The 66,527-nt window shown below is 38.2% G+C and overlaps 1 protein-coding gene across 1 annotated transcript; it reads right to left on the bottom strand.

Moving 5' to 3' along the window:
* Positions 1–9,332: 9,332 nt before the first annotated feature.
* Positions 9,333–53,200, bottom strand: LOC132129412 (contactin-3-like). The gene is made up of 20 exons (XM_059540990.1): positions 53,032–53,200; positions 40,502–40,594; positions 39,740–39,943; positions 36,522–36,624; positions 35,821–36,005; positions 32,744–32,880; positions 32,395–32,524; positions 29,289–29,439; positions 27,764–27,891; positions 26,281–26,450; positions 21,269–21,386; positions 18,164–18,322; positions 17,642–17,791; positions 16,105–16,175; positions 15,561–15,795; positions 14,528–14,637; positions 13,923–14,109; positions 12,896–13,008; positions 12,363–12,528; positions 9,333–9,870 (listed from the first exon to the last, which is right to left on the bottom strand). Exons 4-20 carry the CDS (start codon positions 36,617–36,619, stop codon positions 9,770–9,772), a joined length of 2,409 nt encoding a protein of 802 aa, XP_059396973.1. The 5' UTR covers positions 36,620–36,624; positions 39,740–39,943; positions 40,502–40,594; positions 53,032–53,200; the 3' UTR covers positions 9,333–9,769.
* Positions 53,201–66,527: the final 13,327 nt, after the last annotated feature.

The following is a 66,527-nucleotide window of genomic DNA, read 5'->3' as shown; positions in this document are numbered from 1 at the left end:
TCTTGCGATGCAGCGAGGGAAGAAACGGCGTGAATGTCTCAACCATCCCCTACATTGATCCCCTGTGATGTCCTCACATGCAGCATCCATTGCATGCAGCAGGGCCCTCTGGTCTTGAGCCTGATGCTCATACACCCTCCACCTCCAAGCTGATTGATTGTCAAGTACTGTCATAAATTTATCAAATGTTCCGAGAAATTCTTTCATGGTATTATATCTTTGACTAATTTTGACAGTTGAACAGACAATTGTGCATATGATGACTTACTCAATGAAACCATGCTGATATGTTTTGGAGAGAGTAACCATTTCACTGAAAAATCAACTAATCAGTTTAGATCAGCAAGATCTATTTATTTGGAAAATGTGCTAAATGTGGGCTCATTGTGCTAACTGTAGCTACTTGTACATAATCATTTGAAAAAAAGCACAGAGTCACTTGAGACATGTACTAAAGCATTTGCAATTTGATAAAACCAATGAAAAATGACATTCTGTTGTGAACAATTGCAAGGTGGTTTGGAGATTTGTCCATGTTATTTTGAGAATGTCATCTCGGTTTCAAGAAATGAGCCAAACCAATCGAGAAAAACTGTAAAGCCACGGGTCATTTAGATCAGGACTCAAGAGACACTTTTAATTGACAAATTTTATCTAATAAGGTTCTGCACACCACTGGCTTTCTTCCTTTAAATCACCTCTACCTGAGCCAAGAGGTTGTAAAATACTCACTAGGGATATTGATCCAAAAGATGTACTTATATACCAGGCATTCCAGAGTCCGCTGTCATTGTTAAATTTACAGAGACTCTTCAATAAACCCTCAAGGCTTTTTCTTCATAAAGGCATTTCCTATGAAGTAATTGAGGTCATTTAATTATTTTATTTTATTTTTAATAACATTTAGCATAAAATAGGTCCATGATATTCAATGTTTCCCAATACTCATAAATGTGTTCATTTCAGAGTAAAGCAAATAAAAAGCAAACAGATTGGCTGAAATGGGAGGCATGTTTTTGGCTGACACACAAAGCATGTCACTGTGGTTGACAGTGGAGTTTGTTTGTTTGTTTTCCCCCTTGACAGCTGTTTCGGACTCGAACACACAGCAATTTATGAGGGCACTATGGACAGGTTATCATAGACAGAGCACAGAGCATACAGCATTCATCACAGAGGGAGCCAGGACATAGGAGCAATTCCGGGGGCTACCGGTTTACAAGGCACGGCATGAATTTACTGCCAAAGCAATGGCACAGAAAAGAAGAAGAAGAAAAAAAAAAACACTTAAAAAAATACAGCTCACCCGAAGATACATAAAAGTCATGTGGAATGGACTGCAGTAAATTCTTCTGCACATCATGGCTTTAGACACCAATATATTCTCCTCAAGAACAGCACAGAGGGGCGAGCAGGAATGATTGCAATGCTCAGTAAATTTCAGTAATAACACCGAATGCACAATCTGCTCACATTGGCCATATCCAGCTACACGCAAGAACAATCCAGTCCTCCTCTATAATAATGGACAATAAATGGTCTTCCTTTTAAATTCTTACTTTGTAATTTATTTTGGGCCATAATTATGTCAAATTGTAAATAATTGCAAATAATTATCTCTCCTTCAAAAGTTGAAAGCAACAAATAGTCCTTCATTACTATGTGCGAATACAGCTTCCTAAAATATGTCCTAATTTGACCTTTATGTGAAAATTCAAGATTAGATTGGGTTGTAAAATGTGTTGTGGTTCCCCAAACATGTTATGATATTTATGCATTAATAATTTTTGATGTTTTTTTTTTCATAATGTGCAAGTAGTATACACACAAGGAAAATTATTGTATTTTATTAATTGTAATTAAACATTTTAGGCACATTACATTTGATGAAAATCGTATAAAAAGTAAAGAAATTGGGATGTTTTTCCTTTTCTTTATGATGTACACTTGTGTTTGTCACTGACCCAATGACAGTAATTGTGTCAGTTTCTGCAGTAATTGTGACAAACCTGCCTGTTTTAAAACCTTTTTATAAACATAAACTGGTACTGATCTATAAATCCGATGCAAATTATATCAGTTTGGTTAAATAATTGAATTCAGCCCTCCTTCAATATAATGGACAGTTTCAGTATTGACTGATACAGGTTGATACTGATCATTTTAAATAATTTCTCTTACTTTAAAAGAAGAAATATATATTTGGTTTTGTGTCCAATTTGGTTGCAATTACAATATAAATCTGTGTTGTTTCTGTTTGTATGAATGTAATGGCTGCCTCTAGGCCAGTGGAAATGAGTCCAGCAAATGCTGAATAAACAGATACACATAAATGTAGCATAATATTAAAATGTAGATGAGGTGTTGATTTTAAACAAATCCTTTATTTCACTGTTGGTGTTGTTATTTTTTAAAAATGAATCTATGGCATTTAAGTATGATAATATACAGCCAGCCTGTCATTACAGCAAAACAAAGCCCTTCAGGATTCACCTCTACCACTTATTACAAGGCTACTCACTAAATAAATAACTAATATGCAGCATTTCCATGATGATGGTAAATATCAGACATTGCTTATCCATGTAAACATGCGCTACAGTAGATGACATAGATGACATCACCCATGACATGCCAATCTGAAAACATGCATTCAATTTAAAATCCGTTAACTATTTCAGTGTATATAATCAACATCATTAAGGGCCATTCACACACAACGTGTTTGTTTACATAGTTTGATATCACTATTAAAGGCTGTCCTTAATAACATATATATGTTGGAGGAAATTGTTTGTGGAACTACTGATATTAATGTGTAGCTTACACATAAAATGTCACTTCACATTAGCCTCCTACATTTACTGTTATATTTATCGCATACCACCGTTAAAATTATACAGCATGGGTGTAATGAATGTCGTTGACCTTCATGTACTTAGTCTAACTGCATCAGACCCAATCAAGTTATTAATTTATTTGACACTGGTAATTCCTAATATGTCAAAGATATTTGAGCCAAGATTTCAAAGCTGTACGCTAAACATTTTCTCGAGAAATAGGCAAAATACAAAACATGTAACAGCTATCCCTTCTCCCACTAATCCAAAACCACAAGAATGCATGACACCCATCAGAAATTACCTGTGTGTGCATTGTATTTCAGGGTTCAATTATCCTCTCTCATGCCCTATAATCAAAATCAGCTGTTAATTCAGGTCAGAGCAGTGGCGTTATATTGTGCTGTTCATCTGAAACTGGATCAGAGGGTAACACAACTGTCTCATGGCAGCCTGGCTCATTTTACTAAATTTGTAATCATGACAACACAGACAGTTAATTTCTTTATTGTTACAAGCCTCTACTGAGACTGAGTATACAGCACGGGCACACCAGATTTAAAAAAGAGGGTTTAATCCAGTCCGGCTATTGATCTAAAATGAGTGTGACTGTCTTGGGTTAGAGGCTGTCGGTGAACTGCTAAGATGAATAGTGCAGTTCCACTGAAATCTATTAGTCTCGTAACAGGCCTAAACAGCCCATGCATTATTTCTAAATGGTTTAACAGTGCAATGATAGGGCAAAGGACAAATTTGCAGAAAGGCAGCTGTGGTGCAAGGCCCGAGTTATCATAATTCAGCATTTTTGACAGGTATTTCAATATTAAGCACAGTTAAATAGCTTGCGTAAAACGATTGCATAAAACAAATTATTGAAAGCATATGTTATTTTGACATTTGCAATGTAATTAACGTGAAACCCTGCAAATCGGACACCATAGATGAGCTAATGATGTTACAGTTTTTCTGTCGGGCCTTTGGACCAAGGTAATGATTTGATTTTGAAGGCGGTATGATCACATTAGGCACTGGGCAAACTTGGTAAAGTTTTATGTGGAGCAAACATAATTGTAGTGGTTCCCTTTATAACGGTGCAGTGATATAAAAAAATATATATGTATAAAAAAGAAAAATATAATACACTATAGCAAAACGTATTATGAATGTCTTGCAAATACATTTACCCATGTACCAAACTTTTGTTTTATTTTTTTATTACGCAGTTGATTGGAATACTACATTAAAAAAATATGTTTGCCTTTAAAAAAATAATAAAACAAAATGAAAAAAAAAAAAATGATTCTGATTGATTTCAGTACTGCTTACATCATGAAATTATGCTGTTGAAAGTATATATATATATATATATATATATATATATATATATATATATATATATATATATATATATATACACACATATACACTAGAACAAAAGAACTTGGCACATTACATTATGGAGGTAAATCTCCAATAAGTTGTTTTATTAAATTTCCTTTACAAAATGTACACACATTAAACAATCAACATGCACTGCTTTACTATACACGGTTCAGTTCTTTTCAATATGAAAACAGTATTTATCGCGGGTATGTCATCTCACAGAGATGTTTTCAATAAACAATGTATTAATAAAGAAATATCAAAACGTTAGGTCAAGTGTTGTTACACATATTCATATAGAAGGTGGATCTATTTGAATCTAACACACGAAAACACAAGTTAATCTTGATTGCGTCGTCATTTCAACCAAAGAGGAACAAAATCTTGCATTTCACTACATAATCTTTCCACAAATCAGTCTGTGACAGCCATAATCAATTTACTTTACTTTTAAAGGACAACACTTGACCTTTAACAAAAAAGCCATTACAAGTTTGATGTCATAAAACTGAAACAACATAACAATACTTACAAAATACAACTTTTTTTTTTTTACCCTTTTCAGAAGCAATCACATAAACCGATGATTTTTTTTGTTTGTTTTTGTTTTTCACATTTATAATAAGCACTTAAGGATCTCAGATGAATTACTCTGAAGAAACTCCGGAGTAAATATGAATAATATTCACAAAATGGGCTGACAATCCAGAACTAAATACACAAGTCCCAACAGGCACCCAAATGTCAGCAGCCATTATCAAAGGTTAAATCAAAATCATGCAGCAGCCTTCATCCCGGACACAAAAACATCCAAGAGCTTTGACGTGACATCTATATCGTACGGCAAGTCTGTAGGGACAATGCGACTTTCCTCACTCAGAGAGCATTTTCATTTACTCTCACTTCAGACTGCTTCTTATTTGACCTTACGAAACGAAGGCAGAGTGTGCGGGCGGCCTTGAACAACACCCTGGAGTCTCCTCAAATGTGCATAAGTGAGAGTCATACAGAGGCCCTTTGAGTGCGGTCATCCTGCAATGACACAGAAAGGTGGCCACATCCCTTTTGTGAGGAGAAACAAAAGAATGAAAAGTACAGCTGCTCCTGTCTGGACAGTCCTGATACAGCTCATCATGCTGTTCATCTCACATCCATCTTGTCTTCGGCTCTCCTAATAATCATTATTCCCTTGTAGATTTGGTCAAAAGCCCCTGCAGAGTGCACTGTAATTTATTAGCGTGGTTTAATGGCTTCTTCATCATGGTAAGGATCAGTCAAATCATGTGCTTTCAGATCATGACTCTCAATTTCTCATCATTCTTGTGTTTATATCTTTCAGCAGCAACATTTTAGGCCACATGTGTTTTGGTATGAGCATGATAATTAAAGGAATTATTTTATTTGCTGAAAATGTACTCACCATCAGGTCACCGATGAAGTAGATGAGCTTGTTTCTTCATCAAATGTAGTATTACATCAGTGAATGGGTGCCGTCAGAATAAAAGAGTTCAAGCATCTGAGGAAAACATCATAATGATCTAAAAGTAATAAGAATTATGGATTGGTATTTTGGTAAGTTAAAATGCCTTATTGATGGATTCATTTCTTGCATGCAGCTTTTCACTCCACAATATATTAACTGATGTACTGGAGTGTGGATTACTTGTGGATTATTGTGATGTTTTCATCAGCTTTTTGGACTTTCATTCTGCCGGCACCCATTCACCACAGAGGATCAATTGATGAACAACTGATTTGATGCTCTTTTCTCTGAATCTGTTCTGATGAAGAAACAAACTCATCTACGTCTTAGAGGGCCTGAGGGTGAGTAAATTTCACAAACAGCTATTTTTTTATTTTGGGTTAACTATTCCTTTAATTACCAGGACTGAAAGAGTCCAAAGCAATTTAAGCGCTACTGTGTAAGCAATTCCCCCCCCCCCCCAAACTTTCCAAAAACACATCTGATTCAGCTTATAAAGGCCCTGAGGAGCATCTGGTGAGTGGCCTAGAATCTGCACCGCAGTCCAGCACAGTGAGAAAGTGACAAATAAAACACTAACTATTTATCTATTTGTCTGCTAAACAAGCTTAGAATACATAAAGTACCAGAACTTTTAGCAGTCACAAAAGAACAAGTCACAATGTACAGTATATGGCCAGAAAAAAAAAAAAACCTCTAGTGGCTTTAGCAACCATTCAGCATTTCTGGTTTAAGATGCAACAGATGTGTGCAGTATCTAGCGCTGCCACCCTTTTAAAATGAATAATAACTACGGATGAGCTGATATCTGTACTATCTGTACTAAAAGCAATGGCTGTTTGCGTACTCTGCTGTGTGAAGACACACCGGCAGCAGACTGAATATGCTATAAGATATAACAGTGTACAGATAAACTGAGGGCAAAGAAAGTAGCAAAAGCTTATTCTAATTTGTTGTTATATATAAAAACAACTTAAATCAGGTCAAGAAAATATTGAGTGTATGCTGTAGTGTTTAACAGATTATTAATACATTAAACCTGTCCTATCAGCCTCACTTTGCTTTACCTGAAAATGGTATCATTTTCACTTGTTTTCCAAAACTGAAATCTGAAAATATATTAAAAGAAAAAATTACAAGATAAAAAAGTATAATACTTGAGCTATGCCTTGTGTAAAAGAGGTACACTTAAGTATCCTTTTAAAAAGACGACTTTCCATGGAAATAATATACTTTAATGTAAATTTTATAATCACTTGTATTGTCTTATGGAATATGGTTGAAGAGTATTGCTGAATGTACTGATATGTATTTATGGTAAACATGAAAATGCTGTAATGTCAGTTCTACTGTAACGTGTTTGTTGTGTATTTAATTGAATGAAATTACACATTTGCAATGCTGCAATTCACTATAAATCTATTAACTTTAAATGTAATCTCAACACTCTACAGTTATAATCAAGTACTTTACATGTGCATATATGTCAACTCATCAAGATAAGTGTACTTCTTTAAAGAATGACAAAATATTATTAAAACAATGATTCAAAATGTAATTTACAGTTAACCCTCTGGAGTCTAAGGGTATTTTTGGGGCCTGGAGAAGTTTTGTCATGCCCTGACATTTGTGCTTTTTTCAGTTTCTTCAAGTCTAATCTCACTGTAATCAGCACAAACTGGGCTATAATAATATGTGAGCAGCATGTATGTACATGATTGTGTTTTTGAGAAAAAAAAATGTTATGCGTGGTTAGTGAAAAACTAAAAATGTTAATTTGGCATTATTACAGACTGTGAAGTCTTAAGAGACAGTCATGAAAGTGAAAATGTAATTTTACAAATACATTAAAGTGACCTTTTTCATTAATATATTATCTGCAAGTACTTTTTAAAAATACACTTTTAAGTGCACTACAAATAAATACAAATAAATAGTGCACATGTAATCCAATTAAGCACATTTCTTTTTCACAAGGGATAATAAAGGAATATTTATTTTTAAAAAGGGTAATTAAAAATGTGGCTTTAGCACTCCAGAATTTTTGTTAGTGAGGAAAGAAAATCTAACATATAGTGCAATACTGTAATAATTGGTTGCTCATCTCAAAATTACATTTTCACCCACCTATTACTATTTTTGATCATAAAAGTCTAAAGAGCTCCCTTATGTATCATATGATATCATTACTTTATCGTTGTAACTGTAGACAAATAACCCATAACCTCACCTAGTCTTGTGTCGCAAAACCTGTGAATGTAGCACTTCGACAATCATGAATACTAGATGCTTGTAGCTGCAACGTGGTGCATGGAGCAAACAAATACAAGCATTGCGTGTGCTAAAACATAGATAAGGCACAGAGACAAGTCTTGAACCAATAACTGAACTAATAAGCAAAGGCTAAATGTTAATTAATGATGCGATCTCAAAACAATCACAAGTATAACAAAAAAGCAGCTTAAAGGGATCATTCACACACAAAAAATTGCTTTCTTTCATTATTTACTCCCCCTCATGTTGTTCCAAATGCCTCTCTTACTTCTTTGGAACAAAAAAAAATTAAGTTTTGAAGAATACGAATCATCCACAACTCAGTTTGGACTCAATTTAGTCACAGTCTCATGGAGGAGAAGATTATTAGTGAATAACTTAAAATTCAGCTTGCTTCTCACATAAAATTCTCAGATGAAATTGTAAGAGTTGACATAGAATACAAGTTGTATTGACCATTTTTATGACATTTTTATGGTGCTTTCATGGCCTCAATAAAGCTTAAAGGAATAGTAAAAATGTCATTTGCTAAACATGTACTCACCGACAGGCCATCCAAGATGTGGATGATTTTGTTTCTTCGTCTGAATAGATTTAGATAAATTTAGCAGTACATCACTTGCTCACAAATGGATCCTCTGCAGTAAATGGGTGCCGTCAGAGGTAATACACAATACTCCAGTCCATCAATGTCATGTGAAGAGAAAAGATGAGTATTTGTAACAAACAAATCCATCTGCAATTTTTTTTTTTTTTACTTTGTTGCTTCCTGGTCCTCTAATATTGTTTACTGCAGTGAAAATGTATTCTAGTCTGAATCAGGAGAGAAATATGCACCATTTAAAAGCTAAAAACAGTTCTAAATAAATATTTTGGTGGAGATTGATTTTAGAAGACAACAGGGGATGGACTTTTTCACTGCAGGAAACATAGATTATAGACTCATATTTTGGCCAGAAGCCATGCTGAAAAAGTTAAAATGCTTCAATGATGGATTTGTTTTTTACAAACAAGTGGTTTTTCACTTTTCAAGATGGAGTGTGGATTACTTGTGATGTGTTTTTTTTTCAGGTGTTTGGACTCTCATTCTGACGGCACCCATTCACTGCAGAGCATCCACTGATGAGTAAGGGATGTAATGCTACATTTCTCCAAATCTGTTCTGATGAAGAAACAAACTCATCTATATCTTATGACCTGAGGATAAGTACATTTTCACTAAATTTTTTGATTGAACAATTACTTTTACTATTACCTCTGTCTCCATTCATTGTAATTGCTTGGGAACATTCTTTAAAATTGCTTCTTTGTGTCCCACAGAAAAATGAAAGTCACATGACAACAACATAATTACAAAACAATCACAAGTTTAACAAACAGTAGCTTAGAAGTAAAAGGATGTTAACTACTTTGGCATGTACATGGAAGTAAGGCATTTGTTCTGAGGGATGAATGAGAAGATGAAATCTTAGTGCAGCAACATGACTCATCCCTCCTCGTACACTGGTACGCTTCAAAAACCCTCGGTTGAAACCCTGTTAGGGTCTCGGATCACTGGCAAGGACACAATGATACACAGTACATAAAACATGGACACAAAATCCAACCACTGTGATGCTGACGTTTTCCCGTTATGCTTCTTGAACGGCTCGCCGGGCATTGCCTCAAAAACTATGATAGATCGAAAATCTCTCTTCAAAAGTGTTTCAGTGCATATCTCCAGCGATTCCACAGCGAGGAAGACTGTGGGCAATCAAACCGTTCAGAGGACGTTCGATCCTTCAGACTGTTAACACAAAGCCAGTCGCAGTGTGGATAACGCAATGATAGAAAGCAAGGAGATGGAGATGGGGTTGGGTCGCCAGGCTCTGGACCCTCGTACACTCATACCTGCAACATGGAAAACAGGTACCGAAGATTACTTGTAATTAATGAATATAGACTATGGTTGATGTTACATGGGGCAACTTTTTAAGCAACTTTGCCTGGCAACTTTGTTTGAGCAATGTTACTTGGGCGCTTTCCCATTGAGGATGAGTAACAAATTTCTATCTGGATACTTTAGATCGTTTGTGTGCCCTGTGTCTCACCTGATTGCCCGTTGACAGCAACATTGCCTAAAATTGCCCCTTGTATCATCAGCCTGAGATTACCAGTGGATCCTCTGCAGTGAATGGGAGTCCAAAGAACTGATAAAAACATCCCAATAATCCACAAGTAATCCACACGACTCCAGTCCATCCATTAACATCTTGTGAAAAGAAAAGTTGTGTTTATAATAAACAAATCTATCATGAATTAGTTTTTCAATTTCAAACCTTTGTTTCCAGCTAAAATGTGATTCCTTTATCCATTTTCCTGCTTTCTCCAGTAAAAAAAGGAGTCTGAATCAGAAGTGAAATATGCACATATCAAACACTTTTTACAAGCAAAAACAGTCCAAAACTGTTGGTTGTGGCTTACTTGGGAATTATTATGTTGTTTTAATCAGCTGTTTGGACACTCATTCTGACGGCACCCATTCATTGCAAAGGATCCATTAGTGAACAAGTAATATAATGCAAAATTTTCTCGAAATCTGTTGCAATAAGAAACAAACTCATCTACATCTTGGATGTTCTGAGTGTGAGTACAATTTCAGCAAATTTTCATTTTGGGGTGAACTATAGTAACTGAATGGAACTGAAACATGAAAGTACACAGTTGTTCAAAAGCTTGGGGTCTGTAAAGATCTTTAATTAGATTTTTTGAAATTAGTTTAAAAACAGGTCCAGCAGATGCACACTGAGCAGACTTTCCCAGTTTAAATGACTAACTAATTAATATTAAAGCAGGTTGGAAAACCTATTGGCACAGTTAATAATTTTCAACATTAGCAGTGTCAGGGCTTTTTCTTAAAAACCAGACATTGTGGGCCATTAGATGAAAAATGTGAACAATAAGCCACAGAGAACAGTTGTCCCGTGCAGTTGCATCAGCCTGTGACGTTGAATGCATGGGGGAGAGAAGACCAACAGGCAGAGATAGATGGCAAGAGCTTGGGCTAGTTAATAAAGATCAGACTGCTTAGCCCAGTGGAGAATAAAAGGTGTACGAGGAGGACACATAAAATCAGTGAGAACTCATTTAGAGAGGCGCATTAAACTCTGTGCTGCAAACTGCATCTGCGCTCTTCACTCGAGGGAATAGGAGTAGAACATTATGAGGTCAACTGTGCATTGTTTATTTTATAGGGGCCTGTGTGTTTAATATCCCTTTGACATTGAATATTTATCTTTTACATCATGGGCACTGAAAGAGGAGGGCAGTGCACACGCCTGCAGGTTTAACTCACATAGGGAAATGTAATATTGTGTAAGGATGCAGACATAAAATAAATGAGCCGAATATAAACAACTGATAAAATCGAATTCATAAATCACTCATTTTTCTAAAGTAACACTGTCCAGCAGGGACACCGGGATGGTAGCATTTATTTTTTGGCCTCCCTTGAGCTTGTTGCATTTTCATAAAGGTCCTAAAGGGTAATCAGCAAATATAAGCAGTGACTTCACAGCAGTGTGATTGGCTCATAAGCTTGTCAGTGTCATTTTTCACAACTGGTCCACAAGAAGAGATGGATGGAATAAATATTGATTAAACTATTCAGCCACATAGTTATATCACCACTCTGATTTGGGAAGATCTGTGTGTCAGGTGAGGAGAGTTTTTAGTTTTATTACATTTTTAGGATATTTGATTAGAAAAATGTGGGGCAGGACTTAAATTGATTCAACAGGAACTGAGTGGATGGTGAAAAGATGTTACATTGCAAATATTTTCATAATTCCAAACATTATTCAATAGCCACACAACATAAGTGACGTCAGCAGAAAAGGAAAGCTGTTGGAGCACATTGTAAAATTTCCCCTATTGTTACAACTAGATTTAAGTAAGCGTTAAATGACTACAAAATTTCTCTTAAAAAACACCTTTGGTAAATGTAATCTCAAAATGAATACCCATTTTTTTCACACCGTACATTTTAACGTTGTGTTGCCTAAATTAATTTTAAGCATTTTTAGAATGAGCAATCATTTTTATTTTGGTGCATCTGTAATTATACTGAATAATGAATTTCCACTATCTTTCAAAAGTCTGGGGTCAGTAAGGTTTTTTTTTTTTTTTGACTTTTTTTTTTTTTTTTTAATTCTGACCGATCTTTTTTCAGGATTTTTTGATAAATAAAGTTCAAACGAACAGTATTTATTTGAAATAAATTTATCAAGGAATAGTATTTTTAAAAATCTAAGAATACATTATTATTATTCACCCCAAACGTAAAAAACAAAACAAAAAGAAAAAACACCCAAATTCATCAAAATAAAAAAAAAAGTTCTTACTAAGTTTATGTATGTTGATGGGTTCGGTTGGCATCCCTTCTCCTCCGTCACTCAGCGCTCGTATCTGAATGATGTAATCATCATCTCCAGGTAGCATGAGCTCCACTGAGGTGAGATTTGTTGTTATTGTGTTCATTTCTTCATGCCGGTTCCTTCTGTAAGACACCTGGAGAGAACCAATGACAGAGGCGCTAACAACCACTTAGATTTATTCAGCACAAGCTATTTTAGTCGATAAAGGAAGTCAAATCAAATGATCATATACTGTAGGGAACTGTAGTGTTTATTAGCACACCTGGTGTTTTCGCTATACTGTACAGCACATATTTTTAAGATCTGCGGTATAAATTAGTTTTATTTTTAATTTCCGTTACCACTAAGGTGGGTAACCGTCCAATAAAAGAAATATACAGTACACACTGTAATGCAGTTGTTTCCTAAATGCTCACTGGAATAGAACAAGCTAATATGATTAAATGAAAATAAAGCCCTGCAGTTTGGCTTTGAGGTTTACATTGCTGGGAAGCACTTACCTGATAACCAGTAACATCTGACTCCATCTCCAGAGAAATGACAGGCTCCCAATGAACAGTGAGCTTAGAGCCAATCAGATTCCACTCCACGTTCAAAGGTGGCTGCCCGGGTGCTGAGAGGAAACACCAGCATTAGATACTGTACATGTGACCACATAATCCATTATGACATATGAACAAACAGACAGCCAGGCCAGGCACCTCTCCTGTCAATGTCATTATGTATTATACTATACTATACTATAGCGTAGAGTACTAGAACTATGAATGACTATTCTGGCATTTCAAACATGTATGACTTAATGCTTTCTTGGCAAAAAACTTAAACAAAACAAACAAACAAAAAAAAACCCATAACAACAGCAACAAATACAAATAGTCACCAAGTACAATCACCCTCCAGAAAGGACAACAAACACATACAAATCATATGGACTGTTTTTTATATTTTATTCCAAGTGTTTTTTGTATGCAAGTTAAGGACTACTTAGGTACTTTTGCTGGTCATTGTATTCTTCAGAAAGAAAGAGAAAGAGCAGCATGAACATTCATTTAAATATCTAATTTTGTTTCCCATGGACAAAACAGAAAGACAAAGGTTTGCAATGATGACAGTTATTAAATGCTGACTTAACCTTCTAACCAATAATCCTTCAAATCTTTATTTGTCTGTACATTTATTCAGCATGGAAAACTAGAAAAAAAGGTCACAGTAAATACATTTATAATGTTACAGTAATGTTAAAGTAGAAAATAATTATATTTTTTCCTATATTTTTGATAAAATAAATGAACACTTAATAATAAAAAAACTTAATAATTACAGTAAAGTATATCAAATGACAGGTTTCTTTACCCTGTTTAAACAATAAAAAGGATACTTTATTTTTATTTTTTGAAAAAGTGCAAATATTGAAATTAGACAAAAAAGTTAATGATATGACATAACATAATATATAACTGCAGAGGCAATAAACTGTAACTGTAATTAAACAGTAATAAAACTGTTTAAGAAACATATACTTACGGGACTTCTTTGTGGTCACATTGATAGTGGGAGACAGAGGGCCAGTTCCCGCCGTGTTAAAAGCGCTCACTGTCAGGAAATACTGAGTGTACTCTCTCAGTCCACTGATGTTAACCTTGTTCTGATTGGCAGACACTCTGACTTTGCCCATGGTCTCTGGTTTTGTGTCATCCTCCCAGTACACCACCTGATTTAAAGAGCAATGTAGAGAAAGCACAGACTGTGGGATCTAAAGCCTCACGGATACAATGCTACAGTGCCATTATGTTCAGTGCAGGAGAATTATTATACAGGAGTTTTTCCACTTTTTTCCACAAAGTGGGTTTGGGGTGACATGGATAAAGAGTTTCACAGAGGAATGTGTAATGTGTTCTCTGTGCCCTCAAAAAAGATGAAGAAAAGCCATTTCGTCTATATGCTGCATAGAGGGCCTCCTATGCATACGGTAAGAACAGGGCACCCTATTCTTATTTTCAAATGGAGCGTTTCCATGGGTACAGAGGGAACTTTGAGGTGAAGCGTGGGAGATGACAGGCTCTGACAGAACCCAAGGTGCATTTCAAAACCGGACAGAGAGTTATTTCCATTTAGAAGAAGGGACGCACCTCGTAGCCCAACACTCTTTCTGGGGAAGCGCTGAGAATGTGCCAGCTCACTTCAATTTCAGTTGCAGAAATGCTTCTGGCCCACATGCCATCTGGAATGCCACTGGGCTCTGAGAGGGAAGAGGAAAAGAGAAAAAGATGAATGCATAAAGACAAGAATAAAAGAGATAAGGAAATAAGAGAAAAGAAGAGCAAAAATAAGACGAATAAGACAATACTAGGATGGAAAAAGGGAAGAAACTGAAATGAGACAAGATTAGAAGAGAAGACACAAGATGAGACTAAAAGCATGTCAGTGCACAAATCAGAGGCTGATGAAAAACAGTTTATTAATGACTGATGCAAAACCCTTTGTCTCTAAAATAGTAAATTACTAGCCTTTCTTTTAACAGGATAGATGAGTGGCATGAAGGAAAATTATCTGTACAGGAAATTAATTAATGCAGTAGCTTCCTGACACACCACTGTCTCCTTATCACTCCACGCTGTTATAGCTCATCTCAAACTGATCCTAACTAGCTGAAAGATTCCCACACTGCTGCTTCAAATGCTGAGCATGAGTTTCCAGAGCTCCAACCACCTGACATTTATAACACAACATCACATACAGCCATTATAGTACATGCTTTACTTTGTACTTGCTATAAAAAGAAAATTGCATTATGGATTCTTGGACATTTAGCAAAACATCAAATACATTTCCAGTTAAGAAAGTGTAAATTACTGCTAAAACTGCCAGCAACAGCGTTGGAGTAACCCATACAATGATATAGAATTACATAATCTAGATCTACAGCCTTTTCCTCGCTTTTCCTTGACCATTTGTTATAAAATGAGCCATGTTCTTTCAGCGCTGCACAATAATAAAGTGCTGGTGAAACAGGAATCAATCCTGGCCTGTTCTCTCAATTTTTTATGCACCTTACAATGGATGAATAAATATATGGTGGAAAGAAAAATCCATTGAAAACACTGCAAATTAGTGAGAAGGTAAGCTTTTGTGCGCTGCTCATAATGCGATTGACAGTCTCACCATTCTCGGCCGAGAACACAATGGTAACAGGGCTGAATGGTCCCTGGCCTTTGGTGTTGTAGGCACCCACTTTGACACCAAATGGAGAAAAGGGAGGGATGCTCTCGTTACGGTACACGTAACGGGACTGGGACGGTATGGAGGTGACGGCGTGTGTCCAGTTGACCTCCCCCAATGGCCGGAAAGCGATGATGTAGCCGAATCCATCTCCGTTTTGGAGGTCTTCAGGCACAGGCTGGGATGGAAACAAGAAACTATAGTGATATTAAAACATACAGACCAGATCAAGCCTCAGGTTCACACCCAATGCTTTTCCAAATCCCGCACAGTTTTCACAAAGTAATGCAACCTCTTGAGAGTGCAAATGAACTGCTTTCTAATATACAACCAAGTTTGAATTGAATGCTATTACGGGAGTAAAGGGCCCAGATGGAAAACAGGCTTGGCTTTGACTGAGGTAATAAACACCCTCATTCAATTCCATTTAATTAGCCAAAACTATTACCTCGCACAGAGGGAGTGATAATATAGACAGATGACTTACCTCCCATGTTATTACTAGCTCTGACTTGGAGCCACCCCCACCTCCGACATCGGTAGGGGCCGTGTCAGGAACTGCGTACAGAAAAACAAAGAAAAAACAGCTTTGTTTTCAGTACAGCGGATATATACAGCCCCTACCTTCCTTATTGTTTCTATTCTTTTACTTTTACTTTTAAGCCTTACTTAATCAAGTATCTAATGTAACAAAGCTCCGGTCCCCTAGCAACTGCTTTAAAAAAATTCTGTGGGCAGCGTCTGAGCTAACTGCCTTTGTTTCTAGTGAATTTCACCATTTGCCAAGAGTATCTCAACAATAATGCTCGAAGATTTCGTTCTATAATATACAAAGAGGCACTTGAGCATTGAATGCACCAAAATTATATCGCTTCATCAAGGGACATTTGAAAAATATAGACACTTGAGCATTAGTGGATTTTCAACCTCAGACAGCACATCCACAGGATGCCTACAGTCGCTTACTGACCATCTGATACCTACTGCACACAAAACTGGATGGCACTTTCTCGATCTGGCAAGCTCTATTCTGATTGGCTGACTAATTAGATAGGCAATTTGTGTTCGCAAGGTAGCTTCTGAGGATGAAATTATCCCTGGATTTGACAAAGTTTGAAATGTTATATTAAATCAGATCAGAAGTAATTCTGTCTGTGAAATAGTCTGTACTTAATACTTTAGTGAAGGGTAAAAATTCTGATCTTGGAGTAATTTTGCTTCTGACCACTTCTTTGTTAACCGGGTCAAAGAAAATTGCTAATGAAATTGACAGTTACATATATATACACCATTAAATAGTTTAGGGTCAGTAATATTCTTTTTAAATAAATTAATACTTAAATTCAGGAAGGATCAATTAAATTGATCAAAAAGGACAGTAAAGGCATTTATAATTCATATTAGAAAGACTTCTGAAAATACAGATAGCCCTTACTGGAATAAATTATATCAGAAAACAGTTATCTAGTGATAATATTTTAATATATTGCTAAATTTTACTGTATTTTCGATGAAATAAATGCAAACTTGGTGAGCATGGGAAACTTCTTTCAAAAACATTTTAAAAAAATCTCACTGACTCAATGGTTTAAATGCACAAGTTATTAATAACTAATTCAATAGTTAATCACATGGTGTAATATTGTGGATATGTTTTTTTTTCTGTACCAATGCACTAAAATAAGGGCAACGAATAACTAAACCATAGAAAATTCACAACATTGTAATTCCTACAGTGTATTCGTTATGTTATTTCAGTAGGGTAACGCTACAGGCAGGGTTTCACATGCATTGGTTAAATGTAGGAATGTTTAAATTAATATATAAAATGTTTGAATATTCACTATAATTTTGTGCTCTCATTAACTAAAATGTTATTTTCATAGACTAAAATTATATTATATCAAAATAAAATTGCCTAAACGGAATGAATATTACATGACAAAAACAATTTAAATGAGGTATTTTCTGATTTGACTTTCAGTTAAAAATTTGTGTATAAATTAACAGCGCTGGTGACTCACCTGCATCTTCAGTTTTTGTTTTAAGAGAAGCGGGACTCGGTTCCCCCACGCCGACGCTGTTTCTGGCCAGCACTCTGAACTCAAACTCCACCCATGCATTCAGATCCACCACCGTTGCCGTCAATGTGTTCCCATCAATCACCTCCGGGACTGAGAGCAAACAGAAAAGCCACGGTTTAACTGAAAATACCTGGATTACAAGGTGGCACCATGAAAGTTAACAACAGGAGCACAACTTTGAGCCTATGTTTACAGTAAACCAGAAGTGTCATAAAGCATAAAAAAAAATTATATTTCACATCTCTGTCTGGGTCGGATGTTGTTCGAATGAAGTCAGATTCAAGCGGCAAGGCAAGAGAACAGATTAAGTTGTTTTGCCTTAGTACTTAGAGGGTACTTATATGTACTCAAAGCGAGCATAAGCTTCTTTCTTAAAAGCACATGAGATGTGCTATGGTAATTTCAGTCTCTCACTGAATTGATGCTCCGCTTGACTAGCTTTAGCTAATCCTGTATTGTTACCCGTGTTCACCGCTTGCCAGCCCACTGTGAAAGCTGTCTTGGCCTGAATGATATAGCTTGTGATGGGGCTGCCGTTATCCTGGCCGGGTCTCCAAGAAAGCTGAGCCGTGCTGTCTGTGATCTCCTCCACTATTACACCATCTGGAGCTCCTGGGGGACCTGATTCAATCAGACAATTAGCAGTGAATTAGCAATTAGAAATGAAGTTACCTTCACTGACATCTAAACTTGCTCACCCTCTGCCAGGAAGCTCTCCTCTTATCGCCCTCCTAAACTGTGATAAAAGGCCAGTCTCTAAAAGGCATTATTACATTTTAAGCTGTTGCTTTTGTGGGGACACTAGATCTCTTTGAGAATCACAGGAAAGCTTTTCAGAGGCTTGAGCTGTTTTCTTAATGGCTACAGCACGTCTTCCAATTAAAAATGTGCAGAGAGTTGTCTTCCTTTGTGAAATTCACACTCTTTTGGTGGAATATATAACGAAATGGAGCATGATGTTTTGTGGTTTTGTCAGCACAGGTGACTTGTAGCATCAATAGTAAGACCAGACAATGATTGCTTCTCACAAAAAAGGCACTCAAAAGACAAATCATCAAGACAAATTGTAAAAAAAAAAAAAAAAAAATCATATTTGGTTTTGGTGTGAGGAGTTAACATGCATTTTTGGTCTGACTAATATTTACATAATTCATTTTAAACCATGGCCCCCCATTGTGCATAATATTCAAAGGACAGACACTCCTAGTTTCTGTGAATTAAACTGCCAGAGGTTTTAGGAGCTGAATGTCCTTCAGGGGTCCCTCTCTTTTTACATTTCTGTTCCAGTTTCTTAATCTTAATAATCTTAATAATGAATTGTATGAATACTTTTTACTTACAATTTCTACCTGATACAACATTTTAGAGCTCGGAAGAACTAGTAAAATGTATATATATATATACATATATATATATATATTGAAAAATGCCTATTGAGTTTTGTGATTGTATTCATTTAAATTACAGTGGGTGTAGAAAAGAATAAATCACAATTTAAAATAATCACATTTTGTTGCTTTGCAGCCTGAAATAAAGACAGACAAAGTTTTTGTTTTATCTAGCTGTATTTACTCAGTGCAACTTATAACATCCAAGTGAAAGATATATCACCAACATGTCAGAAAAATATAATAAAAAAAAAAAATCAGAATCAGTGAGTAAAAAGATCATCCCCACTCTTTAAAATGACTTGTAAACTCAATCAGGTGTAGTTAATCACCTTCTCAGTGGCACACAAAGCCATTTGACTTTTAACTGTGATCAGCTGTGCTCATTTTGATTAGTTCAGCATGAAAAGAGCCTTTCTACAACAGGGAGAGTACAACACAGACCCTCCCTGATCAAACGTCACTCCAAACTGGATGAAAGAGCCGGTGAAAACTGGTCAGAGAGGCTACCAAGAGGCCTATAGCAAATCTGAAGCAGTTACAGGAGTTTATGACAAAGAGTGGTCATTGTGTGCCTGTGACAACAATATCACAAATTCTCCACAAATGTGGCTTGTACAGCGAAGTTGACATGTGTCACGACTGAACTTTGCCAAAACACCTTGAAGATTCTGAAGCAGATGAGACTCAAATTGAATTATTTGGCCTCAACACCAAACAATATGTCTGGCAGAAATCGAATCCAGCTCACCATCCAAATAACAGCATTCCTCCAGTAAAGCATGAAGGTGGTAATGTACTGTTATGGGGTGTTTCTCTGCAGCAGGGAAAAATGGATGGGGCAAAATACCATCAAAATCTTGAGGAAAATCTGTGGCCCTCTGCCAGAAAGTTGTCAATAGAAGGTTTACCTGCCATCATGACAGTGACTCAAAGCACACAACAAAACTGAACACACAATGACCGAAGGAGAAAAAGGTGAATGTCCTAGCATGACCTAGTCAGAGCCCAGACTTAAACCCCACTGAAATCTGTGGAACGACTTTGCAGTCCACAAACGGTCACTACCATTTAAAATGAACTGAACTTGAGCAGTTCTGCAAAGAAGAGGGAGCAAATATTGCAAAGTCTAGAAAGTTATTAGAGAAAAGTTACAGACTAAAGACTGTAATGTAAGCAAAAGGGGGTTCAACAAAATACTGACACAATGGGGTGTTCCTTTTTCTAACTCAGTGATTCTGTTTTTATTTAATTTTTTCTGACAAGTTGTGTGTGTGTGTGTGTGTTATATCTTTCACTTGGATATTATAAGCTGCACTGAATAAATACAGCTGAATAAAAAAAAACTGTGTCTGTCTTCACTTCATGCTGCAAAGCAACAAAATGTTATTATTTTAAAGGGGGGTGATTCTTTTTCTATATCCACTGGACATTTCTAGGATATAGAAATCAGACATTTATCATTTAACTCGCCATCTTAAGAGCGCAGTAGCTGTGACGTCAAAACCAGGAAGACAAATTCACCATGGGTTCCCTTAAGATTTTCCTATGGGATTTTATAATGGTGTTTTTCAGTTCATAAGTAAAATGAGGTCAGTGGTAAACATAACTTGACAATACTTCTTTTGTTGTACAATGTAAACTGCAAACACTTACACTACAGAAGTCTTAAATAGTTACAAACATACAACCCCCCCAAAAAACCAAACAAACAAACAAAAAACATTTGCTTTCAAATGATGCTTCAAAATGTGCGTTTTCAGTATGGGTGTGTGTAATCCACATTGTAGATTGAAACATCCAAGTATCATCAATTTATGTTTAACGCAGACATTGTTTTACTCAGAAATTGAAAAACCCTATTTTAAAAACCAATAGAAACCCAATATTGTTGGAGCCAACTAAATAATTTTAAGCTATCTTGAGGCCCCCTTGAAAGTTTGCTGAGGTCCCGGCCCCTGTTTGAGACAGAGACATGGCCCCACATTAAAAGATCCTTATATAAGCCCAGCTGGTTTTATTTGCTTGCTACTGCCAGTTTGTACTTGTATTTTGTACTTGCTGAGTACATTTCTTTGGCAAAGCAAAGAAAGCTTTTTTATCTTTCAATCAGGTTTTCCTTCCAAATCCAAACCCTGAATTTGAAGCTCCCCCAGTTGCCTGGCCATCGCTCTCTTACCTTTCACGATTAAAATAGCCACAGCTGATAAACTCTCGACATCCGTGTCGACCACACAGACATATTTTCCGGCGTGTTTCAGCTGTATATTCCGTATCATCAAATCTCCAGATGTACTCTAGAGATATAAACACACACACATACACATTACTATCTGCTACCAACTGGGCTTTAAAGCAACAGGAAGATGTGTGAGTTGTTTGCTATATTTGCCGGCAAGTGATTCAGTAAGTGTAGACACCCTGCTGGGTTTGGGAATGAAAATGTGGCCCAACTCCACAGCTAATGGATGACTTTTGGCAAAGGCTGTTCACTGCTATGTTTGAAACGTCCGTCATGGATAAACATTTCCTCTGGCCAAGCCTTAGGCTTCTTCAACACTGCACAGAATCCAGCTACCAAACTCACTTGCTAATTGGCTAATTAGAGCTTAATCACATTTAAGAGGTAGTGTGATTGGATTCAGTGTGCTGAAACCCTGTGATATGAAACTGTACAAGTGATGAATACTAAATCCACACACGACAATTAAATGCCTTATTTAATCTAATAAAGATGAAGAAAGTTGTTCATAAGAGTGGAGGTGAACTTCAAAAGCGCTCTGTCAAGGGAATAGATAAAGTACTGTGAAAACAGGTAAAGTAATAAAGATATTTCCTAATATATTCATGATGATAGATGTAATTAAGAAGTAAAAAGAGCATCAGAATCCTCATACAGTATATTATAATGTTATAATCATAATGAAGAACTTATGTACTGAAAAGTACTTTCTGCTAAACTAACTTTTATTCTTAACATTTGAATCATATTAATTGATATACTGATTAACTGCATGCATTAACATATGCAGAGAATAGAATACAATTTAATTCAAAGACTGAAAGCACTGAATAGAACATTTTAAAAGAACAGACAACTTTGAAAAACTAAACACTCCAGCATTTTGTTTCACTCCATTGCCCTCCATTTAGATGATTTTTTAACATAAGCATTTATGTATGCATTAAATTAACATTCTATAAAGCCTTAACCCTCTATGGTACGGAGTTGTAATTGATATATCGCATTATGGGAATTAAAAGGGTAGGCCTTTTAAGCCACATGGCAACTGAATGTCCCTCCAAAACTCCTTTTCCCACTGTCACCCTGACACAGAAGACACCTGTTGAAGTGCTCCAGAAATTGCTCGATTAACCTAATTTCTAAACATTTTCTCAAGGGGGATTTTTTTTTTGCAACATCTTTGGTAAGTAAATTAGATATTTTCATTCACAAATCAATTTCGTCTAACATAGTTTTACTGTAAATTAAGAAAATATCAAGGTTGCCATATGGCAACTCTGTACGACTGTGGAAAAATAGGTGCGTTGCCATATGGCAACACTGTACCACAGTGGAACTGCAGTAATGTATTTCCACATTGGGATATTTTTTATAGATAGTAGCATCAATAAAATTATCTAGTTAATTATTGATTTGAAGTGTTTATTGTAGTATAGTTGTATTTAAGTATAAATAACAGAATTATGTCTTCTTTTCAGAAAAAGAAGACAGCAATATTTTATGGAAAAGGCAATAGTAAGAGAGCAGAGTTGGCCTGTCATGGAGAAGAAAGGGAAGTGCAAATACCCTGGCTGCAGAGGGATCGTGTGCATGAAGTGCAGCAAATGTGACTTGCACCTTTGCATCACAGCTGAAAGGAACTGCTTTTCACGGGATGTCATAAAATGTGACATGAGTTGGATTGAGACAAGTGCACATGGATGGACTGGGAAAACACACATTTTTCTTCAGGGAGCTGCCTATCGTAATACCTATATTTGATGTTTTCATATATATTTACTTAAATATATATGCGCATACATATATTTACTTAACTTGTATAAAATACTTTCAAAAAGACTTGTTTTCGTTGTTGGAAACTTTGTGGATGTAAAACAATAAAAAAAGAAAATTGTCCGTTTGCAAGCATTAATATAATACTTTTAAGTACAATTTTGAAGGTTAAAGGGTTAGTTCAGCCAAAAATGAAAATTATGTCATTTATTAAAATTTCATTTTAATAAAAATGAAAATTATGTCATTTAATTTCATTTAAAAAATTGATAGCCTGAATGTACTGTAAGTCGCTTTGGATAAAAGCGTCTGCTAAATGCATATATTTAATTTTATATATATATATATGTATAAAAATGCATCAAGATTTCTATAAAAAGTGTTCACGACCAGCATCACTTTTGTGGGTGATTTTGTTACCTGATTTGCATTATCTTAGTGAATAAGTTGCTAAAACCATGCAGACAGCAGATGCAAATAAATAGTGCTATCAGTGTGTACATTTACTTCTTACTCGATTCACCAATCCGTCAAAAATCTTCAGTAAAACGGATACTTTATTGCTATTGTTTAAAGACACTTACTCGCTTGGATGTTGATATTGTCTATGCAGCACTGAAGTCTTTGGCACAGACAACTTCAATAATTTAATAAAAAGCGCTTAGATTTCAAATCAATTAAACTACATGAGATAAGATGTATGCTCTTATCTGAGGGGAAGATTGTGGTTGGCAAACAAGAGGTAAATCTGCAATTTCAGCAGTAAGGGCATTAGGCTAAAAATTTTGTTTCATTATGGAAATGAATTCATCCGAGCTGTGAACTTCATGTTGATAATCCTACAAGACGGGTGGCATCTGAGAATTTATAATAAGAACTGGAATATAATTACTGATAAGAATCACTCGCTTGAAGATGAGAGCGTATGTGTTCCAAATGCTCAGAGTTATCACCAAATTACCAGAATTATATAAAAGTCAAAAAGAATTTTATTTTACTGTTGCTTTCCACATAAAAAAATAACTCATTTAATTCTCCCTTATTTGAAAAATAGATCATCTTTTTGATGGCTTTGGGGGTGGTGATTAATGAATCTGTTTAAGGGTTGCTCAGTTGAATCATGCACATCCAATATTGACCAGTCAGTCCTCATTAGGGCATTCTCTCAGTCTTTAAAATCATTACTATTTCTAGAAAGGCATCATTACATCCCAGAGAAAAGCAGTCTGAGATCTGACCATTCAAAAGCCATATGAGGATATTACACTTGAGATCATTGAAGGCAAAACTTTAATGGATTGATTTTTATTATGTGAAGGGGAGGGAAAATAGCTCAAAGTGAACATATTGGGCTGCTAAGCAGTGGAAGGAACAGCTAAAAACCTCAAAAAGAGAGTGATGAATTTATCTCTGCTTAGTCTCCCACACTTTAACAGTAGGTCTGGCTCAGAGGACAATAGCATTGTACAGTAAACTACTGGATCAACTCCCTCAGAATCTGACATTTGTTGAGTATAATGTGTATAATAGATTAATTTCATTGTAAGAGCTGTATAGTATAGTACACAGTATAGTACAGAGACATTAAATTAACACTCAGGGCCCTATTTTATTGATCTAAATGCAAAGTGTAAAGCACATGGCGCAGATGCACTGAGGGTGTGTCCAAATCCACTTTTGGTATTTTAACGACGGAAAAACGGTCCATGCGCCGGGGTGCATTTTTGGAATGGATTGTCCCTATTCTCTTAATAAATAATGGCCGTAACGTTCAATAAACCAATCAGAGTGTCATCTCCCATTCCCTTTAAGAGCGAGATGAGCTCGCGCCATGCGGGATCACTATTTACATGGCGGAATTTGTTGGCAGAAAAGCTGAACGCTTCTCAAGCAAAGAAACCAATCTGCTCATGCACGTGAGCAGATCATCTACAGGACAAGCAGGAATCCACCAAAGCATTGAGAGTTGAAGGCGGCGCGGGATGAAGTAGAATTTCATTCATCATTATAAGTAGTAATGGGCTGAATTGCTAATATGTAGCCTAATTCTAATACACGCAATGAGTATCCTATTCATTACATTTTTATATTTATGTAGCCTACACAATAATATTCTTTTACACTGTAATCCTTTTGTTTTTAATATTTGGCATGTTTGTGTGATGCGCATCCCTGTGTGTAATAAGCAAAGTCAATGCGCACTGTGGACCCGCCCAGACCAGCATTTTCTACCAACACACTCTTTAAATAACAAAAAAAAATATTGCGCCATTGACTTTAGACTTTTGAGTTGGTCTATGGTGCAGTCTATTTTCAGCTTCTTAAAATAGCAATGCGCCAGCAATGTGCCTGAACACACCTCTTTTTTAGACCAGCACACCCATGGGCGCACAAATGGCCGCAAATGCATTTGCACCGGGTGTATTATAGGGCCCTCAGTATTTGTCTACATTAGGGAGGCTTTACAAAAAGAAATGAATAGTAATATTTATAGATTTGTTTAAAATCATTTGCATTCACATAGATTATGATGCAGACTCCAGTCATATGATCAGCCAAATAAAAGTTATTAAATTAAATTAGTCCACGACAGCTGTCATATTTGCAATTTGAGTACAGATTTAACACTAACGTTGTGTTCTATTCATTTTGACATAGAGAGGATTTTCTTTGCACAAAAAATGCTAATTAATTATACATAGGAGTAAAACTTACTAACTTTTCTCCCACAGGGAATAACAACTCCCACCCTCATTCTGAAACTGCCCGATTGCCGATCTCATCGATTTGAACTTATGAACCTCAGTCTTTGACTGAACATTGGCAACATTATTTTTGCATAAACACAAATCGATGAAGCCTACAATCAATCAGTTGCAAAAAGGAATACAAAACATGCTAACTGAAAGAAAACAACAAAAAGAATGAATGCAAGATTTGGTGATAATATTGCATTATGATAGGTTTACAAACAATTTTCAAAAGACCTGGTCATTTTTGACTGGGAAAACCAAATTAGGTAAAGGACAATCAGCACAGCAAGTGTGAATAAACTGTGTTGTGAAGTTGAAATGCTAGACTTTTGATGAACATCTTAACAAACGTCTATGACACATTAAAAAGTATAAAGCAGAATACAGACAGAAAGAATATATAAAAAAAATACGACATACCCCACCCACATGCTCATAATGTTGGTCCAGTTTATTGAGGAGCTGCCCATTGAAGGCCCAGGAGAATGAAACATCCAGAACGGGGTCACAGGAGATCTGGCAGGGCAGTACGATGCTCTCCCCAACAATGATCTCCATGTCCACTGGACCCTGGGTGATCTGTGTGGGATCTGCTCAAAAGCACACATAAGGTTGATTCATTAAAATGAATAACTGAATAATAAATGTAAATATATACATACACTGGACAGTATATACAAATTCTAAACCACAGAATTAAAGGGCAGTGTTTTTAAGCAGATCTCATGAGAAAAATGTGTCATTAGTGCAAAACCTGAAATCAGTGCTCCAGGTACAAAAATCTGATCCTAAAACCAAACAAACTGACTCTTCTAAGATTTACAGCCAAAAATTCAATATAAGAAAATTTGAATTATAATTGAGTTTATTTAAAGAAAGTTAATTTTTTTCTCCATTAAACCACTTTTTAATGAAAAAGGGTTTCCCTCTGAACCGAAACTGTGACATCAAATCTGAGGTACGTACCGAACCATCATGTTTAATAAATAAGATTTTTTTTTTCACTTCGGAAAATTAAATAATAGAAAAAAAGTAGTGTAATGAACTTTATGAATCTCAAATGAACAAGGAAAATTCATTTTCTGTTCAACTGACATGACCCCTTTAATAACATCAATGTTTTTACAAGTGCCCAGTAGCCCAGAGGTTACTTCCATTAAGATTCATATTCAAATCTGTTGGCATGGAATCTGCTGTAAAAGACTAATCTCAGCAAAACCCAGAGTGCAAATGCAGCATTCTATATTTTTCTCTCTAAATTGTGTAAGCACAACCTATAACCTACACCCTCACACACTCCATTAGTGTAATCCAGGGTAATTGCAATGCCATAAGCAGAGCGTGAAAATGGGTAATTACAACAACACACAAAAAGCTCTGTATCCCATCCCTATTGAGTTGAACGGAGACAAAAAAAAAAAAATGAAAGAAAAAAAACCTGTCACATTTATAACATAAACCCTCATTGGTGAGGTTTGATGTTATACATGCCTTTCCATACATAATTTAGATTGTCTTTGGAAGTAAATATCCACTTACATTTTGCTCTGTTCATCGTATATGCTACCTTTATGTCCTTTTTGGAGCTTGAAACTGTTGGACTCCATTGTATGGACAAAATCAGTTGTGACATTAAATCAAAATATCTTTTTTAGTGTTACACAAATGAAATAAATATGTACAACACCATGAGGGAATTGACTTTTTTATTTTTGGATTAACGATCGCTGAAACTGTCATGATTTTGATTAATTGTGCAGAACCCAATTGCCTGAAACCTTAAAGCCCAAGAGTTTGGAAAGAAATCACCACTTCCCACATGAACGAAAATCTAAAATAACTTCTATCTGCAGAAAAGGCAAAGAGGAAGCCCAGACCGTAATACTGTTACAGTAATCCATACCTGTGACTAATAGTCTTCCTGTAGTGCTGGCCACACCAAACTGGTTTCTAGCCAAGCAAGCGTAGTTTCCCCCGTCCATCTTGGTCACATTTGTAATTCTAAGTGTTCCATCAGGGAGTAAAGTTATCCTAAAGGAGAGAAGCACAATCCTCTCAAATCAAATTTAAACTTGGTTAACTCATAATGGAGCTAGATTCCGAGTACAAATGTGTTTTACATTTCGGGAACAGTAGAAAATGTAGTAAGAAGAACATAATGGGTTTCTTTAGAATGGCACATAAATCTCTGTACATTGGACACTATCCATGACAGCCAACGAAGCTGAAGAGTGTGCATTCACACAAAACAATCATTTAAACGTAAAGCCGGCGAGCTATAACAGCGGGCTGCATCGCTCAATCTACTGCCCCATCATTTGAATTAGACTTCTTTCCAAACCTTCATGACTTTTTCTACAATTTTAACATACTCTTAATATACATGCTCTTAAGAAATACAACCCTTATTTTCTCATGTACATGTTAAGTGCCTAGAATCTTAAGCGATTTCAGTTTCATTTACAGTAATTGCTATTTACCTGTAACTGCAATCTATGACATGAACCCTTTACAACAGTAGTGAATATAATTATTGACATCTAAACGAAAAAGATTAATATACATCACAAACTACTTACTAACGTTAATATTCTAAGGCAATTATATTATTTGTATAAAATATTTTGATAATATGTTTCTCTAGTTTTCTAGCATCTTTATAGTGTAACAACCATTCATGTAATGGTAAGTTCTTGTATCTTGTATTAAATTCAAAATTATTTTCAAGGCTTTCTTATTTTTAAAAGGTAATGGTAATATTTGTGATGGAATATAGATGTACAGCAGTGATTGATTTATGGAAAAAATATATATAATTGCCCCCGTGCCTCCTTATATATCACCAGCTATTCACACTATATTATCCAGAGCAGCAGACAGCAAACGCTGGAAACCCAGTTCTGGAATGTTAATGTTGTAATGCACAATTCCCTGGCAATGCACTTACAGTTAAATTGGACTTTGGCCATCTCACCGAATGCTCTCAAAACAAACAACTGTGGCTTAATGCAAATCTATTGTTTTCCTACAGTAGTTCTGCACCCTTGACAGGATTCTCCCCACACTATTTAATCCAACTGCATTATAAAAAGAGCCAGGCTTGCGATCCGCTGTGCTTCCTCAAGCGGCCTCCTACCAGGAATCATTTCATACTTGACAGACTTAACCCAAAATGCAGAGCGACCTCCTGCTGGCCCGGCCTAATGGCCTGCTTCATAATTCATGAGTGTTATGGTCAGTGAGCTACCACAATTGGCAATGCAGCTTCCTTTTGATAACTGTTCAGTTGCAAGCTGTGCACAGATAGTGTGAACATAGCAGGGCTGCTGGGGTGAAGCCTTGAACGAATAGATGGTCAGAATGAAGGAAAAAGAGGAATTAAGGACAAGAATACAAAGAAAAGAGAGAGAAAAAGATTGTATCCGTACCTGTCTGTGCTCTGCACCGGTTCATTTCCTTTCCTCCACATGCTAATGGCTGTGGGAAATGCCTGCGGCCTGCACTCCATGGTGACTGTGCTGCCCGTCTTGGCTTTAAGCAGATTTCTGAGAGGGCTTCTGGAAAAGTCTGGGGGCGAGGCTATGGAAAAACACATGGCCAAGAGAGTCAAACTGCCGCCTCAGGCTCGGATGCCCTGCATGTATTACTGTAAACGGACAGCAGGGCTGAAAGCAGCATTGTGTGTGTGTGTGTGTTTGTGTTTTTGTGTGCACTGCTGTTGTAGGACCACTTTAGCATTTTCTCTTAAAGGAACAGTTCAAGGCAAATTCTGGAGGCACTTCACTTGCACACTGCCTGTTGTTTTAGCGCTTCACTAAAGGAATTATGCAAATCAGGTAAGAAAATTAGTGATGAATGCAATTTGCACTGTGCAGTTCCCCATCATGTGGGTGGTTTTGAGCCGTGTGATTATGCGGGATGCAGTCTACTACCAAAATCTTACCAAATCTTTATTTGGACTATCTGAGGGGGAAAAAAGGCAAAAATAATACTTTTGGGAAACATTATTTTCCATCATTTGATCCCTTTTAGGATAAATCATAAACCTAGTTTTGAATTAATGTGTCTTTATGAAGTGGAATTCTCCATCCATCCATCCATCCATCCATCTAAATGTTGAAATAAAAATATTAATTGAAATATTTCAGCTAGTTTCCAAGGCAAGATTTCTCTTTTTCATTTAATTTACCTTAATGTTCTAAAATACAATGTTCTAATAACTTACATAAAATGTAAATGTTCTAATAACTCTAATAATCTAATAATCTATATAGACATATTTAAAAAACAAAAACTAATAAAAATTACAAAAACTTTAACTAAAATTAACATGAAAGCATGAAAACATAAAAATAAAATTCAAAATGTTAACAAAAAATATAATAGTATCTTAAAGACTCTAAAATAGCACTGGTTTGATCAAATATATGCATCCTTGGTAAATTATAAGGGATAAAAAAAAACAAAAAACAAAACAAAAATAAAAAAAATCTTACTGACACTAAACTTTAAAAAAATAAATAAATAAATAAATTAAATAAACACACTAGTGTACAGCAACCTGAACATTAAAAAATGTGAGTGAACTATTCCTTTAAAAATTATGAATAAACCTGTTAAATCACAGGGATATAATAAGGTATAACATCAATCCACACTGATTTTACACAGTCAGTTGTCCAGTTTTTATAATAGCCCTTATATGAAAGACATTTTCCGATAGCGATGACGCAATGCTTAAAGACCAGCACTAATTGGGTCTAATGTATCTCCTCTGCCGAGAAGCAACATTTATTAACAAATCGGAAAGCTGCTTATGCACGGTCATAGCAAACACACTGTGGCCTAAAGTATTGTTAAATAGCATCTCTATTACCTAATTACCCCATGGAGGGTTGCTGGCTCCTACACAAACATCATTACAGGAGACCACTGAAGGAATTGGCTGTAGTCAGATAGCAGAGGTGTCCTTAATGACCTCTACCCTCTTTCCGCTATCTCTCTCTCACTCTTCATCTCTGTATGAGCTGATGACAAAGATCTTTCTCTGGTCTTTGTCACTGTTTACTCGAAGGTTTTTCCACCAGTGAACCCCTCAGTTGTGGCTTTGTCATGTTGTCAACAGAGCAGCCACAGTTCCTCATCCTCCACCAGCAAATCAATAGTGGATTAAAATTACTGAAAGTCACAGTGCCGTACCACCCCACTCTAAATGTACTGATGGGAAATGTTGAAAAGAGGGCAGCTCTTTCATTTGTGAGCCCATTTCAAGAGTTTATTTGCCTGTAAAAACCTCAGCGCACACCAGAGGATGAGAGCTGTGTCCTAATATTCATAAAAAGTCATACTGCAGTTTGAACGGTGTTTTTTTTTTTTTTTTTGTAAAAAGGTGCTCTAGTCTTAGTTTACTCTTAAATAGTTAACTGTCACCTAAATGCTATTATAACAGTTCTCAATGTTATTTGTTAAAAGCTTGCAAAGTGTTGCTTCAGAAGTGTTTACATTTATTTTTGCCCAAAAAAATTTATAAATAAATAAATAAAATTATACAGCTATTCAAGCAATCTCAATAACAACAGTACAATATTGTACGATAAACAACAATAGTATATATATTTTTTAAAAATCACAATTTATTTTAGGGAATTATAAAATAAAATACATATTTTGTTATTTCAATATTTTTTCCCAAATTTAAATATTTGTAATATTTCTCCAACTGCTTTACCTACATTAAAATAACAATATTCATATAACATCACATCTGCCAGTCTTAATTCACTATATCTACTCTAGTTTTAATTAGGTAACTGACAACTAAATGTTATCATGATGTTATTTATTTATTTATTGTAAATGAGAAATTCATAATGTATAATAAATGTAACATAATGCTTATACAGTCATTCAAGCAGTCTCTTTCATTGTTGAAACAATAGTATATATATATATATATATATATATATATATATATATATATATATATAAATATATATATATAAATTCTTTCTTTCACATTTATAATCTTCTCTTCAGGAGATTTTTAAAAGGTCTGTAAAGAAGCAGAGTCTTAAAATGTTTGGTGACTCAAGCTATATTCTCCATATGGAGTATGAGTTGATGCCTTTAACTTGTAAGTTAAAAAGGTACAACCTTTCTCTGATTCCATTATAGATTAAATTATTGAACATTAAGTAATGAATTGTGTGAGTGCGAGGCTAAGGTTATGGGTAATGTGTAATATTTATTGTTGTGTAATGAGTGATGCATATTGTATGATTGATCGATTGATTAACAAATCTCTCCTGAGGGAGATAATATACTGAAATACTACAAAAATATTTTAGTTTATCTACATTCATTTGTGGTTTTAGGTTCTAGAAAGATTTTAAATGTTGTAAAATGCAAAACTGCAACCAAAAAGCAATTTAATGGAATGTTGTAGAAGTGTTTTGTGTTTGCTGGGATGGTGCTTCTCGGTGAATAAAGACACAAGATGATTGGAAATGAGAAAGGTACAAGAGATTCTCTTACCTAAAACCACCAATTCGGCACCGAAATAAATGATTCCGTGTTTGTTCTCAGCAACACACTGATACATGCCAGCATCTGAAAGGTTTACGGAGCTGATTGTCAGAGCTCCATTCTCTATCTGGATCCTGTCCTGTGAAACAGATGAACAGCAAATCAAAAGAATAAAAAAATAGCCGTGCATTCAACACAAACAACAACAACTAAGATTTAGGCGTTATATAATCAATAAAACTTTGTTTTATACATTTAACAGAGCTCCCCTGCTGAGGTTTGACCCAAGGATCTTTGCACTGCCGATCCAGATCTTTTTACCACTACACCATTACTCTGTGCACTGCTGGAATTTTACCTCGGCTGCCAGTAGTTCTCCATTCTTCAGCCAGCTGTATGAAGGCTTGGGCTTTCCATTGGCCTTACACTCCCAAAATAACCTCTCTTCAATTGACAAAGCGCTGTCTCGCATCGTCTGAACCCACTGAGGCTTCGCTGAAGAGACAAAAGTCAATCGTTTTTATGAATTAATTTATCAGTCATTTTTGATACACAATGTTTTTTTAATGACAAAGACATTTCTCTGGTCTTTGTCGAGATCTTTTTACGGTCTTTGTCACTGTCTACTTGAAGATTTTTCCCTCAGTCATGGTCATGTTGTCAACAGAGCAGCCACAGTTTCTCATCTCAGTATTTTTCATGTTTTATGCTTCCAAAGGCTGCATTTAATTGATCATAAATACAGTTATACATTAATATTGTAAAATATTGTTACAATTAAACCAGTTAGTGTTCTGCCTGTGGTACACTGCGTGAAAACTGTTGTGCTGCTTAATATTTTTGTGGAATTGTTTTTTTTTTTCAGGATTCTTTGATGAATGAAACAGTTCAAAAGAACAGCATTAGAAATATAGAATATTATAATATTATTAGAAATAATTAGTGACAATATAAATGCCTGTCACTTTCATCGGTATAAAAATTAAAAAAAGACTTACTGATAAATTGTAGTGTGTAAACATCACTGTCTTGATTGGTTGACACTAAATATTTCTACATGCTAGTTTATGTCTGAAGAAAACAGTATATTATAAATTAATTATTTTCTAAGACTTTCGGTGAGGGAATTTAGCCATATATAGGGACAAGAAAATCCAAATGTTTGGCTTTGCTGGAACATGGACACTGTTTTATCCAATTAATTAGAAGCACAAAATGTCAGTGAGGACTTGATCTATCCGTCTTCCTGCTGATTGAAAAGGTAACAGATTTCCATTCATGTACTTGATTCTGTCTAGATTAATGATTGAACCGTCAAACACAGTTCTATAATGTGACACTCTCTTCATGTTCTGCATTGTTGATTCCCACCAATCACTCAAGATCCGTGTAAGCATGCCTATAGATGAATCCTCAATCAACATTCCCGCTTACAGCGCTTGCAGGTTTTGTGGCAACTAAGCACTAAACTGACCGATCGGAGTCACGTACTGATAAACTCGTCAAGAAAACTGGTCAGCTCTGGTTTCCCAAGAACTAATTAAACCCAAACATCTATGAAACGCTTAAACTGACCAACCTTGCAACTGTTATCGGTTCTTCTTTTCTATGCTTTGGCCTTTTTCAAAGAGTTTGGCATACTGCATTATACAAGGACGCTTGCTCTCTGACAAGAACTGGGATGAAAAGCTTTCATGTTTTTGCATCGTTTGTGAAGGCCAGGTCTTTTCAGAAGAAGGTCAGAGTAGCACCTGCCCCTCTAACCTTCTCAGTAACCTTGAGAAAAAGCAGGACTCACATTCACAAAAAAAGCGTTTTATCTGGGAACTTAGAAGTGGTGTGTACTCCGATGTGAGTGGAAGAAAACCTTTGAATTCACGCTGTTCTGATTTGCACTACAGTTTTGTTTACATTGTATTTCACTAATGGGTTCCTTGCAGGTATTTTTCTTTTTTGTATATTTATCCATTATTTAAATCAATAACACCACATGTGAAAGGTTGCCATACCTACGAGATATTGAGTATCTGTAAACATTTGCTATTTCATCTTGATATTCAATCATTTTTCAACACATTATGGCCAGTAATTCTATGTGTAGCTGGTGATCTCCACATCATTAGGTTGAGGCATGTTCTTCTTGTTATTGTGTCAATGAAAAAATGACAGACGCAAGGAGTTAATGATTCTCACATGCTGGCTTCTAGTGCCTAATAATCCTTGGAGTCATGACTCGCCTCCAAAGATGGGCTCACAAGTGCTTAAATTCCAGATAGACCTGCAATTTGTCCGATATTTAACTGATATCGCTTTGGGCAAGACTTTGGTGTAAGATTTGGAACAGAAGCTTTATCTTATAAAACTAAGGTAAAATATTGAATAAAATTGGAGAGTAAAAAAGCCAAGATAATAAGAGCTGACCTAATTGCAGCGTCTGAATATTTAATAACGAGTAGCGTTATTAACTAAAATATAATGATAATGAAAAATACACAATGAGGTGAAATAATGATTTCTTCTTGCGCTTCATATGAATATAAAGTGAAGAAAATATCAGAGCTCTGATACATAAATGTACCTGAATATCTATCCTAAAGAAGATAAATGTTATCCATCTATTTGTCTTTATGTCTGTTTATCTGTCTGTCAGCAAAAAAAAAAGGCTATCTATCAATCTATGATTTGGCTTTATAAAACTGTAACTTTTTGCCGTTTGACACCTTTCTGGATGAACGAAAGTGTCTCAAATTAGCATTTAGCACTGCTGAGTCTTGGCACACTGCAGCATCACGCTGCCAGATCCATTATGTGATCTCCGTTTATTTTGGTCTTTACTATGCAGTTATAGAAACTATAAAAAAAGTCAGACAGGGCAGAAAGTAATCAAAAAGCTATTCACTGCAATTGTGAAATGACCGAACTGGCAGGGTTCCTCTTGGAAAACGCTGGCAAGAATTTGAAAGGTTATGACAACAATAATATCCATTAAGTGCGTTTTAAACTATTAGAAAGCTTTAATTTCAATTACAGAGAAAATGATATGGCAAAGTTGACGGGCTTCTACAAGTACTACTAACAGCCAGCCAATGTGTTCAAAAAATAAAATCGTATAATGGATTAAAATTTAATTATATCATGTGTATCTACTGTAGTACAATAACACAGTGGACACAATTATTTCAAGTTTATTTACAGTATGTTCCTGGCAACTCATTGCCATACTTTCACAGCAATTTGTACGGTAATATTTGTACAATGTCAAAGTTAGATGAAACAATTTATGATTATACAACAATGGAGTGGTACTGTATATTATTGCAAGAAATTGCTGTGAATTTTTTAAAAATCCTGGTAATTTTTTTTTATGGCAAAAATGAAGCATACCATGTGCACTAAATACTAAACATAAAATTACTACGAGTTAAATAACCATACCATGGAAAGACAGTCGTCCTTGCACCATGTTCTTTCCCATCTTGTTCTCTGCTAGACATTCATAGCCTCCGGCGTCCTCCTGCTGGAAACTGGGAATCTCCAGAACTACGTTTGAGTTCTTCATCTTCACCTTGCTAGGAAACGGCACTCCATTGGCTCTCCTCCACGTTATCTCTGGAACTGGACTGAATATATGAAAAACTATGGTGAGTAATCTTGCGAAAGCAAAAGAGAAAAATTCAAAGCTACATAGAGAGAAAGAAAGAAGGAAAGAACACAGAGTGAGAGAGAGACAGAAAAGATAAAGAATGAAAATCTTGTTTAGTATCATTATACTGTAGATTACTGTCGTTCCTCCTCATATCCCAGCTCTAACATACTAAATGAGTTACATTTCCTCATAAGAATTCATCTCATTTATTTTTGCAAGGAATATGTATATGGCTCATCCAATAATGGAATCAATTGAGACAGAAAAATTGCAACAAGGCAACAAGGCAACCCCCCCCCCACTAACCCCCACCCCTCCAAAAAAAACCAAAGACTGTTATATGGTATTTCATTTTTAAAAGGTGGCGAGAAGAGGGGGCCAAGTTGAAAAACACATTAAACTCAGTGACAGAGTTCTATTAAAAGTCAGGATAGCTGTAAAGGAAGGAATCGGCATTAGTAACTACAAAAGGGTGATGAATGACACTTACTTCCCCAAAGCAAAACACTCCAGTGTCACAACTGATCCCTTTGCGGCTGGAACCATGTCAGAGAAATGAACCTCTATTTTTGGCTCATATTCACCCATTACGCCTATAAAGAAAAAAAAAAGTGTTATTTTTCCATTCATAATTAATTCACTGATCTATAAAACTAGAAAATACATTATACAATAGATATGAAACAGTGTTAGTAGTAGAACAGTTTTTTTTTCTGAGAACAGGCAGCTAAAACAAAAGCAACCAATAATTTATACCATCATCTGGAGTCTGACACAATGTGTAGAGGTGTGGGGTTTACTGCAGCTTTACAGTGTTGGTATATATTTTATCCAGCCATTGTTTATGTTTACTTCATATAAGGCAAAGTATATTTATGACTGTGAAAGCATCTCTTCGAGAGTAAGCAGGGTTGTCTATGAAGCTTTGACTTTAAAAAACAAAACGAATTTACACTATTTTAAAAGAAGTGTTTGCATGGTTAACATGCTGTCAAGTCGACACCAGAGAAAGTGTTTTCAGTGTTTCAGTGTTCAATTTCTAAGCAAAATAAATTAGTGTCATATTTGAATTCCAAATACAAAGACAGAGATATATCAACTACACATCTGCATCATTCAAAACATTTCATAAACATTTAATCAGAACCAAGTGCCAAAACACCAATAATATGAATGACTGATATTTAGTTTAATGTTTAGTTTATTTTGACTGATATTTAGTTTAGTTTATTTATGCTTTTCAAATCATATCACATGTTAATGCAGTGGCGCCTGCAGGTGTACGGCTGTACGCAATGTGCGTACCATGAGCGTTTTGACTGACCTGAGAAACATTTCCTGATTATTTCAGCAGTTATTATTTGTGTCCTGTGTTTCTGTCGACTGAATCAGTGATGCCAGTAATTCATGATTTTATTTCAGGTGAACTCTCAGAAAGAGATTGCGAAACTATTTGCATTTGTTTGGACCACTTCCCCTGGCCACGGGTTTGAATTAATGGAGACAAATTGGACAAAAATGCCCCTACACAATTAAATTTAATTCGTCACCTTGGAATTATTAGGTTCTAGCTGTATTCTGGGCAGTTTTGAGTTAATGAACTTCAGAATTTTGCATTCTATGTAGTGATATGGGTTATGGGGAACAAGTCTCTTTCACACATCAGTCCCAAAATGTACACAACTAAAAAGGGTGACGAATTGTGCAACTGTCAGCTGAAATTGAAAGTGAAAATGTAATTGTATATTGCGAAATTACATTTATATCTGTTCATATAGCATCGTATTTGTGATTTTTCTTAGTGCGCACACTCGCTGACTGGATTTTGTACTTGCACAAATTCTCTCATATATAATAAAACAACAAAGTGCAGATGTAGCCTACCTACGATGTAAGGAAGAGATTCATTTCACTGTGTAGACAGCATCATTGATTATAAGATCAGCTTAAACTTGCACTAGACTGAAGAGAGCCATAATGTTCTTTAATGTAAATGTTCTTTGCTCGCTTTATGTATAAAACGTATTCAATGTTTGAAAAATAATAAATCAATAATTTGTTACTTACAATGTTTTCTTTTTTAAATAAATTGTGATCAGGTTAAATACAAATTCATTCGTATTAAAAATATTGTATGTCATGACACCCATATCTGGCACTTGCCTAGAAAGACTAGTAAATAGATTACACAAACATTAGCAGCCATATATCCTGGAACTGTCTGTCTATGTGTATGTGTGTGTGTGTGTGTGTGTGTGTGTGTGCGCGCGCATGTTTTTGTGACCAATCAGGACACAACTCTGTATAATGACATGGGTATGACACAGGTTTTACAAGGAGAGGGTGACTTATGAGGACATAACACATGTCCCCATTTTTCAAAATGCTTATAAATCATACAGAATGAGTTTTTTTTTTGAGAAAGTAAATATGCACAAAGTTTCCTGTGAGGGTTAGGGTTAGGTGTAGGGTTGGTGTAGGGCCATAGAATATACAGTTTGTACAGTATAAAAACCATTACGCCTATGGGATGTCCCCACTTTTCACAAAAACAAACGTGTGTGTGTGTGTGTGTGTGTTTGTGTATGATCATTCATATGGCAAGTAAACAAATACAATTACTAGCCAAACGTGGTAATATTGTAAATGTGTATTCGTAGGGTTATGAGAGGTCAAGTTAATCAAATCAATGAAATCTAATATGGAACAAATGTAAAATCCTGCTACTGCAAATGATCCTGCCATTTCATTTATATATAAAAAAAAAACAGTAGGATATGTTTGTTTATTCCATCTTGGTTATTGAACACAGGTCAAAAAATATAAAACACAACAGTTCAATGATATCCGGTTCGCGAACGAATCACTCGATGTAACCGGATCTTTTTGAACCAGTTCACCAAATCGAACTGAATCGTTTTAAATGGTTCGGGTCTCCAATAAGCATTAATTCACAAATGACTTAAGCTGTTAACTTTTTTTAATATGGCTGGCACTCCCTCTGAGTTAAAACAAACCAATATCCCGGAGTAATTCATTTACTCAAACAGTACGAGTGATTCGTTCGCGAACCGGATATCATTGAACTGTTGTGTTTTGAACTCGCTCACAACAGACACGGAAGCGAAGACAATGCTGAATAAAGTCCTAGTTTTTGCTATTTTTGTACCAAAATGTATTTTCAATGCTTAAAAAAATTCTAACTGACCCTCTGATGTCACATGGACTACTTTGATTATGTTTTTATTACCTTTCTGGACATGGACAGTATACCGTACACACAGTTTCAGTGGAGGGCCTGAGAGCTCTCGGACCAAATCTAAAATATCTTAAACTTTGTTCTGAAGATAAATGGAGGTCTTATAGGTTTGGAACGACATGAGGGTGAGTTATTAATGACACAATTTTCATTTTTCGGTGAACTAACCCTTTAAGCTCTTGACGTTTTTAATATTTAATATTATTTGGCCCAAGCTGCGTGGTAATGAAGTTTTAATTGTATTATTTTACTTGATACACTATACATTAAAATACTTTTTTTTTAAATTGTATATGTACGGTGTGGAAGATGGAGCTGGTGGGACCCCCTACAGCAAACAAACCTGATGCTTAACTGCATCAACAGGTCAAACAAACCCTTTAGTGCTGATGTTATGATTCAGCTTGTGCCTACTAAATTGCCGACTGGAAATTTTTTTTGATATTTACCATCGGTTCGTAGTACCAGAGGGGTCGGGGAGCTGAGGACTTTGCCTTTAGTGATGCGATTTACCACCACGCACGTGTAGTTACCCACATCTGAGGGCTCGACTTTGGCGATGTAAAGGTTTCCCGTCTCCTGAGAGACAAAGCGACGATTGTCTTGCTGAACAAAGTAAGGGTACTCATTAAAGACCCATGCAAATGAGAGATCTGGAAAGAAGATGGGGCACAGAACATATATAATTCAAAATAAATGAACTAGGCTAGCCAAACACTCTTGTGAACTTAAATGAGAAATTCTTTGTTATTTTTGGTATAATCATTAGTACACAGATAAACACTTTTCTTTCCCAATAGCATTACTGAAATCTGACCCAGGTATATCCAAAATTATCTTAGTGAAATTAGAAGCCTAAGCTGTGTTAAACACATCTTTATAAAACCCTATGAAAAATGTCAAGCAAAACAATAGGTGCACAGACTCAAAGATCAAATGAAATGAACTCACACACTTAAAAGCCATTAAGTCCTTTAATTTTGTACACAGTTTTAGAGGCCACACGGTGCAAAAAACAACTTATTGTGTTGAAATGTTTGAATCCAATGGTCTCTAAAAATGATTTTCCTTTACTAAGCGTGCAAGCTCAAAACAGATATTAAATACCATGGTGCACACTGATAAGTCAGAGCTCTGTATTTCACACATGTATAGCATATTTATGCCAAAGTATACTATAAACCAAAAAAGTAACACTATAAAAGCCTTACCTCCTGCATATGATGGTGTACCACAAAGTAAAACCACACCCTGGCCTTCTCGCACAGAGACAGCACTTCTCGTTTGAGTTTTTAAATTTAAGTCTGTAGAGCACACAAACACACACACACGCACGCACACACACACACACACACACACAGTCAGAAGATACAGCAGCGCTAGACATGAGAATGAAATGAAAATACCTCAGAGATGATTTCTTTTATCCCAGCTTATCATGTAAACATTTCTGTATTTTATTCAATATATAAATTCCACACAAGAAACAAATCTAGTGATTGCATGTAGTCTACATTATACATTTTTATATTGTAAAACAAAAATGTATGCCAATTATAATTAAGAACTTACTTCTCTGATTATAGTAACATGTTCTTGAACAATTTCATTACATGTCAGTCAGTGTTACACTTCTTACATATTTTTTTGACAATGGTGGTGAGTGCTGTCTATCACATTTGTCCAAAATCCATTTTGGTCCACTGGTTCAAATAGGCGTTAAAATTGGTTGAGATATGGTGAACATTGGTGGTATCCAACCATTAAACGGCCTCTCATGTCCTATGGTTGTGGCCACTGTCAACTTGGAAGAGTCCGTTCCCATCAGGATATAAATTGTTCATCATTGGATAAAGGTATACTCTGAACAGCTCTTTTGACTTGCAGTGATTCTTCCCTCTAAAGAGACAAACTGAACCCAAACCATGATGGCACAATGGCTCCCATAACATATCAGAGCCATTGGAATTTCCTTGATTTTTTCACTCATCTGCCTGGCCCATTCGTAGGTGTCTCCTACGTGTGGCTGGTGTGTTATTATCAGTATACAAAGGATAAAATGCAAGCTCCAAGGGGTCCCCCGGTGCAAACAAAGTGAAGGACCAGACATCTGAATTCCAAGCCAACAAGGGGACCAATGGATTGTGTTGAACACCAGGTCTCAGTGGATACTAAAAAAGCTGATTAAGATTTTCTTGAATCCACATTACATATGTATCTGTGTCAAAACAATTTAAGTTATGGATATAACAATGTGGAAAGTGTATGTGTCGTCAACCGGCAATGCTCACCAACAAACTCTACATTAAATCACATTTTCATCCACAATCCATTCAAATTTACCAAAAGCGACACAAAATTTGGTTGTGGCGACAACCAAAAAAGTCATAAGTGCAGAAGGCCCCATGAAAAGGGTCACCATAATGCATAATGCACCAAAACATTGACTTTTGAAAACGATGGCATGGCTGCCCACATTTGCTCTGCTTATACTCGACAACCGTGTAAACAATAACATCATGCCCGTTGTACCTGCATGAATGGTCATGTACTGTAACATGCATTTTCGGTTGTGTAGTGTCGATGGAGAACGTTTCTGAAATGCAGTGAAAACAAAATTGTAGTCGCCGTTTTAAGAAGAAAACACACAAGTGTAAAAAGGGCCTAAAAAAGCTATTATTGTGTAAGTATAGGAATGTATGTATGTGTATATTTATAGTATATTTACTCTATTTAGTAAAGAGTAGATCTTCACCAAATTATAGGGTTTGTTCACTCAAAAATTTAAATTCTTTCATTTACTCACCCTCAAGGTTTTCCAAACATGTAGGAGTTCCCTTCTCCTGTTAAACATAATATTTTGAAGAATGTGTGGAACCAAACAGTTGCTGGTCCTTAATGACTTCCATCAATGTAAAAAAAAAATAATAATAATAATAATAATTGTTGTTGTTGTTTTAATTGTAAGTGTTCACGCTGTCTTATCATTTGAAGTTTAGTCGAGTACAACTTCACATTTCAAGTTGACTGAACATAAAATTAAGTGTTTGTATTGACTTAAATTTTTAAGTTGAATTTTTTTTTTTTTTTTTTTTACGGTGTAGTATGAAAAAGAAAATTACTATGGAAGAAAAGTGGGGACCACAAACTGTTTATCCACATTCTTCTTTTGTGAAGAAAGAAATTTATACAGGTTTTGAACAACTTGAGGGTGAGATAAAGTCCCCTATTGATACTTCACTCTTACTATGTCGCTAGATGCATATGGGAAAAACTCCTTTTTCTCAGAGGACTGAAGACTTATTCAATCATGCAGTGTAAATGCACGGCCATTGGTTTGTGCAGTGATTATAAAATTGAACCAATGGCTCAGCAGCAGTGCTCTTTAAGCTCCCGAACTGCTCAGCGCAGACGCCAGCTCATCCCCTTTTGGCATCTGTGAAAGTAAAAGCAAATTTCTCTAAAAATGAAAATTCAGTGGCATAGCTCTGCATGATGGAAAGGAAGAGGAAGGGGCAAAGTCCATATCATATATGTAACCCAAACATTTGAGTATCATGTTTCTAATTACTTATTGTGTATGTCTTTTTAGGGACATAAAAACTTTACTTCTATTTTATTCTTTTACTTTAGTTTATTTTATTTTTTGTTGAGAGTTTGTGTTCTGAGTTTAGTTTTGCCAAACGCTGTGTCTCAGAGTCTGACCTCGAGTGCCCGTCTAAAACTTCAACCAGCCTACAACTCGGCATCATGAGCCAACGCCCAACCACTGGCTTCCCAAGACGTCACTTCAATGACTACTGATCTTCCAGCCAATTAGCAACCTTGGGAAACCGCCTTTTCAATGACAACAAAAGGTACCCCTTTACACAGGCAATGCAAATAACTTATCCCCAGATTCAGAAATGAACTGGTGCATCTAATATAATTTAACCTCACCGAGAAAATCAATTCGAGGGTTAATTAAGTGATTGATGGTTGTTCATGTCTATGCAATTTCACGTATTGCTATAAACTTGGGATTTCACATTTTCATTCTCTTAAACTCATTCTTTCCTCACATTCTCCCATCAACTTGTATGAATGTGTAAATGCATGTGTTCATGTGTTAGATTAGTTTATGTCTTAGATTTATCCAATAATTACAATTATCTTGTGTTTTGTGCTTACAAGTTAATGTCTTAAACTGCCGATCTTATTCCTATGCTAATTAATAGTGTTTTCACTATATTTTGGATTTTAATATCCATTGCAGAGTTGATGTTATATGGCTCATTCAGTAAATCGCTGGCCGACTCAGTGATCAACCGTAAAACAGTGATTCTGTCCAAATTCCCGATAAAATCTTAAACGATTCCCTTTGAGCTAAATTGACCTGTATCCCTTACAACTTCAATACGCTCGAAGACCCCTGCAGTTCAATGGCGTGGTCTCCACCTCAGTGCACAGCAGGAATGCTCACGTTCTGTTAGCTGAGGTAAATAATTTGCTGGTAAAAGGAGCTATAAATATAGATCCATCATCTCAGAGCAAGTCAGGCTTCTACAGCCATTACTTCCTCATCCCCAAAAAGGATGCACAATCTCAGATGCCTAAACCAAGCACTTATGAAACGGCCATTCAGAATGATTACATTGAAGCAGATCCTCTCGCAAATCTGCCCAGCGGACTGGTTCTGCTAGCTGGATCTGGAAAATGCTTACTCTCACATCCAGATAGCCCCCCATCACAGAAGATTCCTGAGATTTGCTTTTGAGGGAGGGGCTTATCAATAAATGGGTCCTGCCCTTCAGGGTGCATGGACGTGGCCCTTTCCCCTCTGAGACAGATGAGAATCCTTATCCTGAATTACCTCGACGACTGGCTCTTTTTAGCACAGTCAGAGGCCGATCTTAAAGCTCACACGTCCCTCCACCTGAGCCACTTAAAACGACTGGGACTCAGGATCAACTTTGCCAAGAGCTCTCTGTCCCCCAGCCAATGAACTTCGTTCCTGGGGGCAGTTTTCGAATCAGTCCACATGAAGGCGATAGTCGCGCCAGACTATGCTCTGGCTGTACATATCAGCTCATGGCTTCCGTCAAAATTGGAAACTCCTCTCCTCTCAAGAATTTTCTGGGCCTAATGGCATCATGGACGCATCCGCATCAAGATGGAACAGGCCTGCTTGACGGCCCTGGCCCCTCGGAAGGACCACAGTGGTTTAATCAGGTAGTGACTATGGGATTGGTTTTCAAAATAAAGGTCTCGACAGACGCGTTCAACACAGGTTGGGGAGCTTTGTGCGAAGGCAGACTGGCCTTCGGCTTCTGGACGAACGCAGAAGGCCAGCTACACATCAACTGCCTCGAATTGATGGCAGTATTTCAAGCTCTTCAGGCTTTCTAGCCAGTCCTGAAGGGGCACCAAGTGCTAGTCTGAACAGACAGCATTACAGTGGTGTCATATATAAACGACCATGGAAGGCTCACCTCGAAATGCCTTTTCGAGATGGTAAAATGCCTCTGGGAATAGAGACATCTCAACCTGCGTTCACTGACAGCTCATGTACCTGGCATACTGAACCAAGGAGCAGACATGCTATTTCAGAGGAACATCCCTCAGTAGAGTTGAAGCTTCACCCAGAGATGGTTCATAATATCTGGGAGATCTTTGGCAAGGCAGAGGTTGACCTCTTTGCCTCAAAAGACAACTCTTACTGCCAAACTTATTTTTTGAATAGTGAGGACGCGTTGGCCCATGAATGCACATATGGGCTCTTAACGGGGATCAGTAGATCTCCCAGAGATCTTCATGAATATGATCTCACAGGCTAGAGCCCGTCTACAAGATGCCTCTACACCCTTAAATGGTCGAACTTTTTACGCCTGGTGTGAAACCTGTGGCAAAGACCCAATAACATGTGACATAAGTGATATTGTCCTACTTACAAGAGCTGTAAACAAACTTGGTAGGAACAAACTTGTTATCAGTTTTCTGAGGGGATCCAAGAGGCTCCATTTGCCCTGGCCCCTCATGGTCCCTACATGGGATCTACCTATGGTCCTGAGAGCCCGCAAGAGCTCCCCTTTTGAGCCACTCCAGTCTGCGAGCCTAAAAATACTGCAGCTGAAAACAATCTCTTGATAAACCCTGCCTATCTTGAGTTTGGGCCCAATGACTCCAAGGTCATCCTGAGGCCAAAACATGGGTATATATATAAATCTGTGTGAACAGCTTGGTTTCAGCTTTTGATGTAAACAAGATCTTATCCACATTGATGTTCTCTTTTTTTTCTAGTGGCTTCAACTGGATAGGCTAACATAAACCTTATAATGCAATGACACCTACATCTTCATCGCATCTCGTGCGCCACTGATAAAGGTCAAGTATACTTCGCCCATCCGCACTTCATCAGCAATATGTAATTTTCATCATCCACGTGCAGGCAATTTATTTGAATATAATTAGAATTTTGATAATTTTTAAGTACAAAATTCGAATTTAGTTTGGACAGCCCTACTGTATTCCACCTCGTTGCCCCACTGCGGGTACGGCTGTGGTTCAGCTGATCCCGCTTGTATGGTTTCTGGGCACCTGGTCAGCGGTGCCCAGCCCATCTCACTGGCTTCTGTGGATCATCAGCCTCGGGTATGTGATTCAGTTCGCCCGGTGTTCCTCCAAGTTAAACAGCATCCACTTCACTATGCATTCATATTTCAATCCTTCTGTGCCATGGACCATTTCTGCGGTTCGCATTCAATGGGTGTGCATATCACTAAGAGTCCTGCCCTTCGGGCTGTCCCTTTCTTCCTGTGTGTTCACGAAGGTCGCAGAGGGGGCTCTAGCTCCCTTCAGAGAGTTAGGTGTTCACATCTTCAACAATCTTGACGATTGGCTTATTCTAGCACAGTCTCGAGACCAGTTGTTAAAAAACAGTGGCATGGTGCCCCGGCACCTAAGCCTGTTGGGCCTTCCGGTCAACTGGGAAAAGAGCAAATTCTCTTTTACCGGTGTTGGATTCAGTTGCATGTCACAACTCTCCAGGCACCTCTTTATTTAGAGTCAGAAGGTCACTTCATGCTGCCCACATTCTGGGCCTGCTGAACCGTACAGCCGATGAGCTGTCTCGAGCAATGCTCCCAAGAGAATGGCGACTCCATTCCCAGATGGTCCAGCTGATTTGGAGACGTTTCTGAGATGCTCAGTTAGACCTGTTTGCTTCTCCAGAGACCTCTCACTGCCAGTTGTTCTACTTCCTGACTGAGGGAACACTTGACATACCCCAGGAGGTGGTGAACACCACTGCTCATCAAGTGGTGTGCTTCTCGCTGAGAAGACCACTGGAGATACCCAATGGCGATCTTACTTTCCTTTCTGCAGCAAGGGCTGGAGCGAAGGCTGTCTCAATCCACCCTCAAAGTTCAGGTTGCTGCTATTGCTGCGTACCATGACCCCATGAATGTGAAATCTTTACGCAAGCATGACCTCATTATCAGGTTCCTTAGAGGGGCCAGGAGGTTAAAACCTTCCCAGCCCCCCTTCTCAGCAAAAACCTGGTATGCTTTGGACCTACTGCCTTCTTATAATCATGCTGTGATCAGCTGCAGCTGGATGCAATAATTGCATGCCAATGTGCATTGGCTCATTTAGTTTACACTCGAAGTAGATTGGTCTATCGAAGCAATATCCCAATTCATCAGTCACCGACTCATTCCTTCAGGGAATGAGGGTTACCATATGTAACTAAGATGTTCCCTTAGATATGGGAATGAATACTGCGTTACTTGCCGTGCCATGATGCTGAACGACTCGGTGTCATTGCTTCAGTCGGATTGACCTGAGATTCTATGGCGAAATTCCCACTTATATTGCCAGATGGCCCAGCCCATTCTGGTGGGCTCTGGCGGGCTTCACCACCATAGGCTTGTGTAGCACCGCTGTCGAGCCATTGGTTCATTTTTCAGTTCTCAGAGAAAAAGGAGTTTTTCCCATATGCATCTAGCGATGCAGTACTCATTCCCGTATCTAAGGGAACCAAGGTTATGAAAGAAACCAAGTATGTTTTTCTTAAGCTTGTCTGTAGTCATTATGACACTGAATAATAGCACAGATTCTTCTAGAACCTCCCCTGCTCACCATCATCAGTAACATTTTTTTAGCGGACTACAACAACTAAACGCAAGTGTGGAGCATCCTTCAGGATGTCTCTTGTCATAATCGTGCCATCTGCAGAGAAGTGATGTAAAAGGTAGCTCAGTGTTTAGAAGGTAAAATTATGCAAATGTCCTTTTTCTATTACTTTCAAATATACAAAACATTTTGTTGTTGTTGTAACCACTACTATATTTTTACACCCTTTTTATACTTCATATTTGGAAAACAGAAGTAAACTATAGCAGGATACTGTATAGGTACATGGGAGACGACATGTAATCTATTCACTGGTCTGAAAATACATTAAACAGCACTTGCATCTGTCAAAGCACTTGACAGAGCAAGCCATATTAAAATATATGCTTACAGAGTTTGTCTAAAGCACTTAATGTAACACTAAACATGATGCATCCTCATGTTTTGGGTGGTTTGTATTGTGCATTTTCCTGCACTGTTTACCCTCTGACCTCTGCTATTTTTCAGATGTGTTTTATCCATTAAAATGCATTATTCACTGCTGGGAAAGGATGTGACTAGCAGAGGCTGTCCATGAACAGCATGCAGACCAGATTAATGAATTGAAAAGTAATTGTTAAATATTTTCATTAATGATTATTAGCGGTGTGCTATCTGATGTCAGGAAACATTATTAGTTTTGTGGCTACATTCAGTAACATCATTAGCACAGAAATCACAGTTTTTGCACACAGTGATACACAATTATGCACAGGAAATTTCTAACAGTCTGTATAATCAGCTTGATTTCAAACAAACTCCTATTTAAACATACTTTTTTGGATAAATGCTGAAATATATTTGGACATATACAATATGGATATACTGTTTGGACAGTGAAACTTCAATGTAAAAGTATTTATGCATGCACTTTAGAAACACTTAAAAAAAAAAAACATTTGTGACAATATTAGTTTCAATATAATACATCAGGGGCTTTTCCTCCCAGAATGCAAGTGAGATAGAGCCTCCTAAAAAACTTGAATGACAAAATAAAAAAAATAAAAGTACAAAAATAAAACAATGCAAATATTACAAAATATGACAAAGTGTATCCATCACTAACTTTTCAAAAGTAAAACGGTCCAACAGTGACACCAGCAGGTAAATTTACAGTGGGAGTCGGCCTTTCTCTTGCCTCCCCTAAGCCCATTGAGGTTTTTTTTTTTTGGGGGGGGGGGGGGGGGGTAAAGATACATCTCTGCATCGGTCACCAGTGTTTAAGGAGCTCGGATGATCCAAAAATAAGTTTATTAAAAAACAGCTGATCATCAGTTTATAAATAAAATATATTATTGTTTAAATTGTTACTGCCATGAGATATCTTGGAATAAATGTAAAATGCTTATACACACACTAAACTGATTAGATTCATATTTGGTTTTTGATTACATTGTTAATGTAAAATGTTTTATTTTATTCTGGTAGTTTAATTTAAATTTAATAAAAAATAAAAATTGAGGACTTTACCTCATTTCAAAACTGCATGGCACTGTTTTACATGTACATATTTATTTTGAGTAAAATTAGTAAAAAAAAAAAGAAAAATTATGGAACTGAAAATATACGTTATAAATTACATGCAATAAAAATCAACCGATAAATAACACAAACTCAATATTCAATGAATCTTTGTAAAGATTAGTACAGTTCTAAAATCATTCATGCTCATAAAAATGTCAACACATAATAATGTGTGTTTTCAGTGTCAATACCGGAGTTTGCCAAACATTTAACTGTGAAAGGCCAATATATCAGAGGTGCCCAAACGTTTTACTATGAAGAGCCAATAATCTAACATTAAGGCTTTGGGCCGATACTAAATGCTGCATTATGTTCAATAGAATTAAGAAATGAATTAATTATTGTAAGGGCTATATTTGCATTACATGTGCATCTCAATAAATTAGAATGTCGTGGAAAAGTTAATTTCAGTAATTCAACTCAAATTGTGAAACTTGTGTATTAAATAAATTCAATGCACAGACTTAAGTATTTTTTGTTCTTTTAATTGTGGTGATTTTGGCTCACATTTAACAAAACCCCATTGTCAAGCTCCCTCACTCGAATGAAGTTTAACCCTGCAGTTTCCCCACTTGAAAGGGTATGCTTGCTCTTGAAGGTTTGGACTGGATTTTACTCCATGACCAGGAATCAATTCTCTCTGGCCAAAAGCAGGTAAAAAAAACCTTAAAACACAAGCACAAGTAGATGAAGAAGTAGAAGAAAAAAAAAATACAATAAGCCCAAGTAACCATAAAGCATCATAACCCAGGATCAAATACTTAAATTTATACAACAAATTAGTCTTGAAAATTAATGGAAAGAGAAACCCCATATCTAGAGCCCCCAAATAAATTGAAGACACTTTTAAAGCACTACTCAAATGACGTTACCCTTAAACTCTAAAAACCACAATTCCACACTTCCAGCTTCCTTAAATCTTTACAATATATTGCTTTTAACTTATACCTTCATGATGTTAAATGTATAACACTGTAGTTTACAATTCAAACATGATTTTCATAACATTTATACATACATGTTTCCTTAAGTATAGTTACATGATTTACTGAAATGTTAAAATCCACCACACTGCACAAATAAATGCTCACTGACTCCTTCAAGCTTTAGTCCAACAGTATCACTTTCCAGGCCCAGTTTCTCCACACATCTTGCCAACCTGCTTTCCATCCTGTGAGTGACTCCGATTCCCTTTAATCACTAGAGCCTTCCCACCTGGTGACTAATTAACTATCTGCAGCTGGGCGCCACACCCAGCGCCAAACACACCCAGGCAGAAAGGGTGTGGTCTGCAGCTCAGCTCAACACCCACAAATTCAATCAAATCTCAACAAATTTAAATACTTCATAAGACCAATATATATATATATACATTTTTTGTGAATTGTTGGCCTTCTGGAAAGTATGTTCATTTACTGTATACATGTACTCAATACTTGGTATGGGGCTACTTTTGCTTTAATTACTGCCTCAATTCAGCGTGGCATGAGGTGGTCAGTTTGTGGCACTGCTGAGGTGATCTGGACAAAGGTTTCTTTGACAGTGGCCTTCAGCTCATTTGCATTTTTTTGGTCTCTTGTTTCTCATTTTCCTCTTGACAATATCCCATAGATTCTCTCTGGGGTTCAGGTCTGGTGAGTTTGCTAGCCAGTCAAGCACACCAACACCATGGACATTTAACCAACTTTTGGGTCTTTAGGCAGTGTGTGCAGGTGCCAAAACCTGCTGGAAAATGAAATCCCCATCTGGACAGCAGAAGGAAGCATGAAGTACTCCAAAATGTCTTGGTAAACAGGTGCGGTGACTTTGGTTTTCAAAAAACACAATGGACCAACACCAGCAGATGACATTGCACCCCAAATCATCTCAGACTGTGGAAACTTAACACCGGACTTCAAGCAACTTGGGCTATGAGCTTCTCCACCCTTCCTCCAGACTCTAGGACCTTGGTTTCCAAATGAAGTACAAAACTTGCTCTCATCTGAAAAGGGGACTTTGGACCACTGGGCAACAGTCTAGTTCTTCTTCTCCTTAGCACAGGTAAGACGTTTCTGACGTTGTCTGTGGTTCAGCAAATTCCTTGACACGTCTGTGTGCGGTGGCTCTTGATGCCTGGACCCCAGCCTCAGTCCTTGTGAAGTTCACTAAAATTCTTGAATCAATTTTGCTTGACAATCCTCATATGGCTGTGGTTCTCTCGGTTGGTTGTGCATCTTTTTCTTACACAGTTTTTCCATCCACTCAACTCTCTGTTAACATGCTTGGATACAGCACTCTGTGAACAGCCAGCTTCTTTGGCAAAGAATGTTTGTTGCTTACCCTCCTTGTGAAGGTTGTCAATGATTGTCTTAAGGCGGGCATACACGGTGCGATTTCTGTGCGATTTCGGCAAGGTACCAACTCACACTGTACGAGTAGATCGCATGCGATGTAAAGCCAAAGCTCACGATTTTTGTGTGCTCACTGTACATTCCGATCGTCGATTTGCGATTTGACTGCTCACACTATATGTGGGGAATCAACTGAATCAACACGTAGGATCCTTCAGAACCCGGATGTTTGTGGCTGTTTCAGAATAAACATGCTTTCCCGGGATAAACGCACTGCTTTGGTGATATGCGGAATTCTGTGTGCTGAAACGTTCAAAAAAAAAAAAAAAAAAGGCATCGGCGTAACTACACGCGCAGGTGGCTCGGAAGACGAGGCCAATATGGTTTATCCATTTTGCAACGCGAACTGGAGGTAAGCAGGTGTTTTCTTCCATCTTTTATTTTTATTTCTCTTTGTCATAACTCCAAGTTATCCCTCCATCACTTCAGTCCACATTACACGTCGTGTCACCATGGTTTTGTTATGGTTTCGCGCCTGCGCAGTGAGGGAAACGCGGAAAATCGGCTTGTAGCCCTGCTTCAATAATGCGATACCTCACAAGAGGCGACCAAATATCTGACATGTCAGAAATCCATCCGACCAACCTCTAATTGCCTCTCATTTTCCCTTGTACACTGCACGAACACTGCACGACAAACGACGCACGAAAATGCTGAAAATTGACCCGAAAAAGAGTCGCATGAAAATCGGATGAAAATCGCACAGTGTATGCCAGGCCTTATGGACAACTGTTAGATCACCAGTCAGGTCTTTCCCATGATTGTTTAGCCTAGTGAACCAAACTGAGAGACTATTTTGAAGGCTCAGGAAACGTTTGCAGGTGTTTTGAGTTGATTAGCTGATTGGCGTGTCACCATATTCTAATTTGATGAGATAGTGAATTAGTGGGTTTTTATTAAATGTGAGCCAAAATCATCACAATTAAAAGAACCAAAGACTTAACCTGTTAACTGTCACTCACATTTTTGAACATAGACTTGAAAGTGCATGATCCAAACCTAAATTTTTATAGTTCATGACTGAAAACATTTTGTAACATGATTTTGATGTACAATTTTCATGATAATGCAATGTTTGAATTTAAAATTGGTTTCAAAGGATGAATTTTGAGATTTTAAGTTTTCAAGTGATATATAATTTCTGATGATTTCTAAAGTGGGATAGAGAAAAAGGCAACAAAGAAGACTTTTTTTTTGACAAAGGTCAAAACTTCTGTTATGATATATGGTTTTTGAGGTGCACTCTTGCCATAAATTAATCTATTACTTTTCCTACATAATTTTTTAACAAAAAAGATTGGTAAAATATCTATTTAAGAGTCTTATATCTTTCCAACAATATATAGTTCGTCATGATTAGATTAGGATTTAATTGTAATATAGTGAAGTAAACGTCCCACCGAAGTAGGCGTCCCACCGAGGGTCTTCCTTCTGTATGAATTGAATTTATTTAATACACGAGTATCACAATTTGAGTTGAATTACTGAAATAAATAAACTTTTCCACAACATTATAATTTATTGAGATGCACCTGTATTTGCATTAAGGTGTTTATAACAAATTTTCTCTCTTCTTTAAGAGTCCAATATTGGCAGCATCCACTCTAACACCTGTCACCTTGCATTGAGCGATTGAGGTACTACTATAGCAGGCTAACTTACAATCAAGGACTCACATGCAAACTGGAGGCTCGCTCTTCTGCTAAGAATTGCTCCCTGTGGGTTGAATGCAGTGCACTGGTATATTCCTCCATCCTGGGCACGGTCCAGACTCCTAATGACCAAATTTCCTCCCGATAGCCGCCGACGGGAATCGGGACTGAGATTAATCAATGTTCCATTCAGAGACCACCTACAGACACACAAACAGACAGATGATAGTGCACATAGCTCAATGCTGATTTTGAATGATTTTTCGAGATAACCTTTGAAATGTATTTTGTTTTAGATGTACAAATGTCATGTGGAATATCAATGAATCATTACAAAGCAGATTTAGATTGGTATTACATGCCATCCCTGATTCATTTCAATAACAAAAGAAACATTTCAAAACCTGAAAATTCTGATTGCCTATGAAAATGTTGTCTCATTGAAAAAAAAAAATCTCATTGAACATCCTGTTTCACTTGGAAATGCATCATATTATACAGATAAAATCATTTGCAAATGGCAAGTCACGTCAGCTTTTTATGTTGAAAGATTTCCCGCAGCTCTTTTGCTGTCCTTTTCATTGTGCAATGATTAGCGCCGGAGAGTATCATCAATTTCTCTTTCTCATGCCTCATCTACACCTATCGTCAAGACCTAAGACCCAAGCCCACCTGAGGCCCTTACCACTAGAATTCAATTCAGAGGCCAACCCGCTAATGTGGACAGATTTTCAAAGGGCACAAGATCATTTAAGGATCCTGAGGCCTCACTAGTCATTCACTCTGACAGGGTGTCAGCTGGGCTGAACTCCCATAGTTCAACTGTTTGTCTGCCTACCCCAGGAACAGATGCTGTGTGCTAATTTACAAGCATGAGCATGCAGTGAATGCAAATAAGTGAATAGAGGTGTAAATACAAAAACTTAGAGTTGTGATCAAGGCCCCCAATTGTCCACAACAATATTCAATGGATTCATGACTTTCCCAGGTCTCAGATTGTAGTTGGTTTAGTTTATTTTAATCTTTAAAGTCATCTTGAGGCCTCTCCAAAGTTTTACTGGTTGAGAACACCATTATAGAATAATCCCACAAGACTGGTAACATTAACCCTTTGTAGAATTTTTAGTAAGTTATGCATACTTGTGATCAAAAAATTATTCACACTAGCACAAGACTCTGTTTAACTTTTATTCTGGCAAACAAACCTATATATATATATATATATACACGAAAGTTTGGGATCAGTAAGACTTGTTGTTGTCTTATGCTCATCAAGGCTACATTTATTCAATCAAAAATACAGAAAAAAAATTGTAATCTCGCTAAATGTTTTTACAATATCAAATAATGGTTTCTATTTGAATATACTTTAAAATTTTATTTATTTCTGTGATGCACAGCTACATTTCCATTATCCATTACTCAACTCTAAACTGTCCAATGATCCTCCAGAAATCATTCTAATATGCTGATTTATTATTAGAATTTTTAATGTTGGCAACAATTGTGCTGCCAAATATTTTTTGGGAAACTGCGATACTTTTTTTCAGGATTCTTTGATTAATAGAAAGTAATAGAGAACAGCATTCATTCAAAATGTTTATAATTTCCTACAATATAAATATTTGTTATCACTTCTTATCAGTTTAACACATCCTTGCTGAATAAAAGTTGTAATTCATTTAAAAACCCCAAACGTTTGAACGGTAGTTCATATTGTTAGAAAAGATTTCTATTTTAAACAGAAATGCTGTTCTTTTTAATTTTTTTTTCTCTCTCTCTAGCCATTTAAAATTAAAGGCAAATACATGCATTTTAATCACAATCCAAATAAAGATGCTACATACATGAGCAGTTTCTGATTTAATGGGCTTTATGCACAATTACTTCCACATTTTTCTCAGCCAGCTCAGTTACATCCGCTGCAGCACAGGAAGCCATTTTTGTTATTGGTGTTAACTGTGGAGACATCGCGGGAGAAGCTGATATTTTACACTCGCTTTTTAAAAGAGCTCCCGCGGATTACTGTGAACGATGTAAATCGCATTGTGAGGCAGTCAGCTGTCACTCCTAACAGCAAGATGGAGAGGTTTTGAGTGACAGTGATACTTTGAGGGTGAGTTTTCTCATGCTAGTGACAGTTGCCTGTCATTTGATTTCATTATTTGTTTTAATCTATCCAGATAACTTACATTGTATTCATTTTGACTGATGTGCTTATTTATGCAAAGCATACGATTTTTGGATATTAACTGAATCATTTTTCAAATTCCAACAGGAATAAGGTGATAATGAGAGTTGTCAGTGTTTCAGGCCAGTAAGGAAGGCAAGATATTATCTTAAGTCTGATCTAAATGCTTGTTTATACAACCATTTTTGAGGTTTATGCACAAAGACAGAGATGAAGATTTTAAATATGGGAAAAGTACTCCTTACCGTATATGAATATGCAAATAGAATATTTAAATATTAAACAATATTTCATATTTAACACATTTCTATTGAAATTTACTTTCAAATATGTAACAAGTATTTAAATAGAATATTAATACATGACTTTTGTTATAGTTTAATTATCTTCACAGGTAGTTAAATGATGCCCTCCCTGTATTACTGTCCCACAGCAGTTGTTCCTATGATGCTGGGACAGAACTGTGACCACAATAATGCTGCACTACTGTACCAGACAGAACAAAACCTGCAGCTTGGCATCAGTGAGGTTCCTCCTGTATATAGCTGTACTGGAAGAAAACAGAGCTGAGTTTTTAAGTGAATTTTTTTTACATTATTTACATTTTCACTTAGCAGACTCTTTTATCCAAAGTGACTTACAAATGAGGACAATAGAAGCAATTAAATTCAACAAATGAGCAACAATATATACGAAAAGTGTTGTCAAATCCCAGTTAGTCTAACGCACACTTAGCAATGTTTTTTTTTTGATTTCCTTCTTTTTTATAACAAGTAAAAATAAAATAAAGTTGATAGAAAAGAGAAAATAGATACAGCATAGTGTTAGAGGGTCAAGTTATTTGTTTTTCATAATAATTAAAAAGTTAAAACAAGTAGATAAAAAGTGGGTGGTGTTAGAGGGTTACTTTTTTAATAAAATGAAAACAAGTAGATATAAATAGAATAGATAGTTCTAATGTTAGAGGGTCAAGTGTAGAAAGAAGAGATGATTTCTAATTACACTGCAGTTTTTTTTTTTGTGGTTGTTTTTTGAAAAACAGATTTAAAGTACCAAAAAATAATTATATATATTGAGGAATTCACTGGTGTTTCAGGCCTTAAAATAAATTTTGATTAATCTGTATTGTTTCCCATTAAAGACTCCTCTACAGCAATAGAGAGTTATTCCAGTAAAACATGAATTAACATATCTAGGTGTAGTAATTTGTAAAACAATCAAACAAACAAACAAACAAACAAACAGGTGTAAGTTCAATTTTAATTTTTTTTAGAAAACAAAGAAGAAATTTAATTTGTGGTTAATGAGGGATATCTCAATATTTGGGAGGGTATTATTGTCAAAGGCGGAGCTATATATACGTCATTATCACTAGATGTGCTTCCTAAGATTATTGAAGATCAAGATGAGATTCTTTGTAACTTTATTTTGAGAAAAACACTTATTAAAAAAAAGGAGGCAATTTTTTAATCCTAAAGAGCAAGGGGGACTTGAGGTCTTAGGTTATAGTACACTTAAGGACGCTTTCATGGTTTCATATTAAATGGTTAATAGAGTATATGAAGAACAGAGAAAGTCCTTGGAGTGTATTCCCTAATCATATATTCAGTACTTTTGGAGACAGACTTTTTGTTGAAATGTAATTTTTCTGTCGACAAAATTCCTGTTAAACTGGCCTGCTAGCATATAAACAGATTTTCATCCCACAATTATTTCGCATGGAATAACAAGGACATATTATTTAAAAACAAATCTTTATTCTATCATACTTGGGCAAATGGTTAATGAACACTCTCTGAAATAAAGGTACAAAAGCTGTCACTGGGGTGGTACCTTTTCAAAAGGTAAATTTTTTTTTACCTAAAGGATCCTTTTCGGTACCTTAAAGGTACATATTAGAACTTAATAGGTACAAAAGTGTACCTTTTCAAAAAAGGTCCCGGACCAATGACAGCTTTTGTACCTTTATTTCTGAGTGCATGGATATTTGTTATCATACACTGAATTTCTTCAAAATTTAAATGACCAGTTAAATAATATGCTATTGTTCTTGTTCTTTTAAAGAACTGTATTTCAGAGGAAATCAATATGTATAATCCTTGTGTTCTGTGTCCTGACCTACAGCAAGATTTTTATTTGTTAATATATCTTGGGTTAAAGCATGAAACTGCCAAATAAGTTATGTATCAACAACAAAATAAGTAAATGTTAAAAAAAAAAAAAGAAAAGAAAAAAAACATTATGCCTGGTTAGTAAGTTTTGGGAAAAAATGTAGCTGAAATAAGGCCATAAAACCCATACTGAATAGTTCTAAATAAGACTTTTGAGTAATCAGTCTTGTAGGCTATAATATTTACTTCAAAATGAAGTGAAAATCATCCAGCTCACTCAATCACAGAAAACAATATATTGATTTTTATTTTGTGTTAGAAAGGCCATATGTGAGGGAGTGTCAGTGGCAATGAAAATATATTGATTCACACCTAAGACACAAAGGGCCCCTCCTCTAATGGGCCATCAGTAGCCGTGTTTCCACTATCGAGCTTAAACCGGGTGTGCTAGTGCGTGCCAGGGCCAGTCGCGTTTCCACTGTCACTTCCGGGGCTTGATCGTGCCTCGCCGGGGCTTCCTCGGGGCCAACGGCCAGGGTTTTTTGGCCCGACGAAAACCTTGGGCCAAAGCGGGCCAGCTGGGGCTAGAGGAGGGGTTATGAACAAAGGCGGAGTTTCTCCGCATCTGAAGAGCGTCAGCGCGGATCATTTCAGGAAGATAACAGCTTTAACACCAGTATTAAAGACTTTTTAAAATAAGCTGAGCTCAAAACTCACTTTCAGTCAGCACCAAGTGCTTGAAATAACTTGATCTGATGTGGATTATAATCACCATACAAGGCAGAAATATTTATAAACGATGCAAAAGACTATGCACGCTGGGCCTTAACATTACCATAGTAAACATGGTAAATATGAATCGCTTGAAGAAATCAGACGTCAGCTTCTTATATTCTCTATCACAATCGTGTATTTATTTAGTAGCTAACTTATATTGTCTGTCACAAGCCTCGTCTCGAGAGTTTAGCTCACATTGCCTATCATAAAAAAATATAATAATGTTTTTGTTCGGGAGTTTTTATAAAAATAGAGATATTATCATTCATTCTAAATGTGACATAGGCTACTGTGGCTACAAATAAACAGAAACAGACTCGACTGAATAAGCAGGCTATTTTCATAAGCGTTACAAATAAATAAATAAAGTGTATTTATGTATGATTAATTTTGAGTCCTGATAAATTAAATCAATATGATCAATGTATCACTTATTCTATAGTTAAAACATCAATGCTTTTGAATTTGAATATATAAAAAGCATGCAAACAAACGGCTGCTTTTATCATGTTCGTTTTGTGATCGCGCATGTTCCAGTGACTTATTTTTTAGTTTGTTTGATAACTTCTCTTTGTTGGTGAAATGATGAGGTTGCATGACGTTGTTCTGAGAGGCGTGTAAAAGGCGTGTTTTAGTGACGCGCAGCGGAGCTTCAGGCTCCACTGTGGAAACCCTGCGCTATTCTGGCCTCGGTGCTACTTTAAGCCCTGGCTTGCACTGACCCGACAGTGGAAATGCGGCTAGTGTGACTGTGACTGAGAGGCAGGTAAGAAAAAATGTGAAGAGATTAAAAAAATTTTTTTATTTACAACACAGTATAATCAAAATAAACACAGTGAAGGTCAAAGACACACTACTGAGCACACTCAAACACAGAGACGTCAACAGACTTTTGCTGAGTCCCAATTCGCCTACTTATACTACGACCTAAAAGTATGTACTTTTTTTGTGAGGAAAAAGTACATACTTTTGAGTGTGTAGCAAAAGAGTATGCACGTTCTGGGACATACTTCGATGACGTCATGCAACGTGAACGACAACGTGGTTGCCTAGTTACGCACACCACAACTGTTAACGTTTCATTCATTTTTGTATGTCCAATAAAATTTTATTTACTATTCCCATCTTTTTTTTCTCATCGTTTTTTTTCACAATACATTTTACAATGTTTTCTTCTACCAAGTTGAGGAGTGAAGAAGAAGGGCGGCGTCGTCGTGGAACCAAACGCAGGTCGTTTGTGAGGCGGCTGGTTCTGACGTTCATGTGCAATGTGTGTAACAAAGCCATCGCAAAGCTCCTCCCTCCCGCACGCAATGGGTTGTGGGCAATATTAGCACTTAGAGTGTGCATTGATCTGCACTTCGAATTTTAACCGGAAATAGTAGACCATCCGGGTATCTTTGGAATACTCTTTTCAACATACTACGATTTGGGACGTACTAATTCTAGTTTCGCATACTATTTAGGACGGATAGTATGCGAATTGGGACTCAGCGTTTGTGTCCTGGAAACAGATTCTGTTCAACAAGTGAAACACGTAAACCATTGCTGATATTTCCAGTGTTTGCTGCTTCTTTCAGTAGTCAATTTAGTAGTAGGAGCTTGTTTTAAGAAGAAGAAGAAAGTGATGCGACATACAGTCATTTTACCATTTTTTTTTTTTTTTTAGAATATCAGTTGAACATATCTGATATTGGTACAGCACTCTCAGAGAAAAACAGTTTGAAGAGACTCCAGTGAAAGTCATTAGTATTCATCTGTGGTGCAGGTGTCAGATCACTAAAGAAAAAAACGTACTCGGTTACTAAACGTAACCTCGGTTCTCTCTAGAAGAGCGAACGAGTAATGCGTCTTAGCTAAGACGCTACGGGAAAAGTCTCTTTTCACGAAATACTGAAGCAAAAAATTATCCTTAATTTTGTATTTTTGTAAAGGGCATTTGCAGCAGTACACAGCCATAGGCGAGACGGCTCGTTCGCTCATTGGCTTGTTCTGCGGCAACTGCACAGCCTATCGAGCGCGGGCTGATGCAACATCAGACCAATAAGGGCGCTTCGCGCCCTTCTTGCCACTTCCCGCCGAAACGGGTGTGGCCCAACCTATAAAAGGAGCTCGAAAAGGCTGACTCACCTGATTTATTTCATCGCCGAAGCGAACCAGAGTGAATCGTGCGCACGGCAGAGAACGCAGTACTCGTTCGCTCTTCTAGAGAGAACCGAGGTTACGTTTAGTAACCGAGTACGTTCTCTTACGAGAGCTCTCTCGTACTGCGTCTTAGCTAAGACGCTACGGGAACCCAATGTAAAACGCCGTGCGCGCAGGGATCACACACCAATAAACCTGAAGCAACGCCCAGGATTTACAGTGCACAGTCACCTGAGGGACTCACAGAGAGTCCAGGACAGAAAAGGGAAAAAGCCCTCCGTCCCATATCTAGCAGCATCCGTAGATGCGGCAATATGACGTCACACAGCCGAGGCAAGGCCTGACCAATGTGGCAATGCGGGTCTTACGCAATACTGCCCATATAACAGTCGGCAGCGCATAGCGCTCGTAACTCAGAATTCCCCTCAGGGCCCTGATTCGCCTATACCGACAGCAGTCTTGCTTGCAAGGCGGGAACCTTCAGGTTATAGAACCTGATAAATGTAGACGGCGAGGCCCAACCTGCCACCATACATATATCCTGCAAGGAGATCCCAGTAGACCACGCCCACGACGAGGCGATGCCTCTTGTGGAGTGTGCTCTGACGCCCAACGGGCACTGAAGGCCCCTGGAAGCGTAAGCTAACGCTATGGCGTCAACTATCCATCTGGATAGAGTCTGTCTCGAAACAGCCATTCCCTTGGAACGCCCACCGAACGAGACAAATAGCTGCTCCGTCTGCCGAAAGGCAGCAGAGCGAGACACATAAGCTCTTAAAACCCTGACAGGGCAAAGAAGACTCGAGTCTCCATCCTCCCCTGACACCGGCAGGGCAGACAGGGCAATAACCTGAGCCCGAAACGGTGTGTTGAGGGATTTCGGCACATAAACGTGCCTAGGTTTGAGTATGACTCTTGAGTCATTGGGCCCAAACTCCAAGCACGACTGGCTCACCGAGAGCGCGTGCAAATCACCCACACGCTTCACAGAAGCGAGAGCCAACAAGAATACTGTCTTGAACGACAGATGCTGAAGGCTAATCGATTGGATAGGCTTGAAAGGGGGACCTTTCAAGGCCTCCAAAACCGCCGCGAGGTCCCACATAGGGACTGACGGAGGTCTGGGAGGATTCAGCCTCCTAGCTCCTCTGAGGAACCGGATGACTAAATCATTCCTTCCTATTGACTGACCGGACGCCGTTTCAGAAAACGCCGCGATGGCAGCCACATAAACTTTGAGCGTGGATGGGGCTCTGCCCTTATCCAACAGCTCCTAAAGGAAGGAGAGGACCTCCGTCACCTCACAACTAAGGGGTGAATAACCTCGAGCTGTGCACCAGCTGGAGAACACCGACCACTTCGAGGCATACAGACGTCGTGTCGACGGAGCTCTAGCCTGAGTGATGGTATTTAGTACTCCCACTGCGAGATCAGCGGGTAACCATTGAGTGCCCATACATAGAGGGACCACAACTCCGGTTGAGGGTGCCAAATCGAGCTCCTGGCCTGCGAGAGGAGGTCTCTCCTCAACGGTACCGGCCACGGGGCGACATCTGCTAACTGCATCAAATCTGGGAACCATGGTTGGTTCTTCCAAAGAGGTGCTACAAGCAGTATTGAACATCTCATTTCTCTCACCCATTCTATCACCTGCGGAAGGAGGGAGACGGGAGGGAAGGCATAAAGCAGGGAGCACGGCCATCTCCGTGACAGCGCGCTTTCGTTCTTGGAAAAGAACGCGGGGAAGTGAGCGTTTTTGTGGGACGCAAAGAGGTCCACCTCCGCCATGCCAAATCTCTCCCACAACAGCCGGACTGTTTGCGGGTGTAGATACCATTCGCCAGTAGGAACATTGCCTCTGGACAGCCTGTCTGGACCCAGATTCTGCAGTCCAGGCACATGCACTGCTCTCAGCGAGCGCACGTTCCGCTGAGCCCAAAACAGGAGGCGTTCCGTCAGCCTGCACAGGTTTCGGGACCCGAGACCGACCTGGCGATTTATGTAGGACACCACGGACATGTTGTCCGAACGGACTATGACGTGGTGATCCTTGATATGGGGACAAAAGCGCGTCAGCGCGTTCTCCACTGCCAGCATTTCCAGGCAGTTGATATGATGGAGCTTTTCCCGTTCTGACCATAGGCCAAAGGACGGTCTGCCTTCGAGCAGCGCTCCCCATCCCGAAGTGGAGGCGTCCGTCGACACCATTTTCACACTCGGGGAAGTCCCCAGGCTTACACCTGATCGAAACCAGCCGTTCGCTGTCCAAGGTGCTAGAGCCGCAACACAGCTCTGATCGACCTTGAAATGCAGCCGGCCAGACGCCCACGCTCTGCGCGGCACCCGAGCCTTCAGCCAGAACTGCAGGGGGCGCATGCGGAGCAGGCCCAGCCGCAGAACCGGAGATGCTGAGGCCATGAAACCCAGCATCTTTTGACAGTGTTTGAGCGACACAGTCGCGCCACAGCGGAAAGAACTCGCTGCACGCTGAATGCCCATCGCGCGCTGTGGTGACAGCCGCGCCGTCATGGAACACGAGTTCAGAACTATACCCAGAAACAGGATCGTCTGACTGGGGTTCAGCGAACTCTTCACCCAATTGACACTGAGGCCGAGCTTCTCGAGGTGATCGAGTAAAACGGCTCTGTGGTCCATGAGCTCCGCTCATGATCGGGCCAGAACCAGCCAGTCATCCAAATAATTCAGCACTCGTATGCCTCTGAGTCTAAGAGGAGCGAGCGCTGCATCCATGCACCTCGTAAACGTACGAGGAGCTACGGACAAGCCGAATGGCAGGACTGCAAACTGGTATGCCTGGCCCTCGAAGGCGAATCTCAAATATCGCCTGTGGTTTGACGCAATCTGTATTTGAAAATACGCGTCCTTCAGATCTATTGACATGAACCAGTCCCCTCTGCGAATCTGCGCGAGGAGCTTCCTGGTCGTGAGCATTTTGAAACTGCGTTTCATCAATGCCTGTTCAGCTGTCTTAGATCAAGTATGGGCCGGAGACCCCCGTCTCTCTTGGGCACCAGAAAGTATCTGCTGTACAGCCCCCCCTCGCTTTGAGACACAGGCTCTACAGCCCCTTTGCTCAACAGTTTTGATATTTCGGCCCGAAGTATGTGTGCTACTTCTGTTTTGACCGTAGTTTCGACGCGCGCTGAAAAGCACGGTGGGCGTCGAGAAAACTGTAGCGAGTAGCCTCTCTTTATAATGCCTAGCACCCAATCCGAAACCCCTGGAAGCACTGACCATGCATCTGCATGAATGGCTAAGGGCTGGATGCGAAACGCGCTCTGTTGACTGGGCAATGGCGGCGCTCGAGTGTGCTGCGCATCTGAGGCGGGGAGCGCGCTGATCACAGCGGGCAGATCGCTCTTCCTCGACCCCGTTCCGGCGCTTAAACGACTGGAGGGAGGCTGAGCGGGTCCCGTGGGACTCGATATATCTGCGAGTAACCGTGGGCTGCATGTGTGCACTTTTACCACTTTCAACTCGCTGTCTGCCTGTGCAGAATGTACGTGCACGGGCCTCGTTTTTACAGAAGCCCCGCGCCGTATGTGACATAGTGTATGTGGGCACTGGGAAGTGGCCACGTTTACTATGCGGCGCGCTCGACCGATCTGTGTCGATCTTATGTGCGCTAGCCCTGTGTGCAGGGCTGTGCTTACATGTGGAGATGGGCACTGGGTAGTGGGCATCGTCACTGCATTTATAGCACCATCGGCCGTGGCCGGACGAGCATGCACGGGTTTCGTTTTTACAGAAACCACATGACGCGTGTGACATAGTAATTGTGGGCACTGAGGGGTGGGCACGTTTACTATGCAGTGTGCGCGACCGACTTGAGTCGACATTATGGGCGCAGGCCCTGTGTGCAGGGCTGTGCTTACATGTGGAGATGGGCACTGAGGAGTGGGCATCGTCACTACATTTATAGCACCATCGGCCGTGGCCGGACGAACGTGCACGGGTTTCGTTTTTACAGAAACCACATGACGCGTGTGACATAGTGATTGTGGGCACTGAGGAGTGGGCACGTCTACTATGTAGTGCGCGTGATCGACTTGAGTCGCTTTTATAGGCGCGAGCCCTGTGTGAAGGGCTGTGTTTATATGCGGAGATGGGCACTGAGCAGTGGGCATCGTCACTACATTTATAGCACCATCGGCCGTGGCCGGGACACCAGAAATTACACCTTTTTCGGGAAATATCTGGGTAGCCGTGATAACGGTTTTCGTGTGCAGGCAAGCGGGCAACCGTACAGGCTTGCGCATTGCAAACAACGCTGAAACAGTCACAATCTCTGGAAACTGAAACAGCGGCGCGCTTAGGTGAGAGCCCGGCCGCAGCGGAACTCGTACACCGGCGCTTCGATGAAGCAGCCATCGTGTGTAGTGCCGACGCAGCGTCATGCAGCATGCGTAGATGGCTTTCCCAGGATGGCTTCGGGGCTCCCGGCCTCACCGTAATCCTCTGCCGCGGTCCCCGCGGAGCTGTGCAGGTTAGGCTGTGCAGTTGCCGCAGAACAAGCCAATGAGCGAACGAGCCGTCTCGCCTATGGCTGTGTGGTAGTTCCTGTTTTTAGCATCATCAGTGTGGAGAATGCTAGCGAGACAGACGAACGAGTTCGTGCTGAATATGGAGCGTTCCAAGCCTTCGCCACCTCTTCGTGAAGCTCAGGAAGAAATGAGGCGGGCTTTGAGAAGTACGCTCATCCGAAAGGGAAATACCATCCAGCCGGGAACGAGAGGGGGGGCGCTGGTGCAAACCACTCGCGGCCGAGACTCATTGCGGCCAACACGAGCATTCGCCCCGGCTCCCTCTCGATGTCAGCTCGTCTGCTGGGCTTCTGAGCAGAAGGCGCGAGATCCTCGGAGCTCGCCCAGCCCTCACTGCCCGAAGCTAGCAGAGAGCGCGTGTCCTCTTCCCCCGACACGGCCCTGAGATCGACTTCCTCGGACGACGCGCCGGCAAACAGCGGGCGCTGCCCACCGGGAAGCGATGCAGGGGGGGCCAGTGAAGCAGGGCGAACCGGCGAGCTCGGTTGAGCTGAAGACGGTTCCGGAATCCGCTGGAAGCGATGCTTTTACGGCGCCTCAGCGCAGCGGAGAATGCAGGCTCAGAGAAAAAGGCCAGGCGAGTCCTCAGAGTCACCATGGCAACAGCTCGCAGTGGGGACATCCGCTGAACATATACTGTTCTTCTTGGCTAAAAGAAAACACAATTATTTAAAAAATATATAATTTTCCAGGATAACGAGGATTTTTCCAGGATATTTTTACTCATTTTCCATATTTTTTCCAGGACTGTAAAATTTTACAGGTTTTTTTCAGGATACGTGGGAACCCTGAAAATGTGCACTTTATGTGCACAGAGGTAGAATGACAGACAAGGAAGGCAATGATCTGGTTTTCACCACCCACGCTGTGAAATTCACAAATTTATTCTTAAGAATGCCTATTTGCTGTCAAGCGTGGCTTTGGCCGATGGCACAACAGGTTAACCATACATCCATAAATGAGCAAATATGATGGAATATCACTCGACTCAATGCAAATGCATTGGTTTCAGTCACAGCCTCTTACTGTTTTCACCCATGTATATGTATTATCTTTTCTTTTTAGCATGTTTATCTCTAAGAGCAGCTGTAAATGTCATGAACATAGCAGGGATCAGTGTAAGGGCCAAAAACAAAATGCTCTTGACATCTCAGAATGTAATAGCTTTCTCACTCTACTCAAATCATCATCTGCTTCTAATGTGAGGTCTTCATGAGCAATGCAAATAAGAAACATTTCAATGTCAATAAGCAGTTTTCAGTTGGGTAAAAATAGTAGTGAGGCAAGTGAGGCCCGAACAAGGGCACTTGACATACAGCGGCAAATAGGTGACACATCCGCACAGGCAGTGATGGCAGGAGAAAACGGAGATAAAGTGAAGGGAGGTGTGAAGTGGGGTTACGTTCGCCTCAGAGCTTGTCTGGAAAGTGCCAAGTCTCCAGTGTGGATAAGGCTGAACTTGAATCGACCCTGTGCTGTTCATATCAATTTTGTATGGGGGGGGTGACATCATTGATATGACTGCTGGTGTAGGATCCAAAGCACCAGGCTCATCTGCTCATCTGTCTGCTCTCCTCATGGTGCTCAGAACTTCAACACCTGTGGACTGCCCTGGAGACCAGTCTCTGGCTGTGGCAGGGCAGCGTGTGTTTCAGGGGAGCAATCTCTGCTTTCACACACACACACACACACACACACACACACACACACACACACACACACACACACACA

Source organism: Carassius carassius, chromosome 46 (assembly GCF_963082965.1).
Source record: "Carassius carassius chromosome 46, fCarCar2.1, whole genome shotgun sequence".
Classification (NCBI taxonomy): Eukaryota; Metazoa; Chordata; class Actinopteri; order Cypriniformes; family Cyprinidae; genus Carassius; species Carassius carassius.
Note: the sequence above shows the minus strand (reverse complement) of the source record. Positions and strands in the feature narration are given on the sequence as shown.

Excerpts from the sequence above, each read along its gene's own strand:
- LOC132129412 (XM_059540990.1), bottom strand. The coding sequence starts at position 36,619 with ATGGGTGAATATGAGCCAAAAATAGAGGTTCATTTCTCTGACATGGTT. Across the intron at positions 15,796-16,104 it reads AGCTAGTAATAACATGGGAG|CCTGTGCCTGAAGACCTCCA; the intron begins GTAAGTCATCTG and ends TTTCCATCCCAG. Across the intron at positions 9,871-12,362 it reads CATCAACATACATAAACTTA|GTATGAGTGTACGAGGGTCC; the intron begins GTAAGAACTTTT and ends TCCATGTTGCAG.